General features: G+C 35.8%; 5 protein-coding genes across 6 annotated transcripts; all 5 read right to left on the bottom strand.

Moving 5' to 3' along the window:
- Nucleotides 1-210: 210 nt before the first annotated feature.
- On the bottom strand, nt 211-7,376 carry KRT40 (keratin 40). Its single transcript, XM_074223950.1, has 7 exons — nt 6,927-7,376; nt 5,853-5,935; nt 5,169-5,325; nt 4,074-4,235; nt 3,841-3,966; nt 1,971-2,191; nt 211-713 (listed from the first exon to the last, which is right to left on the bottom strand). Exons 1-7 carry the CDS (start codon nt 7,359-7,361, stop codon nt 614-616), a joined length of 1,284 nt encoding a protein of 427 aa, XP_074080051.1. The 5' UTR covers nt 7,362-7,376; the 3' UTR covers nt 211-613.
- An 8,673-nt stretch (nt 7,377-16,049) lies between these two features.
- LOC141511343 (keratin-associated protein 3-3-like) lies at nt 16,050-16,692 on the bottom strand. The gene has a single exon (XM_074220566.1). The coding sequence runs from the start codon at nt 16,682-16,684 to the stop codon at nt 16,385-16,387; it is 300 nt and encodes a 99-aa protein (XP_074076667.1). The 5' UTR covers nt 16,685-16,692; the 3' UTR covers nt 16,050-16,384.
- Nucleotides 16,693-35,830: 19,138 nt separating this feature from the next.
- LOC141511342 (keratin-associated protein 3-1-like) lies at nt 35,831-36,400 on the bottom strand. The gene has a single exon (XM_074220565.1). The coding sequence runs from the start codon at nt 36,358-36,360 to the stop codon at nt 36,049-36,051; it is 312 nt and encodes a 103-aa protein (XP_074076666.1). The 5' UTR covers nt 36,361-36,400; the 3' UTR covers nt 35,831-36,048.
- A 10,832-nt stretch (nt 36,401-47,232) lies between these two features.
- LOC141511341 (keratin-associated protein 9-3-like) lies at nt 47,233-47,703 on the bottom strand. The gene has a single exon (XM_074220564.1). It carries the CDS (start codon nt 47,701-47,703, stop codon nt 47,233-47,235), a length of 471 nt encoding a protein of 156 aa, XP_074076665.1.
- Nucleotides 47,704-52,519: 4,816 nt separating this feature from the next.
- LOC141511340 (keratin-associated protein 1-4-like) lies at nt 52,520-52,966 on the bottom strand. Of its 2 annotated transcripts, XM_074220562.1 has the most exons (2): nt 52,790-52,966; nt 52,520-52,741 (listed from the first exon to the last, which is right to left on the bottom strand). In XM_074220562.1, the coding sequence occupies exons 1-2, from the start codon at nt 52,964-52,966 to the stop codon at nt 52,520-52,522; spliced, it is 399 nt and encodes a 132-aa protein (XP_074076663.1). The 2 variants fall into 2 exon arrangements, with proteins under 2 accessions (XP_074076663.1, XP_074076662.1); XM_074220561.1 differs by having other exon boundaries at nt 52,520-52,966.
- Between the last annotated feature and the right edge of the window lie 7,982 nt (nt 52,967-60,948).

Below are 60,948 nucleotides of genomic sequence, written 5' to 3'. Positions count from 1 at the left end.
GAAAGAAAAGGAGAGAGAGAGAGAGAGATAGAGAGAGCTTTCTCTCTAATAGAAGGTGAAACTTCTTGAGAACAAGCCTGCTTCATTTTTGCCTCTGTATTTTGCTAAGCATTTCTATATTTATCAAAGTATCTTGAAAGAGTAGTATAAATTCTTAATACGTGCTTATTGTTGAATTTTTCTCTCTTGTTTGCTCTCTTTCAGAAACAGCATTTTTGGTCATTTAGCAAATCATGATTTTAGAATTCTGGGAAGCCATTGGGAAAATTTGCCTGAGACCCAATGGAATTTTATAAAAATACACATGAATACTCTTGAATGAACAGCACCAAAAAACTGTATTAGCCATGCCAAGGAAGTGAAATGAGTTTGTTTTGAAAATTAATGAGAGTCAAAGAACACAGGAAAGCATTAAGGAAAGAAAACACCAAAACAAGAAACAAGAGAAGGATGCTTGAAGGGTGACCAGTGGGGATGTGGGCGTTTGGGGGCTTTGTAGCTCTCATGAGAAGGACTGTTTGTTTTGAAGTCCATGGACCAAATCAAGGTTCTTGTTTCAGTGGTTTGCACCAGAATGTTTGCTTCCTTGATGAGAGATGTCTGTACTGGATACTCAGACTTGGCATCCTTCAACTGTACAAATCAAGCAGGTTGTGCAGGGTTCACAGCTATTGTCAGGGATTGAGGATGAGGAACATGGATTGCAGGGAAGTCTGTAGACAAATGATTTTAAATTATATTTAAAGGGAAGGAGGTCAGTAGAAATTTGCATAAATGAAGGGAAATACCTAAATGAGAAAGATGGTATTGAATTTCACAGTAGAAATTTTAGGCATAGAAAATACATTTAGAATAGGAATAGGTTTGAAAATTTCCTTTGACTCAGTGATGCCATTACTGGATTTAAACTAGAGAGGGTGCTGGGCCCAGCAATCAGGAGAACATTAGCTCAAAACTGACTTCAGACATTAGTTATGTGACCATGGGCAAGTCACTTAATCCTGTTTACTTCAGTTTCTTATCTGTAAAATGAACTAGAGAAGGAAATGACAAACCATTCCAGTATCTTTGCCAAGAAAACCCAAAATGGGGAAAATGAAGAGTTATGACTGAAACTGAGACAAAATATATTCTCATCAAATGGAGAAAAGTGAATGAATTGTGTCATGAGAATTTAGTATTTGGTAAAGAAGAATGAATATGAGGAATTCAGAAAAAAATATGTGAAGACCTAAATGAGTGATAAAAAGCAAAGAAAAAGAATAATGTATAACATTATAAATGAACACAGAGGTAACAAAACTGATTAAATGCAGTGAATAATATTAGTATCATACTATCAAAGTTTTTTTTGTTTGTTTTTTGTAAGGCAGTGGGGTTAAGTGACTTGCCCAAGGTCATATAGTTAGGTAATTATTAAGTGCCTGAGGCTGGATTTGATCTCAGGTCTTCCTGACTCCCAGACCAGTGCTCCATCCAATATACTATCAAAGTTAAAAGCAGACACTCTTCATATCAATTAATTAATTATAAAAATGTGATGTGACCTGTAAAATTACTAACAATCACAACATGAGGGGTTTTGTTTAAAATTTTTTACTTGCATTTATATATTCATTTCTTAGGACAGTGTCTGGATATACTATGTCCCTAGCAAATGTTTTATAGATCTCCTCTCTCTCTCTCTCTCTCTCTCTCTCTCTCTCTCTCTCTCTCTTTGTCTCTCTGTTTTGACCATTCTCTGTCATTTCTCCTCTTTCTGTCTCTGTCTCTGACTCATTCTCTTTCTCTGTCTCTCTTTCTCTCTTGTGTATCTATAGACATATATCCTATGAGACAACCAGTAGCTTTCTCCTCATGGATGTGGGTAAATGGTCAGCTTAGACAAAGCTCTTTGATAGGATTCATGTCTTTTCAATCTCATTGAAATTATTCAGAAACTGGCTTCTTGCTGATCTGATTACACCTACTTGCAGTCTTCACTTTCCAGCAGGTTTTGGTAGGTGGCAATCTCACACTCAAGCAGCGCCTTCATGTCCAAGAGGACCTCATATTCTTGGTTCTGCCGCTCCAGGTCACAGCGTATATCAGCTATCTGGGTCTCCACGTTATCAATCAGACATTGCATCTGGGCCAACTGAGTGTTATATTGTGCCTCTGTTTCTGCCTTGGTGCATTCCAGAGATTCTATCTGTATGGGAGAAGAGAGAGCAGGAAAAGTGAGCTAGTTAGCTGAAAGGTCAAGTAATTTGGACTCATCTCCCCTCTTTGGATTTCAGTTTCCTTTTCAGTAAAATATGATGATTGAGCTAGATGAACTCTAAGGCACCTTATGGTTCTATGATGCTGGTCATGTAGATTTATAATGGAAACCATCAATATATATTATCTCTCCTTTTAAAACTGTGAGCTCTTTGTCAGCAGGGATTGCCATAATTTCCCTCTTTGTATTTATACACCCAATACTTAGAACAGTGTTCGGTACAAGGTACATGCTTAATAAATGTCCTTTTCATTCATTCATTCATTCATTCATTCATTCACCCATCCATTCATTGATTCAAGAATCTTTATGTTCTATAGTATTTTTGAAGCCTGTTAGGTTATTCTGCTTAATATTAACTGATACTTATACAACACATTTGAAGTTTGCAAAGCAGTTTATGTGCTTCATATCATTTAAGTCTCATAATAATTTTGTGAGGTAACACATATTTATAGAAGAACTGAACCTCAAAGAGGTGACATTTTCTTTCCTCATGGGTTATCTATAACTTATGAGTGCCAGAGACAAAATTCAGACCTGGGTCTTCTTGACTCCATGATCAGGATGGACTAGTATTCTATTATTTGGGAGAAAGACATACATTCTACTATCTTTTTAAAATTACATAGACTACTATTTCTTTTTTGTTTGTGGGAAAGGCCAAATTTAAGTGATACCTAAGTTTTCTGAATTTCAAAAATTTTCAGAATTTCATGATTCAAATTCAATCAAATAATTAGGCAAATATTTTTAAACTTCACAAGAATAAAATCCTTGCCTTATTTATAATTTGTACTTTTCCTAGAGTCTAGAACCCTTGATATCCTTGATCAAAATTTGTTGCATTAATGAATAAATAAATAAATGAAGCATTTCCTTTATGCAGAACTCTGTATTAGATGCTAATGAAGATACAAAGATAAAAAATCTAATAAATTAAGAAGTTTTAGAAACTCATTGGTGGTATTTCATCCCTGGAACACTTCTCCTCATCTATACTTTTGAGTTTTCCTGGCTTCAAGTTTCACCTTCTGCAAAAAATCTTTGAAGATTCCTCTTGCTTCTTAGAGTCAGAAAAACTCATTTTCCTGAGATCAAATCCTGCCACTTAACTAGCTATATGACCCTGGGCTAGTCCTTTGACCCTGTTTGCCTCAGTTCCATCATTTGTAAATGTGCCAGAAACCTCTCTGGTTGACAGGAAAACCCCAAACGAGGCAATGAAGAGTTGAACATGACTGAACAATAACTTGAAACTAGAGATAACAAGTGTCTGGCACCCTTAGTCAAATCCTATTGCATTAGGACTTTGAGTAAAATCTCCCAATCTGTCACAATACAATTTGTCATCAAAATGAAGTTATAGGTTTAGGAATTAGCCCTACTGGGGTTATTCAGTTCCTTTGATATCTGTCTAATTTCAGACCTGGTATTTACTCTGTAGACTATCATCCACCAATGTTGTAGAATATGGTTTCTAGGGACTGCAGTGATTTAGGTCCTCTGTTAACCTAGGCAATTCCATTGATCTCATTCATCCTTCTATGGGGTATCAGTGTTTATATGTCCCATACCAGGCCATGCTGAGCTTGGAGTTCAATATCCAGAGCATTTGCTGTCCTCTTCAGCTCAAGAATCTCTGATTGACAGCATTGGAGCTCCTCAGAACTGGACAACTGCTGCTGATTCAATTCCTCTGTCTGAAATACAGTAATGATTTAAAAGGGAGGACAAATGCTCCCAAAGGGCGAAGAATATTAAAGCATGTCCTGTAACCTTTGCTTAGCTTCTGACCTCATGTACTGACCTGAAGGGTGAACCATTGCTCAACATCTCTGCGGTTGTCAGCAACCACTGCTTCATATTGGCACCGCATATCATCCAGGACTCTGTTCAGATCAACAGGTGGGGTAGTGTCCAGCTCTATACTGAGGCGGTCCCCAAGCTGTTCCCTTAATACACTGACTTCCTAAAATAAAGGAAGTTAGAAAGGTGACAGTGGGATCAAAGATCATTGTTTAGCAGTTATCCCAACACAGCAAAACTTGTAATTAAAATAGCTGCTGGTGTTAATACAGCATGTGTTCCAGTTCCATATGTTCAGAAATAGGTAATTTTCTTTCACACTATCTAGTAGTATTAATTCCTGATTTTACTTTCTTAATTCCATCAAGCAGAATGAGAAAAAAATTATTCTAATAGTACCTCAAATTTATAAAGCACTTTGAAGTTTTTAAAGTACTTCTTAACCATTATCTTAGTTGATCTGTGTAACAACCCTGAAAAATGAATGCTGGTATTATCCCCATCTTTATGGGTGAGGAAGTTGAGGTTTAGAGTGGTTAAATGGCCTGCCCAGGGTCCTACAGCTATACTTTGTCGGAAGTAGGATAAAAATCTAGGTCTTCCCAATTTCAAGTCCTGAGCAGAAGGTAAAGGTTGGTCTTGAAGACAGAGAAGATCTGGGTTCAAATCTAGTCTCCAACACTTGAATGAACACTAAACAAGACATGAAATTTTTTTGAACCTCATTTTCCTCATCCATAAAATAGGTACGTGTCTCTCAGGATGTTGCGAGGATCAGATGAACAAATGCATTTAAAACACTTGGCACATGTTGGAATACCATGTAAATGTTAGCTGCCATAGAGAGACGTAGCCATGGACAGGCATGTGTTGTATCTCCTCTGTGTCTACAAAGGGTATGCCATTATAGCTAAAGACCAGAAATGTCAGAAATCAACTGGATATTGAAAGTGCTTTCCCCATTTTATTCTTGATCAGTTAGTTTCCTCACATGCTCATTATACATTTTGTGACATTAAATCTATCATTTTAATTTGGCTACTCATTTCACTGTTCCTCCTTCTCCTCCTCTCCCTTCGCATGTTCCCCTTCTTACTTCATTATGATTTTTCTTAAGACAGAGCAGATCCTCCTTCAGAGATTCTGCATGAGCTTCTAGGTCACATTTGCATAGGGTCAAGTCATCTAAGATTTTTTGGAGGCCATTGATGTCTGCTTCTACTAGCTGGCGAAGAGACAGTTCAGTTTCATACCTTTAATCAGGAGAGAAAAATTTAATTTCATTCTATTATTATTCTTTATGAAGTAACCTACTCAAAATCATTTAGTTGAGGGGGCTGAGATAGGAACAAACCTCAGGTCCTCTGACTCCAAATATAGACTCAGATAGGAATGAACTTTAGGGTTTTTTGACTCCAAAGGTAAAATCAGGGAATGGATAACTTAGTATATAGATACACAAGTTATGTATGTTGGAGGTAGGAGTAGGTTCTTCAAGCCTGGTCCCCCTTTCCAAGCAGGGGATTAGGTGGAGCATTGTATAGAGTTTTCTAAGTTCCTAACTTCTCGACTCTGGGCAACTCAAACAAAGTCACAAAAAGAGATATCTGTGTACAGTTTCTTCATACTGTAAGATGGGAGTAAAAATAAGATGTGAATAATGACTTGGGAGGGTCATTATGGGGATTGAATAAAATATATATAAATAATTAGCCCAATAACTGGAACATATATAAATGTTTATTCCTCCCCCTTGCCTATGCCATGCCACCAGACTTACTTTGATCTAAAGTCATCTGCTGCCAATTTGAAGTTGTCAATCTGAACAGCCAACCTAGAATTCTCTGCCTTGGTACACAAGATCTGAAAAACAGGAGATTAAATAGTATCAAGCATTTGAAGGGAATTCCTACATCTATTCCTCTATAAACTTATGATATTTGGTAGTAGTGGGGTGTGGAAGGGGGATAGGGATGGTGATTCTTTGTGTTTCTTGGGAAATATATTGTAAAAAATAACAAAAAATCTAGGAAAAAATTAGGAAACTGCATAGTTTCACTTTTATTTTCATTTTTAAATTCACTTTATTCTTTTTCTCTGAAAAAAAGAAAGAACTAAGAATCTGGAGCTGAACTAAGGAAGTAGGAAGTAGAAAACATTTTATTCATTTAACTAATTCACTATATTTATAAATCCATTGTCTCTAATATATAAAAACCCATTGTCTCTCCTATGTAAATACCCATGTCTCTAAAAACCCTACAGCAGTAAAACAGAAATATTTTCTTTCTAGGAGTTTTAAAAGGGATTTTAAAAATGTTATCATTCAAGTCTTTAAAGAATGACATTCTCCTATAATTTCCATTACTACAAATTTTATCCCTCTGAGAAAGGAATAGTGTTCCTAAAATTCTAGATTTAGAGCAGGAATGAGCTTTAAGAGGCTATCAAGTCCAACCTGTCATTTTAAAGATGAAGAAATTGAGACACAGAGAAGTTCATTGATTTACCAAGGGTCACATGTCTGAGGTGGGCAATTAACTCAGCTTTTTTCTGACTCCAAGTCCAAGTAGTAGTAGCAGAAGAAGCAGCAGCAACAACAGTAATACTAGTAGCATAATTTATGTAGTGTTTTAAGGTTTGCAAATCACTTTACCATGTCATCTCATTTGATCTTTCATAAAATATATTGATAATATTCCAGATTTCACTATTAGGAAATGTTTTTAGAGCTCTCTCCCCCACTATCCTTTTCTCTATTCATTGATAAAGCCGTCCTAGTCTCCTTTAACTGAATCAAAATATCAAAACAGATTGAGCCTAGGGAGAAGGGAAGAATAATTGAACAACAAACCTTTTGTTGCAAATTTTCAATCATGTTAAAGTAACACTGGTAGTCTGGACACACAAGAGGGACTTCTAGCTCACACTGCTCTTGGATTTTGCACTCCAGGGCTGCATTCTCTTGTTCCAGGCCTCGGACCCTCTCCAGGTAGCAGGCCAGTCGGTCATTCAGGAATTGCATGGTTTCCTTCTCATTGCTATTGAAGGCTCCTTCCTCACTCCAACCATAGCTGCCCACAAAGTAAGGGATGCTACAGCTTCCAGGTATGTAGCAAGTTGCTAGGCGACTTGTGGGCTGACTGGACCTGGAGAAGAATGTTGGGGTTTGGCATCTGGAAGTGGGGAGGCAGAGAATCTCAGTAGAACAGGTTGAAACTGAGGGACAGTCTGATGCACCAGAACAGGACTCAGGAGTATCACTTTTGGGGGGGCATTCAGAAGTCATAGTATCAGAAGAAAGGGCTAGGATTGACTGCTAGACTCAAGGTACCCTCACTTGGTCTTTTCCTTCCTCCTTGAGATTTTTATATAGCCTCTCCAGGGCTGTTGACAGAATGCTCAGGATGTTTGCTTAAGCTCTGTTTATACTACTAGCTTTCAAAAGAACATTTCATTAGTTTGTTGTGTATTTACAATGGAAGAGTTCCTTGTCTCATTAAAAAGGTCAAATTCACATTAGTGAAGTAGGGCCTATCAAAGTGTCTCTGTGCCAGTGGGCCGATAAAATTGAACTCGGGTATGTGAGAAAGAAATGTTTTATATTGAGGTATCTTTGTCATTGGCATCTAGGTTTGAACTATAAGGTTTTGTAAGTAAAGTAGCAGAAATTAGTTATTTTCTCTAGGATAAAAATATAAAATATTTACCCTAGTATTTAAGGCCCTTCATAACTTTGCTCTAGTCTACCTTTTCAGATTTATTTTCATATTACTCCTCTTCATGTATTCTATAGCCCAGAGATATTTGGTCAATTTGGTGTTGTCTAAATATGTCACTCCATCTCCCATTGTCATGTCTTTTTACATAGTGCCCCTCATCCCTACTGTGCCACCTCTATGTGGCCTTTCCTGATTCTTTTCATTCTGAGTTGGCAGTACCCTCTTTTCTTGATGTTACTTTGTATTAATTTTTATGTACATACCCCCTCCCCATTCTTCCCTTTAATATAATGTCCTTGAAGGGAGGGTCTGTTTTAGGTTTTGCCTTTATATTTTTAGTGGTCACTTAATAAATTCCTGTTGACTGATTAATGACTGAATGAATGATAGGTCCATTTTATATAATCACCTCAGGAATTCTAGAGCTTAAAGGAAGAGAAAAATCTTGATCAACAAATAAATAGGGTCTAATTTGATTCAAATAGGAAATGGAGAACATAGTTATATACTTTATAATCTTTTGTGATTGTCTTAAATGACAATGCAATGTCAAACATTCATGTTAATGAAGATTGGCAGAAGAATCTTTCAGATTATTACCATTTTTGCTGAGCTGTTCCATCTCACCAACTATAAAAATAAATTTTTAATGAGATTAGAAATCCTTTTACTAGCCTCCTGTCTTCCTGGGGAAGAGCAGGCTTACTAAAGGAATGAGGTGTGTTGAAGTGTGCTTAGCTTAGGAGGCATCTCTGCATGATTGTCCTATCATGCTCTGTACCTGATCAGAAGGTCAAATTACATCACTGATGGCTACCTCCTAAGCTGATGACAGCTAAGTTTATATATAGATCAAAACACAAACAGATGGTCAGGAATTTTGCTTCAGTCTGCTGATTTGCCCAAACTGAGCAATTTGCTTTAATTCTCCACATTCCTATTGTTTCACAGAAGGATATTATAGTTGGAAGTCAATTCAGTGTAGCACACTGCAGTCTTATTCTAGTGTTCTTTATTATGGAGCAGGGCAGGGGCTATGTTGTTTTTGTTTTTGTTTTCCTAGATCTTTGCACACAAAGACACTTAATGTTCATTGGGTTGTTTCTGAGTCAGCTCAGAAAATGAATTCCTTCTTAAGAGTCTTCTAAACTCAAGTAGGATTTAGTCTTATATTTGGAGTCATTCCAAAATGCCATCAGGACCATTAATGGCTGAATCTGTTTTTCTGGTATTTATATAATCTTATTGGTTGATGTCCACAGTAGATACTGATAAAATGAGGATAAATATTGTGCAATTTAGTGTGGGTAAAGGGGACAGAAATGACCAGTGGAAGTTCTACTTCTTTAGCTTTTATATTACTCTGTTTTCTGCATCCCTATTTGGAAGCTTTGGATGCTTCCTGGTGTGAAGGATGCTTTGTAAAAACTTCTCAAAGTATAAACCCACCCCTCCCAGAGACCAAGGTGGTTTGGGTATGAATATGCTCTTGGATTTTGAGGAGAAATGTGGTTCTTCTCCCCCCTCCAATCTTCTTGATAAATATCATTTTTTAAAAATAAGATTGAGTATATGATATCAAATCAATAATCAGTGGAACTTGATAGGAGAGAACAGTGGAATGGAAACTCAAGCTGTTAGTATTAGACAAGAAGGTCACTGTCCCTTGGGGGAACTCCTAGAATCCTGAGAAGGAGATATAGCCAGTCTTCTGGAAATAGGACTGGTCAATGTAAGTGGGAATTGCGATAAAGACACGCAGGCTATTTTAAAAACCATGGAGGTTTTTAAATCCCATAGGGGTTAGACACATTCTTCAAAAGAGTTGAAATACCAGTACCAAGTAAGCACTTTCCCTATTGTTTTAGAATCAGCAATCAATCAATGACTTAAAAAAGCATTTATTAGGAACCTATTATATGATTATTCCTGAGATTATAGACTGAAGAATTGGAAGACCCCTTAGAGAGTATCTAATTCTAGCTCTGTTTTATATTTATTTTCTCTCTAGCATGAATCCAATATTCTAAATTCTTTTCTATGTTATCTGAGAGGATTTTCTTTGGAATCCAACAAGAGAGGATTATAATAGTCTTTGTTTCATTTTATTAAAACATAACACTTAGAATTTTGACTATGGAAAAGAAATTCTGCAGTTTGAGATTATGTCTAATAGTTGCCACATAAAATTGACTTCATAGTGCTTGAGAGATTTGTGACATGACCTTTGCTGACTCTGATTTTGCATCCATTAAAACATACACAAACATACCCATACGCTTACATATACATATATACAATTTCTGTCATTACATTTAGAATAAAAATCAAAATTTTAACAAGGGCAAGGCAACTTTAACTTTGTTTCAGGTAGTCAACATCTAAAGAAGTATTTCCTCTGGTTTATTATCCTTTAGCTAGTGGTCCTTTAGCTTGAAGTCTGACTATCTTTGCTTCCTCATGAATGTCCCCTTAGTCCCCAAAGGGTCCTGCCATCTAGGAACTCTCCCTTTCAAGGCTTGTCTTCCTCGACCATCACACTACCCTTCCTACTACCTGCCCCCTTGCCACCTCCTTCTGGAGTTTCGGGGGGGTGGAAGATATGTTTGGTTTTTGTAAAGTGATTAGCCACCACCTCTTTCAGGACAATTTCTCATGACCCAAGTTAATTGTCCTCTTCTACCATCTCAGCTGAATTGACCCGATTTCAAGAATATCTAGTTATGGCTCTGAATAAAAACAAAAAAGAAACCAACTCAATGAATAGTGATAAGGTTTAACTTTTTACAAAGCTCAGATGATTAAAACCCAGGTGTCCAACTTCCAAGTAAGTCCTTTTGTGATTTTAAAAACATAAAAGCAAAGTTAAGAAGGTATAAGCTCAGGGGCAGCTAGGTGGTGCAGTGCATAGAGCACTGGCCCTAGAGTCAGGAGTACCTGAGTTGAAATCCTCAGACACCTAGCTAGCTGTATGGCCTTGGGCAAGCCACTTAACCCCATTTGCCTTGCAAAAAGCAAACAAAAAAAGAAGGTGTAAGCTCCTTGAGGATAGGGATTGTTCTGCTTAAATTTTGATTGGCAGATCTCAGGAATGCCTAGCATATTGTAAGCACATTAATGCTTATTGACTTGTTAAATACTGATATTTAAAATTAGTCTTGGCTTTAAGGTTCTTTTGACAGGTCCTCACAATGTTTTCTATAAATTTTGTTTACTTATAACAACTATAAATCTCCCTATTGTACCATTAAAAGATAGTACAGACATCCTGGAAGAAGAGGAGTATTCCCATGTTTTATGGAAGATTGTAAAGTCTGCTGATAAGGCACAAAGAAGGCATAAATATATTAAGTCAGAATGGAGCACTCGTTCTCCCCTAATAAGACTGTGACTTGAAGCACCCTGAGAAGAGGGGTACTTCTCTAACAGAACTGCGGTAAATATCAAGACATCTTGAATGAGTTTTATGGCATTAAGTTATTTTTTGGACCCACCAATAATTTTATGTCTTTTGTCTCACTTCTATCAATAATGCCCTTTTCCCAAATCTCACTTAGGGTTTGGTTTCTAACTGGGCTCCCCATGCATGCATGACCACAAGCCTAGAGAACTAATAAACACTTAAGTTAACCTAATTCCATTTGTTCTTTCTTAGGACAAAACTCTGGAAGTTAACATATGTTAGCTTAATTCCTTTTGTTCCTTATTAGGGCAAACTCTGATAGTTAACATATGCTAGCTTAATTCTGTTTGTTATTTATTATTTATCATAAGCTGATGGACCATGTTGTTTTTGTAAAAATTCTTTCTTCATATTGGCAGTGTTTTAAAAGAAATATGATTCTGGAGTCAGATGGGTTTAAATTCTGGTTTTTCCTCTTATGATCTGTGTGACCTTTGAAAAATTTGTTAATTTCTCTAGACTTCATTTCTCTTATCTGCAAAACAAGGAATTCTTAGAGATGATTGATTTAGAGATTGAAGGGATCTGATAGTCTATAAAATCAAGGTTAAGTGATTTTCCTAGGGCTGTAGAATTAATATGTTTGACGAGAAATTCAAACACAGGTCTTTTTGACTCTATGCCTATAATCTCTCCATTACAGTATTTGTATTTGATACTTCTAAGTACATTTTTAGCTTAAAATTTTTATCTTCTGAAGTAGTTCAGTGTATAGAGCACTATGACTATGGTTAGGAAGACCTGAGTTCAAATCCATTCTCAGAAACCAGTTCTGTGACCCTAGCTGGACAAGTCATTTAATTTCTGTTTGTAAGAGTTTCCTCAACTGTAAAACGGAGATTAATGACCATACCTATCTCAGAGAGTTGTTTATTGTTATTATTCAGTCATGTCTGACTCTTCATGACCCCATATGGGATTTTCTTGACAAAGATACTGGAGGGGCTTCTAATTTCCTTTTCTAGTTCATTTTATAGATGAGAAATTTAGGCAAATGAAGTTAAGTGATTGGCAAATATCTGAGGCAAAATCTGAATTTAGGATTTCCTGACTCCAGGCCTAGCATTCTGTCTACTGTCCTATCTAGTTGCTCCCAGAGTTGTTGTGAGGATCAAATGAGATAATATTTGTAACAATAACAACCCAGCACAATTTTTGGTACATAGTAGGCATTATATAAATGCTATTCTCTTTCTATGGATTTTGTTAGAACATATACATGTATAAAAATCTTAATGTGAATTAGTTTTATGCTTACTAATGATGCAAAAGACTTTACTGCAGGTTTAAGACCTGCCCATGTTACAGAATACAAGTCTAGAAAATATGCCCCAAATGATCCAGTGAGTCAGTAACCCAAGATTTTAAAGAAAATTCATACTGGACTCTTGAGTAAGTGGTCTAACAAGTGAAAAAAATGTTTTTTCTTCAAAAAATACAAAGAATACATCTTTAAAACTAATTATTAATAATAAATATATCTTTCCTTTGAACTAATTTCTGTTTATAAGACAGTAATGATTAGATGTGTAACACAATGTTTATATCCATGCAGTTTATAGTAAGAATGTCAATATTGACATGGATCATGATGTCATATAGTTCAGTTTCTCTAACAATGTCTCAGCTTTTTAACTATTGGACAAGGACTTGCCATTTAGCATAGTGTGCAATTAAATTAATAGATGGTCTAAAAACCATATGATCCTCAGCACCTTCAGATTCCCTGTCCACTGTTCTGCTACCAACACTTAGGAAGTCATAAGGGGATTGCACATAATTATTAAGCATCTGCATTAAAAAGAAAGAGGCATCCACATAATGGATAAAGAACAAGTCTCCTAGAGTGCTTCTGAGGATAAAAGAAGACAAAAAAAGAGCAAAAACAAAACACTATATTAATGATAGCTAAGATTATTTTCTCATGTATAATGGCCTTATGATCCTGAGGAGTCAATGTGGTCATTGTTCTTTATTCCTTCACTAGTGATTTATTTGTGTTATCTCAGGCAGGTCACTTTATTTTGATTGATGCAAAGATTTTTCTTACAGTTAATACATCTCAAGCAACCCATATGACTTATCTGAAAATTGAATCTGTTCTGGTTAATCAGTTACTGTTTTCATGTTCCTTTGATTGAATATAGACATTTGGGGGAAGAGTGATATATCTTTTTCTGATTTCAGGGAATTGCTCTTGTTTGCTTTCCCCCTCCTAATTTGGAAAGCCCCTAATTTTTCTTCCAGTTCGAAAACACATTACCTAATTTTGTATCCTGGTTAATTGTTTTCTTTTAATTATTTGGTCTTATTCGATTGTTTCTAATGCATAAAAATCAGTCCCCCTGCAGTCGGGGTCAGTGCCAAAATTAAGGAAGACTTGGAACCAATTTTGTGTGCAATTGGCATGCACTGCTTATTAAGTCAATTAGCTTGAAATCTGGAACCTCTGTTTCTTTGGTTTTTTCATCGTTCACATGTCACATTAGCAAAGTCAGTATTTGAATCTATGTTATCTGACACTAAATCCATTTGCTTTTCCTACTGCCCTACAAGGTCTTTTCCCCTATGTTAAGAAGTATTCATTTGAGCTTAGATTGATTAATGGATGATAAGGTTAAGAACCTCGGCTTATGCATGGAAATAGTCCAGCAATGTTTAAGTTTTGCTGTCTTTAGTATAGTAAATTAATGAGAGTATCAGGACAAGGGAAAGACAATAGGACTTAGATCTTGAAGGGTCCCTGGGAAACATACAGTCCAAACTCCACATTTTGCATAAAGGGAAACTGAGGCACAAGGAGAAGCAACATATATAGTCAAATAAGTTATCTTGCCGAAGTGATATTTGAATCCAAGCCTTCTAATTAAAAATGAAGAGCCCTTTCTAGGAGTATTGAGGAGCATAAAATATATCTCATCAAAAGTCTTGCTAATAGGCAAAGCCATATCCATTTATTCAAATTTTTCTAAAATGAATATATTTAATCATTTAATTTTTATGGTCTTCATATTCCTTATCTGTAAATTGGGGGAAGTTTTCCTGCTTTATATATTGCATGAAAATATTATTTAAGAATCAAACATGATATTGGAAGGCTATGTTATACAGTAGAGGTAGTGCTGAAATTTGAGCTAGGAAAAGCTGGGTTTGAATCCTTACTCTGTCATCTACCATCTGTAGGAAAATCATTTAAATTCTAATCTTTGTAAAACTTAAAACACTGTGGTGAGAATTACTTACTCTATGTTAAAGTATTTTGGAAAGTATAAATTAGTACACAAATGTAAGTTATAACTGCTCTTTTGTAAAACTTGCAGATTTATCTAGAGCAGTTGAATTGACAAACCATATTTGATTTATTGGATTATGATAAATCCTAGTCAATTCAATTACTCTTATTAGAGAAATGCATTGGATAGAACATATAAAGTTTTTTAGCTTGAAACAACAAATCTAGTTTTTCTATTTTATTTCAAATATGACAGATCTTCACTTTTTCAGTTTTTTTGATAACTAGTCATTATTTCTTGTCTAGACAGTTGTAATAATCTCCTGTTATAATTGTCTCCCCTCTCTCAAGTTTCTCCTTTTCTAAGTTAATATCCATTCAGCTGCCAAAGAGATTTTTTCTAAAGAATAGGTCTAACCACATCACTCTTTTGTCCAATAAATAAAAACAATTACTTTTTGCTTCCAGGATCAAATATAAACTTCAGTCATTTTTCAAATTGTGTTTGACTCTTTGTGATCCTATTTGAAGCTTTTTTGACAAAGATACTGGAGTAGTTTGCTATTTCCTTCTCTAACTCATTTTTATAATTGAGGAAACTGAGGCAAACAGGGATAATGACTTGCCCAGGGTCACAGAGCTTGGGTTTTTTCATTTCTTTTTCCTTTTCATGTCATTTTCCTTTAAATGACACTCTTAGACATTTAAAAGCCTACACGACTTAGCTTCAATCTACTTTTCCAGGCTTAATAAATTACTCCTCTACCCATTTTCTGATCTAAAAAGCTAAGAGGGACTTATTCCTTTTCTTCAATAACTTTGATCCATCTCCTATCTCTTTCTTTTCAGGGCTGGAATATGTGCTTCCTTCATTTTTCCTTCCTTTTTTTTAAAAGTTCAACTCCCAAAGGTCTTATGTGAGACCTTTCCAAATCTCTCATTTGCTAACTCCCCTATATATGTTACATAGAAAGCAATACACTAGGGCTTAGTTGATAGAAACCTGGATTTTAAAGCCAGAAAGACCTGGATTCAAGTTTTATCTTTGACACACACAGACTTTGTGGTCCTGAGCAAGTCACTTAATTTCTCAATTGTCTAGGCAAATTATATGACTGTAAATTGGGGAAAAGAGATGTCAACTTACAGAAGTAAACCCAGTAATCATACTAATGAAATTATGGTATAGCCTGATTCCTAGATTTTGAATATATTTAGATGTTTGCATATTTTCTGTCTTATTAGAATGCAAACTCTATTGGAGACAAGGGATATTTCTTTTTGCTTTTATCTCCTCAGTGTTGATAACAACTATTGGTAATAGAACCCTAATAAATACTTATTTATTGATTTCCACTCCTACAAATTTAGAACCATTATATATATATATATATGTATGTATATATACATATATACATACATACAAACACACACACACACACACACACACACACACACATATATATATATTAAATGATACTGTTGGAAAATAGGGAATACATACAATAAAAATACAAAAATAATTTTTTAAAACTCATAGACATTTGTGCTATGCCAGAATGGAAAATAAAGTTTATTAGGAAATTCACAAGGAAATTCTTAGTATCTAGGAAGACACAAAAGACTGTAAATGAATCCCCCAAAGCATCCCAAATGAAGAATCAAACACATCAATCTGAGAGAACTGAATGGCCTTAGAAGGATAGGTGATATTCACCTCTCCATTTTCCAGGTTGTCATTTGGGTCTTTGAAATTCCTTTGCATTGATGGTGAAAGTGGTTCTGCCACATCTGGTCCCCATCTGAACATCTGATGAAATTGGTTGTGGTTACTGAAGCAGGTCAATGAAGGATAGGCATATTGTAGGTGTTGCCTGGGCAGAAGTAGACAAAACTCAGCAGCATGGGGGGACGCAGGGTTCACCAGGACAAGGCTGGGTGTATGTGGTCAGGTCAATGTTCTCCAGGCTTGGACTGGGATGGGAAGAATTGAGCAGGAAGCATGTGGGCACACAAGGCTGAGGGATGTGGCAGGGAGGTGGGCAATTGTCACAGCAGGTGGGCTCCAGCAGCCAAGTGGTATGTGGGCAGGTGCTGGGCAGGCAGACTCCACATCGGCAGCACTTGTCAGAAGAGCAGATGGTGGTGGCGGGTCCAGTGGGGACACTGCAGCAGCAGTCGTGGCGGAAAGACATGGTATTGGGAGTTTGTTTTCTTGCTTAGTAGGAAAGATGAGTATTTCTGATGGTTTGAATTTCTCCTCTCTTTGTGGGGCTCTTATATACCCTCCCCAGGAGGGGATAGTCCAATCCCAAGGCTTCTTTCCTTGTTCCTGTTTGTTTTCATAGATCTATTATCTCTTGACTGATTTGACATTTAGATGCCAGTGAAGAGTCTTCATTCTTGGTAATTACATTTTATTTGAGTTCATTGCTAAATCTTAACTTGTTACTCTTGCCATTTGTCATTGGGAGTAAAGTTTTATGAGATACATCAAAGAATTTGCCATTACAGCAATTTACCCAACAGTCCTGATGAGAAACATTGCAAGTGACTCATACCTAGAGAATGTTCCCTAAGGTGCTATTTGTATCTTCTTTTTCAATTTAACTTTGACTATTGAGTGGTAGGGAATGAACTTGTGTTGTTTTCATAGAATTTTCTTTTAAATATTATCATTTTGAAATGAACAAATCTCAACAAACTTTGCCTACTTTCTTAAGAGCAAGGATGATTTTTGGTGACTTTCTTTTGCCTATGGAAATCTGTTCTCTCTAGACTTGATCTGTCCAGTTGCTTCAGTTCAGTATATATGTCATTGAAGAGAGGTGAAAGAAAAATAGACACTTTGGTAATGCTGGAGATGTGAGAATATAAGCAAGATTTTTTTTTGTTTTTGTTATTTACTGTGTTTCTTGGGTAGGCTGGGGGAGGAAGTAAGGAATAAATGGGAATTTTAGGTACTGTCAAATTGACCTTCAAATCATTTCTTAAAATCTTTGAGTGCTTAGAGTTGTGCACCTGCAACTTCTTGACAAAGAGGAAATGTCTAAAGATGCAAAGACAAACATGGAACAAAATTAAGTGAATGGAAATCTATAAATTTACCTATCTTCTTCCCAAAAACCCAGTTTGAATTTAGGAAATACTCACTGAATAAATGTTTGGTGACCTAGATTGAATGAAGTAAAATGGGTAATGCCTAAATAAATAACTTAGAGGGAAGAAGCCAGATGTTTGAGTCCTTCCTTGGACAGGCACCCCAGCAAGCATTTTTATGATTAATTTATAAAATACCTACTCTGAGCCATATACTTTCCTAACTGCTGGAGATGCAATGCAAAAATGAAACTTTTCCTACCCTCAAGGAAGTATGGTCTTGGTGGTGATGGCATGGGATAGCATGGACACAGATGAATAAAATAAAATATATACATAGTAAATATTCAAAGTAATTTCAGGAGAGGAGAGAGCACGAACATTTTGGGGGTAGGTGAGAATCAGGAGAAGGGTGTGACTTTTAAACTAACTTCTGAACAGCTAGTTAGCTAGGGATTTATACCTAGGATTCATGATATATACAAAGCTCTGGATTTTCTCAGTGCATTGTATACCAGATCACTTTCCCTTTCATGTGTTTGATTTTTCCTGCTATGTAATAAACATTTTTTTCAACACCTACTGTGTAATGTGCTGGGTGATCAAATCAGTTAGGCTCATCTGTTTTCACATACAAGATACTCTTTAGAAGAGAAATTTTAGCAAGTAACACAGTAACACAGTAACCTCATGGCAGAAATAACATTATTTTCTCTCTCTAGAATGGCACATTGCCTTTCAAACAGCTATGTCAAGATATGCAATTGTCCACATTTAAATTGTAGAAGAATTATGCTTATTATCACTTGCTGTAGGCCTTAAGGCACAAAATAAAATGTAAATATATAATCATGGTTTTATATATTCCTATCAGTTTTCATTGAATTCTCTGGGAGTGTTTATAAATAATAATTATTTCTCATATGTAATATACTAACTTAGAGTTGAGTATTACTCTCTTTATTCATAAAAGAGGAGATTGAGGCCTCAAGAGGCAAAATACCTTGCCTGAGGTGACCCAATGACTCATGGTTTGAAAACTAAGAATAGAATTCACAAGACCAAACTCCCCTCTGTTGTGGTGTGAAAGGTAAGCAAAAAGTCTGCATCACTGATGGGAAGCAAGATTATATATTTTTATAAACAAACTTAAAAGGAAAAAAAAACCTTTCTGCTTTCTCTTTCAAATCTATGTTTATTTGTATGATGGATCAATTCTGGACAAAAGGATAAATTTCAAGCCCTGGAGATATTGTTTCTGTATCAAAGGAATTAGAAGTCTAATTATCATCTTGGACTTGTCTAATGATCATTAGTTCTCTCATTTCATAGTCTTTGAGGATTGAGTTACAAGAATAGGGAAGACCTGAAAAGGCATGGACTAATTTCCAAGCATAGGAAGAAAGAAGTAGAAGCAGACACACTTGCTAACAGTAGAATATATCCTAATTTATGTGTAAACCCCACCCTTATTATTATATTTATTCACTTCCAAGGAGATATACTATTAAGGTTCATGAAATAAGCATAACACATTTAGAAAGAATATAGGAGAGTGTCTGATGAATGGTAGGTATTAGTAAATTCTTATTTCCTTCCCTTTCCAAGAGATATAATTTTCATGCTTTTTGGATCATAGAACCAGAAGGAAGTTTTGAGGTCATAGGACCATAGGATCATAGTCTCAGACATCTAGCTTAACTTCCTCTAATTACAGATGAGTAAATTTATGGTCTGGAACTTAGGTTTTTTTTTTACCTAAAATGACATAATTAAGATGTAGCAGAGACAAAATTTGAACTAAATCCTCTAGCTCCAGATCTATCATTCTTCCCATGTTAACAGTGACTTAGTTCAATTCTCCTATTTTTCAGGTAAAGAACTGAAATGTGGTAGTTTGCCCAAGATCACCAAGAAAGCAGAGCCAATATTTGAATCCGGGTTTCAATTCAAATTCAGTGTTCTTTTTATGATACCATTCTGGGAAATGGTACCTTGAGGCACAACTTGAGGGCAGTTAGGTGGTATAGGGGATAGAGTATTGGGCTTGGAATTAGGAAGTTTTATCTTCATGAGTTCAAATTTGGCCTGAGACATTTACTAGTTCTATAACCCCAGGTAAGTTAATTAACCCTTTTGCCCTATAAAATGAAAAAGAAGAGCAAATGACAAACCATTCTGATATCTTTTCCAAGAAAGCCCAAAAATGGGATCATAAAGCGTCAGACATGACTGAAATTCAACAATCAGAACAACTCAACTTGAGAATGGTATAGAGCATCTCTGAGCATGCTTTCTCAGTCTCTCCACATTCATCCTTTTCTGCTTCATGGTGACTCATCATAAATTTAGTCCTAGTGTCTTCTTGATTATGTCTTTGTCTATGACCTAAGACTTAGCTGAGTGGAATGTTTGCAAACATTGCCAGTAGAGGGCCTTCAGGATGGCACATTTGGTAGTTGAAGCAGGTGTTTGAGATACAGAGAATATTTTTTGGCATGAATCACTATTAGCACAGCAGTCAGAGTTTCATTCCCCATTTGGCCTGTCCTCTGGGACCCACAAGAATTTTTTACATTGTATATAGAGAGGTCCTCTCTCCTGCATTGAGGGTTCAAGGAAAGTTGTGCCATCACAGTGATCTTGGGGTGAATGATATCCTAAAATGTTTCCTATGATTTGATTAGAAAGTATAGGGTTTGTTCAGTAGTTTTCAATCATACCTCACTTTTTGTGACTCCATCTGGGATTTTCTTGGCAAAGATACTGGAGAGATTTGCCATTCCCTTCTTTCACTAATTTTATAGAAGAAGAAATTGAGGCACTCAGGGTTAAGTATCTTGCCAGGGTCACCTGTGTTACCAGGCAATGATGGGTTAAAATAGAAAGAAAATTTCTGCAAGAGTCAATGTATTCTTATCCTAGTTAAGTATTGATTTCATATCTATAGTCCTTGATTAACTATACTGCTGTGGAAAGAGGGCTGCATTTGAAGTCAGAAGATATGGGTTAAGCTCCCAGCCCTTCCCTTTGCTCTTTGTATGACTTTAGATAAATCACTTCCTCTCCCACAGTTTTAGTTTCTCATCTGTGTAATGAAGGGGTTGGATGAAATGACCACTGATGACTTTTCCAGCTCTACATCTATATCTATGATATATTAAAGAAGGGAACTTGGTGTTGCACTATAAAAATGTAATATTATTCCATTTTCCAGGTCTTAATTACCTAAGACTAAAATTGATTCCACTCACAAAGATTTTATTCAATTCCATAAAGTATATGGTTTTGTGTTTTTATACATGATGAAAAATCAATGAATATTAGAGCCAGAATGAATGTTTCAAGATTATTTTATAAGTGTATGATGGATGAATAAGAGTGATCGATGCTTAAACAAACAACTCATATTCAGAAATAGGTTATATACCTTGCTCTAAACCGGGGATTTAGCAAGCATGTACTATCATTAATTTATGAAGCATCTATGTTCTGTGACCTAAAGTCAATTATTTCCAGTTTACTCTGTCTATGGCTTGTTTGCATATAGTTAATTGCAGAGACTGTGAACTCCTTGAGAGCAAGGACTTTTCCTTGACTTTCTAGTACCTGGTTCATAGTTTGCATTCTAAAAACCAGCTTTTGATTGACTAATTGAAGTGAGTTAGGGATTCAACTCAGATGAAGAAACCAAGTCTTCTGACACTTTATTCCAGCATACTTTATCACATTTCTGATCTTTGAAGTATCTAAAGAAACCTAAATATCACCTTATGATCTTAGGAATTTGTTATTATCATTTTAACGTACTTCAAATAGTAATGATGATAATAATATTAATGATTATTTACATAGTATCAACTATGTTAAATATTTTTCAGTAATATCTCATCTGTTCTTCACAATAACTACAGATGGTAGATGTCATTATCCTCATTTTACAGTTGGGGAAACTGAGGCAGATAGAGGCTAAATGACTCACATAGTGTTACACAATTAATAAACATCTGAAGCTAGATCTGAACTTTGATAGTTTATGCTCAGTGCTCTATTCATTGCACCATCTAGCTGCCATAATAATGTTTGTCCTTCATTTTCGAAGACCATCTTCATCAGGGAGGTGATGTCATGACAAGCAAATTTATTGGATTTGAGTGAGTGGGTACTGTATTAAGTCACAACTTCATTTTCTCCTCCAGAACCATCGGAATCCAGTGGTGAGATATGAATCAGGATGGTTGGAGATGGTCCTGGATATGAAGGAAATCAAGTGACTTGCTCAAGGTCACACGCTAGTAAGAGTCAAAAATCTGAGGCCGTATTTGGACTACCATCTTCTTGATTCCAAGGCCAGTGTTCTATCCATTATGTCACCTTGCTACCCCCATCCACTGTGCCACCATCTAGCTGCTATAACTAGCCTATGAATATCCTCTTTGATAAATTAATGTACTTCACTGTCAGACTCCAAACTATCTTTTCACACTTATTTCACATTACTGTCCTTCATACTTTCTGTAGTCCATTTAAATCACCTACTTCAATCATTAAACATTTATTAAGTTCCTACTATGCACTAATCTCTGAGAATATAAAAAAAGAGACAAAAGTCAGTTCTTGCCCTTAAGGAGCTTAAATCTTTTGTTGTTGTTATCATTTTTAGTTATGTCCAACTCTTTGTGACCCCTTTTGGGAGCTTCTTGGCAAAGATATTGGAATGGTTTGCCATTTCTTTCTTCAGCTCATTTAACCAATGAGGAACTGAGGCTTACAGGATTAAGTGACTTGCCCACAGTCACATAGCTAGGAAGTATCTGGGACTATCTTTGAAGTTAGATCTTCCTGACTCAGTTTTATACATGTTGTCACCTTCAAATCTTTTCATAGGCTGTCCTTCATACCTAACATGCATCCCCCCCAACCCCCCTGGCCACATCACCTATTAAAATTTCTAGCTTCATTAAATGTACTCAGGTGTCACTTTGGGAAGAATTTTCTGACTCTATTTTGTTGCTATTTATGTTCTGTCCTTCAAATTATTGTATATAGGCTTATCTGAAGTTTTGTTCTATATTCTATCTGTTTTTTTGTATGATTCCCCAAATAAATATAAGATGCACAAGGTCAGGGCCTGATCTTTGGTTTGTCTTCATAGACTCAGAGTCTAGCACAGCATCTTGTACCTAGCAGATGCTTAATGAATGTTATATAGATTTGATCAATTATTCTAATCTACACTGCTCTAGTAATGGAAGTCTATCTTGTTTCTAAATCTTTATAAAAGAAATACAGAAAATCTGAAAATAAATGCTTGAGAAATCAAATTTATTTGGAAATTCACAAAGAAACCCCAACCTTTGACAAAAGCATTCAGGACAGGAAAGACAACCCAAGGAACAAATTGACAAAGAAACAATCTGAAACATTAAAAATTTCAACAATATTTGGATTCAACCAGCCAGTGCAATAGCTTATCATTCACATTCCTCCAAGTTGCCAAAGGAGGTATCTTGTTTTCCTTTTTATTGATGATAAAAATGTTCTTTGCCACATCTGGCATTCTAATATCTGTTGAAGTTCATTGGGGTTACTAAAGCAGCCCAATGTATGACTTATAAGTGTCAGACTCTAGGCAAAGGTAGACATCACTCAGCAGCATGGGGGGATGCAGGGCTCACCAGGACAAGGCTGGGTGTGTGTGGTCAGGTCAATGTTCTCCAGGCTTGGACTGGGATGGGCAGAATTGAGCAGGAAGCATGTGGGCACACAGGGCTGAGGGATGTGGCAGGGGGGTGGGGAGCTGTCACAGCAGGTGGGCTCCAGCAGCCAAGTGGTGTGTGGGCAGGTACTGGGCAGGCAGACTCCACATCGGCAGCACTTGTCAGAAGAGCAGATGGTGGTGGCAGGTCCAGTGGGGACACTGCAGCAGTAGCCATGACAAAAAGACATGGTGTTGGGAATTTGTTTTCCTGCTTAGTAGGAAAGAAAGATGGGTATTTTGATGGTTTGAATGTCTTCTCTCTTATATATTCTCCCCAGTGGGTGTTGACCAGGGTATGACTTCCTGTCCCCAATTTTCTGTCTATGTCACCTTCTTTCTGTGAGATCTTCTAATCAGTTAGGTATTTAGTTATCCATGAAGATTTCTGGGTCCTATTAAGTTAGTCATATATGCTTTGCAATACTCAGATTCATTGTCAAGGAAGTTTGCCTATGGAGCTCATCTTCAAAGTGATTTCTCATCATAGTCCTCATCACCAACGATTGGTCATTGGTTGAAATGACAATTCAGCAAAATCTATGAGACTAAATAATGTTTTTTGTCTTTTCCTCTTTGTTCTATATATGATATATGACTGGTGAGATCATAACCTTCATGACTCATTTATCTATTAGGAATGTAACAACAACAACAGCAATAAGAATAGTTAGTACTTATGTAGTTCTTTATTTTGCAAGATGTTTTACATGTATTTTTTCCTCTAAATGCATCAAAGATAGGAAGCAGTTTGTCTCTTGAAAAGTCTACCTATCCCTACTCTAGTAGATGGACCTGTCAACAGAAATGTAAATTTCCTGTAGACCAGGTTAAAGTTGACTGCCCAGGTTGTGCTTTGGGAAGCTTTATTTTACCATTTGTGTTCTCTAAAAGGGTTATAGGTTGCTAAGTTTCAGAACTTTGGTCTCTGACCCTGAAACTACTCTCATTTCTGGTAGTTCAGTGATTTTACTTGAATTTTTGAATGATTTTACTTGGAACCAGTCTTCCATGTTATTTCCTATCCATCACTTTCAAACCATTTTCATCCTGCAGTCCCTCCATCATCCTCTTCTGGCCCAAGAAGATTGGATTCTCACCCTGAAGTCTCCCTCAACTCTGGTAGATGAGCTTTTACCTTATCTTGCCTGGAATTAGAATGTTTTTCATTTCCTGGACACCATTTCCAAACATCCCTTTCTAGCTCCTCCCTTATGTATTTTCACTCTCTTACTAGAATACAGTGAGTAAGTAGGTGGGTACAGTGGATAAAGTGACAGGTCTGGAGTCAAAGACTCATTTTCCTGTGTACAAATCTGGCCTCAGACACTACCTAGCTTTGTGACCTGGGAAAGTCACTTAATACTGCTTTCCTCTGTATTTTTTATCTGTCAAATGAATTGGAGAAGAAAATGGAAACCACTACAGTATCTTTGCTAAAAAAATACAAAAAGGGGTCATGAAGATTTGAACATATCTGAAAACTGACTGAACAATACCAAAAAACTAGAATGTAAGCTCCTTGAGGGCAGGAGCTCTTTCTTCTTATATTTGGATCCCATAGCACAGCAACTTACAACTCTGTCCCTCTCTGTATCTGTTACTTTGTCTCTTTTTCTGTTTCTCTTTTTCTCACCACCTCATTGAATGTTGACAAAAGAGGTGTTTCTTCCTCCCTGGCATGGAATGGTCTAGATGACCTCTGTGGAGTCTTCTGCAAGACATTTTGTGATCCTGAGGCTGAATATATCAATTCATGACAAAGTTTAAGAAAGTGTCCACCAAAAATGCATAGATAAGGGGGCAGGTAGTTGGTGCAGTGGATAGAGCACCGGCCCTGGAGTCAGGAGTACTTGAGTTCAAATCAGGCCTCAGACACTTAATAATTACCTAGCTGTATGGCCTTGGGTAAGCCACCTAATCCCATTGCCTTGCAAAAACTGAAAAAAAAATGCATAGACAAGGTCTTTGCTCTTAAAATCTGTCTATTAAGTAAGGATATGACACATAAACACAATGGAGAGGTAAATTATCAATATTAGTTAATCTTCCCTACAGTAATTGTTACCCTTTGAGCTGAGTTTTAGACTTTATGTCTCAGATCCGAATTTGAATCTTGGCTATCACTTATGAGATATTTTCTGAAGTCCCTCTCTGGTCTGAGGTTCTGTAGTTCTGTTATTTTTAAGGATAACAACTCACTTAAAAAAAAGCATCTGGAAATATCGGATCAAGGTATAAATGAAAGAAGCTTGGTAACTATGACTTCAAACTATGAATTCCAGTTGGAAAATGGAAAAGATGTGAGTCAATGAGAAATGTTAATTGTAACATGTATCCCTTTGTGCCTTTACTATCTATCTAGGGTCCAAATGGTAAGTTTTTAGTTTCAGATGTATATCTTCCCTAGATTATACATTTCTTTAGGATAAATTCATTTCTAAATGCCCCACAGTGTTATAGTACGCATAGAAATACCTCAATAAAAATTAGATGAATGATTTTTTTGCTAAAGCTCTGTCATTTATATTATGCTTTAAGATTTGCGAAGTACTTTACAAATATTACCATATTTGACTCTCATAGTAAACCTCTGAAGTAGATGACACATTATACTGCATTTTACAGATGAGGAAACTAGGCAGACACTTTAAGTGATTTGCCCACAGTCAATAAGGTACTAAGTATCTGGGACCACATTTGAACTCAGTTCTTCCTGATAATAAAACTCTATCTACTGTAACAAATAGTGGTCTTTCAAGTATTCCAAGTTTACTGAGTCCTTGTTAGTAGTTTTATGAGAACTCAGGGGAAATAAGATAAGCTAACCTGATCATATGCAGACAAGGGTGATGGAATCAATTATGAAGAAAGTTGCATTCTCAACTTCAAAAACATCATCAACAAGCTCAAGTAATTTTTATTTTACAAATCTTTAGAATAGTTTTCCTGTTATAGATTTAAATATTCCTATTTATCATTTTTTGATTCAGAGAATTTAAAATCAAAACTGAAAATTAGAGATGATGATTCCTTCCCTTCTTTTTCCTCTCCATTTCTCCCTCCCTCTTTTCTTCTCTCTGACTCTTCTCTCTCCTATACCTCTTTTTATTCATTCATTCTTTTCTTCCTTTCTTTCTTACTTTTTCCCCTTCTTCCTTTTCTCATTCCTTTTTCTTTTTACTTTCCTTCCTTCCTTCCTTCCTTCCTTCCTTCCTTCCTTCCTTCCTTCCTTCCTTCCTTCCTTCCTTCCTTTATTTCTTCTATTCCTCTTTCCTTTTATTCCTCTTTCCTCCCTCTCTCATTTCTTTCCTTCTTCCCTTCCTCCCCCTTATTTGTTCATTGTTTCAATCATTTATTCTTTTGTTCCTTCTCACTTTCTTTTAAAATATTTAATCATGCTTTCCCCCCCTTAAACTGTTATTACTTCCCAATGAATGGAGAAGATAGGATGTTCATATAGCAAGTTACGAATACTAATGAATAGCTTGAATAGTCCATTGTGATCCTCACGATGTCAAAAGAACTAAAGAAAAATCCCCAGAGGTAATGAACTTAAGGAAGAACATGATCAGAGCAACACTAGATTCATCATTGGAAGGAATATCTACATTAATGAGATTATACATTCATTGTTATTTTAGTCTAACTTGCAAATAATACTTTTCCTCTACCTTCCCAATAGAACCACCAAACTTTTAACAAAGTATTGCTAAACAAACCAAACCAAAGCATTGACTCTTTAACATTGTATGATTTCTTCTATAAGTGTACTCCACTATGTTTTTGCTGAGGAGAGGGAAATATGCTTTACTTTTAGTCTTTTGGAGTTCTGAAGAGACAATGATTTCTTTTTCCTTCTTTTTTAATCTTAATTGTATTTTTTCAATTATTTGTAAAATCAGTTTTTAACATTAATTTTTGTAATATTTTGAGTTCCAAAATTTTTTCCTCCCTCCCCCTCCTCAAGTCAATGATACATGTACACAATGATTTCTTCTGAAAATAATTCAATTCACAGGTATCATCTTCCTTTTGTTTCTTCTTTTGAATAGCATGATTGATAAAGGTCAAAAGAACCTCTCTTTTGAGTGCTAGAAAATTCTTCAGATCTTAAATGATAGAAATAACTTGGTTGTTGGACATGGTAGGAAAAGTAAACATTAAAAGCTTGAACTGGAAAGTTATGCAGAGTGTTGTTGAATTTGCAATTTTAAATAATTCTTAATTCTGAAGCAGCCTTTTTTAGGTCATTTTCTTCAGATTTCAAAATCTGAAGGTGTTAAGGTGTTGCTTTAAGCTACAAGATTTCTTCTGATGTCATCAGAAAGTATAATTCTGTTGAGTATATTTATGGAAGTATGATGCCCAGGTTAATAGGCTTTAGATAATTATGACTCGGAATGATGAGGCAGCACATAGTTTGGGAAGCATGTGTATTTATTTGCTTTTTTAAACATGGGAGGGCTTGTTAACATTTTCTATTTTTTTTATTTTTATTTTTTCAATAAAGCATTTATCTTTTCTTTGTCCTCCCAAAAGAAAAAAAATACATGTAACAACTATGCTTAGTCTTAGTTTTAGTGATACTTTCCATTTATCTTTTCAGATATTTTAAAACATGGTCAGAAAACTTTTCATAAGTTCCATAAACAGTCCAGGTACTGAGTGGTTTCTTGGAGAGGATTCAATCATTTGTTAAATTGCCCTTGACACATACCAAAGATCCCCAGATTCATGTTGGTAAGCTGACAAAGGCCAAAGTATCCCTTAAAAATGGCTACCTAGCAGCAAGATGGTTCACAGGCACAAGGCTGAAGATATGTGGTCACTGAGATGCCACAAAGGTTGGGGGTAGGATGGCAGGAGTCGAGCAACCAACATGTTGGCACATAGGAATCGGGCACACAACATGGGGAAGGGCAGCAGTCACAGCGGGTGGGCTGGAGAAGACTGATCTCATGGAGGCAGGTGCTGGGCAGGCAGATGCCACATCGACAGCATTTTTCTGAAGAGCAGATGGTGGTGGCTGGACCCATGGGGATGCTGCAGCTACAGTCTTGGAGGCAGGTTCCACCACAAGACATAGTGTCAGTAGATAGAGCTTCTTTTTGATGGCAAAGGAAAATGATGGCTAGAGAATAAGGTCAGCAGGCTTGGCCAGGGACTCCTGTGTTGAAGTGGCCTTCAGGTCTTTTATATATACTTTCCTCCCCTACTGAGCATTTCCTCAAAACTTAAGGATTCTTCCCTGTTGTTGTTTTGTGTCTTCCCCACGTGCATAACTTGCTAGTTTATTTTTTTTTCCAGGAGGGTTAAAAGTAGGGTCATGTTGCTACAAGTAGGTCTCAATAAAGCACAACAGATGGGGCAACAGGTTCAGAGACTGAAATCAACATTGACTTTACACACAGGGAGTAAATTATGTGAATTTGGACTTTTTGCTTTATTTCTCTATCATGTGTAACATGTATAGTGAAAATCCATTTTATAGATGGGGAAACTGATTTTGAGAGGTGAAACAACTTGCTTAGATTCACACAGGTTAAGGTTAAGATTAGAGGTTCTTAACCCAAGGTCCATCAAATTCCTATGGAGAGATTTCAAGGGTTTTGTGAACTTGGATGAAGAAAAAAAATACATTATTTTTGTTATAATTGCTTTTCCTTGTAATTCTATTTATTTTATGCCTTTAAAAATTATCTGAGAAATACTCTTAAGGTTTTGCCAGGTTTCCTAAGGGTCCATGACCAAAAAGGTTAAGAGACATTGAAACCAGATGATCTCTAAGGTCTCTTCTGGCTCTGATATCACATGAAGAGACCTGATGACCTCCAATATCAGTTTTCTCATCTCGAAGTAGATAATTGGACAAGACAGTCTCCAAAGATTCTTAGAACTTTAAAGTCTGTGGCAAAAGACTTTTTTGATTTAAAATTAAAAAAAAAGTTTTTTTAATTGAACTAGCCAGTGATTTCATTTGTGTCTAGAACCCAAGTGTATGAATTCCTAGCCCAGGGAATGATGAAAAAAGTATTGAATAGGTGATAATTATGTACCAGACACTATAATTTGCCCTGGGAAAACAATGTGAAAAGTGAAACATTCTCTTCTATCCCAGACCTTATATTCTAACTATTAATGAGTTTTTAGGTTTTAAGGAAGATCTGAATTCAAATCCAGCCTTGAGCACTTACTACTTATGTGATCCTGGACAAGTTACTTAACCCTGAATACTTTTTCTTTATCTGGAGAATGAACTGGAGATGTAAATGACAAATTGCACTAATATTTTTGCCAAGGAAAACCCCAAATGGGGTCACCAAGTTTCGGATATAACTGAAACAACAGAACTGAACAATAACAGCCATTAGTAGCCATAATAGTAGACCTTTCACACAAATTGAATTCTAGAGAGAGCATGGTACAGGCTTCCTCACCTCTTTTTAAGACCTTGTCACTCATTTGTTCTGTGATGTTGGAAAAGCATTATCCTTCTTGTCCTTAGCTTCTTCTGGAGAACGAGAAAGTTGGAGAATGAAGTCCTCTAATCTCTGAAAGGTTTTCATAGAACAGGCAGGGCCCTAGGCCATTCTCTAACACTCTTAAGTTTCAGAGGAGTTGTTGATATCCTTCAGTGGAGTGTTTATACACTAGGGAGATCCCTCATGCTTATGAAATCATTGATCTAGACCAAAACAAAAATAGTTTTCATAGTTTACCCTCATAAAACTACTTGAAGCAAAGATGTAATAGAGTAACAAATATTCTAGGCCATCTTGAGAAAATGGAAGTTAGGAAAGACTTACAAAGACTTGAAAAGTTCTCATTGTTTAATCATTATGCAACTTGTTTTGTTATGAAAAGAAATATGCTTATGGCATCATCTTATGCCTTAATTTAATATGAAAAAATTTTAAACTTTTTATACAGAAACTGAGTTTCCAAAACTTATGGGATGTTTTCCCTTAAAAACTTTCCTTTTCATGATGACCAAGAATTGCAAATTGAAGGAACGCCCATCAATTGGGGAATAGTTGAATAAATTGTGGTATATGAGTGTAACACTATTGTTCTATAAGAAATCATGAGGGGTGGGACTTCAGAAAATCCTGGAAAGACTTGCAAGAACAGATGCTGAGCAAAATGAGGAAAATCAAAAGTATATTTATTATACATACTAATGGCAACATTCTGTGGTGATCAATTATGATGGATTTGTTCATTTCAGCAGTACAATAATCAAAGACAATTTTAAAAGGCTTGTGGTGGAAAATACTATCCATATCCTAAGAAAGAACTATGTGGAGTTTCAATGCAGATCAAAGCTTATTATCTTCAATAGTTAAAGGTTGTCTTATGTATTATGTTGTTTTTCTCTAATATTTTGTTTTCATCCTTTTGAATTTGATTCTTCTTTCACAATGCAATTAATATAGATCTATGTTTAGTATAGTTACACATAGAGCATATATTAAATTATTTTCTGTCAGGGGGAGGGGAAAGAAGGGAGGGAGGGTGAAAAATTTAAAACTCATAAATCTTACCAAAAAAAATCATTGGTGAAAACTACCATTGCATGAGATTGGAAAAACAAGTAAATAAAAATATTTAAATTGGAAAAATATATTTTGTTTATCACATGTAATATCACATATGAGGCTCCATTGATGAATGTGCTAGTTTTTGCCAAATTCCTTAAAAATTTTTTTAAGATTATTTGCTTACAGAAGATGGAACTTGGGGTAGTAAAATGAGGAGGAAGGCATTTGGGGAAAATATGAAATAAGAACCAAAGTTATCAATGAAATTTACAAATTTAAAAAAATTCAAAAATTTTTAAGTCTTTCCATTTAATATTTAGAATTATTGCAATTCTTTAATTAATCTAGGTAATTTTGCATCAGGACCCTCAGCATTTAAAAGACCTATCAATTAAATATATTCCCAGCCTGTTCTATTCACTGTAATGAACACAAAGTAGCAAACAAACATTTTTTAAAAAAATAATTGAAGTCAAAACAGAAGTCTGATTCATGAATTTATATATTTCTCTTTCCCCTTCTGAACATTTGTTTGGTTTTTGGCTAGAGCACTTAGATTAAATGACTGAGAATTAGTTTGTCAAGGCTAGATTGAGGACTGATAGGTAAATACCGAAGTATAAAGTAGAAGAATATTTAGAAATGTTATTAAATGACGTAAAACTGTCCTTAAGTAAGGAAGGAAAATATACTAATGACATTTCTTCATTCTATCCCTGTTTTGATTTATAGTCTCTATTATGGTACTTGGGTTCCAGTATCCATAAACAGTGAGGAAGTATAGTAGTTAGAGAATCACATTAGAAATCAGGAAGAACTGACTGGGCTCATATCCTGCCTATGAGATACAGGGGGGAATTACTTTACCACACTTAACCTCAGTTTCTTCACTTGTAAAATGGCTACAGTACTAACACCTCTCTCCCGGGGTTGTTGTATCAACAGAGATAATATTTATAAAGCACCTTTTAAGCCAATATTATTATCACAATGAATAATTGTGACAGGCTTTTAACAGGTCATGTTGCTTCTAGTGTCTCCTCTTTATAATCTATGCTGCATGCACTTTGGACAAATTATTTTTCCTGAAGCACAAGTCTGATAGTAGGAATTGACTGTCTCACTTAGTATACATCTCATGTAAGCCTCTGAAGTACATACTTCGGGAATCATTGTTCCTTCTTTTCAGATGAGGAAGCCAAGACTCAAAGAGATTATGATTTGTTCATAGTGACACAGTTAATGGAGGCAACTAAGTATACTGTGGATAGGGTGGATAGAGTACTGAATCTGGAGTCAGGATGATCTGAGTTAAAAACTCCACTTCAGACACATACTAGCTGTGTGATTCTAGACAAGTCACTTAACTTCTGTTTATCTCAATCTACTGGAGAAGGAAATAGGCAAAGCACTCCAGTATCTCTGCCAAGGAAACCCCTTGTATAATATTGGTGTGCTATGATCTATTGTGTCCTGAAGAATTGAACACAACTGAACAATAATAGCTAAAAATGCTTTTCTGATTTTAAAATTTTAAATTCATTATGCTAATCACCATTCTGCAATGCCTCTATGATCATAGAACCTAGAATCACAGAGCTACTTCTTTTGGTGGTGGAGAACTGAAAAGTAATGGGGTGGAGGTACCCATCAATTATCAGCATGTAGTGGATGCATTATGGTATATAAATGCAAAGGAATACTCCTATGGTGCAAGATATAATAAAGGAATGTTTTCAGCAAAACCTTAGAAGAGTTGTACAAACTCATAAAGATCAAATTTGGCAATATTGGGAGAACAATGTATACATTAACAATATGGTAAAGACAACTTTGATAGACAAGTTTGATTAATGCAATGACAAAGCCTTATTCTAGAAGACCAGTGATAAAGACTGTTACTCACCTTTTGAAAAGTTATGGTTCAACTGTTGTTCTATTAGAAACCAGGAGGGATGGGAATTCAGGGAAGCCTGGAAGGATCTGTATGAACTGATGCTGAGCAAGATGAGTAGAACCAGAAAAAGACTGTACACCCTAACAGCAACATGGGGGTGATGCTGAACCTTGATGGACTTGTTCATTCCATCAGTGCAAAAATTGGGGACAATTTTGGGGTATCTGAGATGGAGAATACTATCTGTATCCAGAGAAAGAAGTGTGGAGTTTGAACAAAGACCAAAGACTATTACTTTCAATGAAAAAAAGTTATCTTATCATTTAATTTTGCTATCTCTTATACTTTATTTTTCTTCCTTAAGGTTATGATTTCTCTCTCATCACATTCAACTGAGATCAATGTATACCATGGAAACAATGTAAAGACTAACAGACTGCCTTCTGTAAGGGGGGGGGGGAGGGAAGCAAGAATGGGGGAAAATTGCAAAACTCAGAATAAATAAAATCTTTCTTAAAAAAAGAAAGAAAAGTTATGGTTCAAAAGACCAAAAACTATTACCTTTAATTTAAAAAAGTTATCATGTGGTTTTGCTATCTCTTATACTTTATTTTTCTTCCTTAAGTATATGATCTCTCTCTCTCTTATCACATTCAACTTAGATCAATATATACCATGGAAATAATGTAAAGACTAACAGACTACCTTCTGTGGGGGGGGGGGGAAGCAAGATTAGGGGAAAAATTGTAAAATTCAAAATAAATAAAATCTTTCTAAAAGTAAAAAAAAGTTATATTTCAGATTTAGACATATCTAGCACATATGGGAATTTGTTTTGCTGAGCTATGGATATGTCTTATAAGTATTCTATTTTTATTTTTCTGTTTTTTCATTGGGGAGGGAGATATAGGATGGAAAGAAAATAAATGTTAATTTATATCATGGATAAGAACTGGAAGGAATTGTATCAATCGTTCCATCTAATTTCTTCCTTTTATAGAAGAAACTATTAGAGAGGTTGAATTACTTGCTCAGGGTCACATAACTATTCAGGCACTTAATAGGTACTTAATATATAATTGATTTATTGTCTCCCCCCACCCCCCCAACACACACATATAACTCACATATTTCAACTGCACCTTTAACATGGTACAATGGAAAGAGCTTTGACTTGGAGTCAAAAGATTTGCATTCAAATTCAAATTCCACTACTAATTACTGTTTAGTAGATAAGACAACATGTCTGGATCTCCATTTCCTTATTAATAAAATGAAAAAATTGGACTGATTAGTTTCTAAGATTCCAGATCTATTATGCAGGACTTTTGAGTGTCCTACAGAATAAAGTTTAAATGCCTTAGTTTGATATTCAAGAACCTCTATCATCTATCTCCCTTCTACCTTTCTATTATTATCCCATAATACCCTCCTTCATTAACCTATGATTCAACCAAATGAGATAATACACACTTCACGTTTCCTATCTCTTTTTCTTTGATTATAGTATGCCTTTTGAACTGCAAACATTCAAACTCTATTGTTTGAGGGCAACTCTGATGGGATAGCCATGTTGTTTGAATGCTAAAAACTCATTTGCCCAAAAGACAAGTTAATGGAGTACTCACACAGGGCAAGTGCTTACATGGAGGTCAGAAGGACACTCTCAAAGTTTCTCTGAAGAACTTTGGAATCAATGACATGTGAGACTGACACAAGGACCTCCTAGCATGGTGTGCTCTACTCAAAGGAGATGCAGTATTCTATGAGCAAATAGAATTATAGTAACTCCAAGGAAATATGAGATCTGCAAAGTTAGAAACATCTCTACTTCAAATATTCATGTGGACTAATTTGTGCCTGTGGTAGAGCCTCCTGAATTAGTATTGTTATGATCAGCCACAGTTGGACATACTGTACATTGACTTCAAAATAGTGATGACATTTGGTCTTCTTCAAGAATGAAGGACAACAGCCAGGAAACCAATCAATCAACCAACCAACCAAGCAGCTAATTATACTTTTTGCCTGCTATCACCTTGGTGTAGGCCTCATCATTTTATTCTTGGATTATTGCAATAGCTTGCACTGGTTGATCACCTTGCTTCAAGTCTCTCCCACTCCAATCCATCCTCCATTCATTTGACAAATTGTTTTTTTTTTAAAGCACAGGTCTGACCATGTCACCCTCTTATTTAGTAAACTCTAGTGGCTTTCATTACCTTCAGGGATCAAAAATATAATCATGAATTTGGCTTTTAATGCCCTTCATAACCTGCCCCCTTCCTACATTTTCAGTCTTTTTAAACTTTTATGCTTCCCCCCTACCCCACTACCATCATCATGATACTCTGAGATTCAGAGACACTGGCCTTCCTGTTATTTCTCACAATTACAAGCCATGTCTAGACTCTGAGTCTTTTAATGACTCTCCCCTGGACTGGAATCCTCTCTCTCCTTCTGGCTTTCTTGACTTCCTCAGGTTTCAACTAATGTCCTGTCTTCTGAAATAAACCTTACTCAGTCCTCCCTAATCTTATTATCTTCCCTCTACACTATCTTCAGCTTATACTGTTTATATGTAATTTGTATTTGGTGGTTGGCATATTTTCTCCCCCATTATCTTATAAGTCTTTGAGGATGGGGATCGTCTTTTGCTCTCACAGTACCTAGGTAATAGTAGGCACTTACAAATGCTTGCTGATTTGACTTGACAAATGGAATTCTAAAACCATCAGTCTGTTTGGTGCAATTGAGCTAAATTCAATTTGATTCAGTTATTTCAATTGATCAAACTTTTATTAAGTATGCCTTCTTGCTACCCTGTGAAACATCTAGACATGTGAATTTAGACATGTGAAACTACACTACACCATAAAGCTATGGAAGTCAAGAAAAGAGACATCCAGCATATGAGTTAAATATTCCATATTTTGAAATTGGAAAAATTGAACTAAATTAAAAAGTCACAATAGTCATATTTGCTAAGCCAGGAAATTGAAGTTTATTAACCCATGAACAGCAAAATTTTGTTCATATCCCATCCCAAAGCAGTAAGATAGCATTAGAAAGAGGCAGATCTCTCAGTCTTCCATCTGTAGAGTGAAGGAATTAGACAACTTCATAGAAAAATTATCCAAGGACTTAGAAGATGATTCTTCTCAAATCCTTCCACAGGAAGCATTGAGTTGGCAGGGGGTAATGTTGGGAGCCACGAAATACTTTGGCATTTGGACAGCTTGGTCACTGGTTAGAGAAATCTTAGCAGCATGGTTCACACACTCGCTCCCGCTCACAGCAAGGCTTAGTGTAGGTGGTCAGGTTGATTCCATATAGACCAGGGGTGGGATGGGAGGAGTTCAGCAGCCAGCAAGATGGCACATAGGGATCGGGCATGCAGCAAGGGGGAGGGCAGCAGTCACAGCAAGTAGGCTGGAGAAGGCTGATCTCATGGGGGCAGGTGCTGGGCAGGCAGACTCCACACCTACAGCATTTGTCTGAAGAGCAGATGGTGGTAGCTGGACCAGTGGGGACACTGCAGCAGTCCTGGCGGTAACCTCCACAGCAAGACATGATTTGAATAGATTTAGTTTGGCTTTCTAGTCAATGTAGAAAGAGGAGGATTTTTCAAATCTGATGTCTTACTGTCACTCTGCCACCTTTATATATACTCAGCCCGATGGGTGTTGTCACATGACAGTTTATGTCATTTTCCATAGAAAAAAACACCTCATTGCTTAGATGTTTATTTCATAGGAAGTGCTCCTCACCTCATAAAAAGGTGATTGGCTTGTTTGGTTGTCAGATTAGAATTTTTTCTAATAGCTTTTTGTCACTACAAAGAGGAACTCATTTTCATGTTCAAAGGCAAAAGTCATTATCATCAAATCATCATCCATCATTAAAGATGACTTGGTATGTGTGGTACCTTGCAACAATCATCATGTCTTCTGACTTACTATTCTATCAGGAGGCAACACATTCCCTGTGACTTTTTTTTTCTCATTTTTAGTTAAATAAATGGTAGAATTTTAGAAAGAGTTATTTATGTGGGGGAAAGGTTTATTTGATCTTTGGAGAAGTAAATAATTTGGTTTGTAGGAATAGGTTCTTAAGAGAAGGGCTAGACAATCTATACCATAGAAAGGTGTCATTGAAGCTATATTAGAGAACAGAAAGTCAGAAAGAAGTAAAGGAAAAACAAAACAGCTTTGAAAGCTATTGCTTGAACTTATGTACTTAAAAAGAAAAGCAAATTGTACATAATAGAAATATGAATTTTCATGTACCATTTCTCTTTTCTGTTCTACTATGTGTATGAAAATGTCCATTTTATTTAATGTTTGCTAAGTTTAGGATGAAAATAAGATTTAAAAAATAGTTAAAAAATCAAATAATTAAAAACAAACAAAACAAAACAAAAAATCCAATGAGTTTTTGGGGAATATTAGTGTGGGAAAATTCTATATCACATATAGTTTTATATATATGTATATATAAAATGAATATATATATATATACTTCTATAACTATAAATAATCATACTAGTACCTATTCCATAATTAATAATAAGTAATAAATAAGTTGCTAACATGGTAGTATCTTCCTGGATCCCACATCAGAAATCTGTATTTAGAGAATAAAACTGTTTCATTGAGGAAAGCAGATTTTCAAAATCTTTCCCCCCTTCCATTAAAGAGTTAATTAGAAGATCACTTATTTGTATGAGTATAAAAGACAAGAAGTTTATAATAGATGTTTGTGGAATTATTTTAAAAAGAGAAAAATATCCTGAGAAATCATTGAAAAAATAGTACTTTCTTTCTATATGGGGAAACTTATTTTGAGAGTTTTTAAAGAAGGCATGTATGCTATTTCCCATTTCAGAATTTAGTATAGACATATACATGTCAGTCCATATGTACACACATACGCATATAATTCCCTAATTAGGAAAGGGGACTGAAGTCAAGTGTATGTGAATGTATAAACTGGAAGAAGCAGAAAAAGTAGTCATTAGACTCGATGCTTAATAGAATGAAAATTCTTTGAGGACAGTCACTGTTTCATTTTGTCTTTGTATCCCCTTGGTATTTATTAAATAAATAAAAGAAGCTATTAAATAACAGGTTTTTTGGAAATATTTGTTGAATTGAACTGAGTTGATGGTGGTTGGTTTGTCCATTCACCTGATAATACATTTCTGGAGCTATGTGATCATACTGAGATTTATTATATTCTGCATTCCAAAAATGTCATGGAATCCCTGAGTATCAATTTCCCATAGGATTTTTAATTCAGTCATTCATTTCTTCAAGGACTGCTATCCCTTCTGGTAGAATATTAGCTTAGAATCACAGATAAAGGATTGGAGAAGATCTCAGAGACCATCTAAAACAGCCATCTCATTTTACAGATCAGGATATTGAGACCCAGTGACTTGCCAAGGTTAATTAGGTAGGAAGTCAGGATTTGAAAACAGGTTCTTTTTGAACTCAACATTCATTCCAGTACAATATATCATGTTCCCTATCAATCAATCATTCAGTCAATAAGAAATTATTAAGCACATTGTGTATGCCTTCATTTTTTGAAAAAAAGACTTTGACATTGGGGAAGTGAAGCCATACTAAACACGTAGATTAGATTTGAGTGAGGGGGTGCTCCTTCAGAGCTACTTGGATCCAGTGGCCAAATATGAATTAGAATGACTGAATGTGAGACAATTGACTTAAGTGACTTTCCCAAGGTTACACAGCTCGTAAATGTCTGAGAACAGGTTTGAACTTAGGTCTTCCTGACTTCAGGGTTGTCACTCTAACCCTATTGCACGCCAGGTATTATGCTAGATATTGAGGATATAAAGACCAAAACAAAACAGTTCCTGCCCTCAAGGAGCTTATGTTCTATCAGGAGAAGCAATACATAGATATATTTGTTGCCTAGTCAGTCAGCCACATCAGATTTTAAACATATATAAAGCATGCAAAACAAAGGCAATTTTGGGGGTGGGGGTGGGAGGATCAATCTGTGGAGATTGAAAGAGATCTCTCCTGTTTTGGGAGACTTACATGAGCTAATACAGAATGTGCAAAGTGCTCTACAAATTTTGAAAAATTATACAAACATTGGTTATTATCTCCATCATTATTATATTTTCAATTTCTGTACTGACTGCAATGATTCCCTATGAAATGTCACTTTTGTGCTGAACATGTGATAATCTTAACCTTTCTTCCAAGAAAAAAATTTCCCCTACTTAATAACTAAAATTTAAACTGCTTTAAGCATTATAGGGTGTAGTTCATAAAATAAAAATTGATGATATTCTAGGTCAAGCTCTTGCTTTATAGGTTCTATGAAGTTATGTGCAGTGAGAGCAAAGACTATTAAATAATCATTAGTCACCTTTTTTTTTAAAGAGGGCCCCTTTATGCTTTACCTACCCTCCTCCCATATCAAACTGGTAAGGTCTCTCACGCAAAGGCTTATGGCTTTACTGAGAGCACCCTATGAGTCAGTGGTAGAGGCAGAATTCAAAACCATATATCCTTCTGTGGTAGTTCATGTTCTTAAACTTGGGACACCATTCCAGCTCTTCCTAGAAGCATGATGTAGGGTACCTTCCTGTTTGTCACTCTAATAAAAATGTCAGTAAGTAAAAATAATTGGGATTAATTTCTTGAGTTGAGGATTTGGGTTTGCTTGTTTTGCTTTATAATTTCAGGAGAGTCCTTAATAAAATAGACTGGGGGAAATTTTTGTGACATTAGTATTATGACTGGCTGATCTGGGGTAAGTAGTTTGAACTCTTTGGTCCTGGGCTTTTCTCTGAAAATAAATGGGTAGGTCTAGATAGAATCTATATCTCTGATCTTGTTATCAATTAATATTAGATTGCTCAAAAATTCTTTGTTGGTTTCATTTTAAAATAGGAACTTCTTCCTTTCTTCTTTTTCCTTCTCCTTCTCCTTTTCCTTCTCCTCCTCCTCCTCCTCCTCCTCCTCCCCCTCCTCCTCCTTCTTCTTCTTCTTCCTCCTCCTCTTCCTCCTTCCCCTTCTTCTTTCTTCTCCTCCTTCTCCTACTGTTCATACCAGAAACTTACACCAGTAGTATAACAGGCAAACTGGAATAACCCTTATTGATTTTCAAATTTGCCCTGAAAATAATTCTGAGACTAGGAGTTTCTCTGACCTAATTTGGGTAGTGTGGTCATGTAAGGATAGTTGATATAAGGCAAAAAATGTATAGATGTGCTTGAGTGAATGGAAAAATTTTTATTCAAATATATGTTCCTTATGTGATATGTGAGGTGTGGAGTCTTGACACAAGAACTTCTGACAACTGCATGATGTTCACCTTCATGATGAATTGATGGGTGGGCAGGTGCTCAGATATGACCCATAACTAAGAACAGAAATAAATGACTCCCACCTATAGATGATCCTTGTAAAGATAATGATATTCACTCTTAAAAATACAATGAAAGTATTTATAAACAAACAGCCCAACATATTTCTCCCTTCTAGGTGTGCTCCATTTTGCTTGTGATCTCTGCTGTTTCCCAATCTTTTGCATTCTCTAATAAGATTTTAACCAATTGGCCAATAAACTAAGACCCTGTCATACTAATCCTGGTTCTCATTGATCTGGATGCAACATGATATTTTTATTGAAGATTGTGTAAAGGTTAATTTCAAAACAAATATGTATCTGCAGAATGATGTCATTTTAAAAGATAATGAAAGTTTATTGGTTTATGTTCATAGTTTTCAACAGTTCAGTGTTTTTGGCAAATGTGATTACAGTGAGAAAATGTTTGTCAAATATCACACAATCACACATTAAAAGGATAACTTCCTCAATTTTTTCCCTATCACTTTGGTTTTGTTTCCTTATCTTGAATATAAGAAAGACACAATGATCTAGAGTACATGGAAGGACCAGGGATGTAACTTGTACAAGAGAACTTATTGTTAAATTTTCAATGTGGATACTTACACTGTGAATATTAAACTTAAATTCTGAATTTTAGATTTCTGAATATATCCTGAATTTTCAAAGACTCAGTTGTTAAACATTTACTGGTCCACTCTTGTAGGACTCCTTTGGCAGTCTAGAGAAGTCTATGGTCATACCCCTTCTTAAAAGAATGTTTTTAAATGAATACAAAGGAAACCAATTTCCTGAAATGTAATTATTAGAATATTCAAATAAAAGAAAGTAAATTCACAGATTGAAAGTTTAGATCCCCTAGTAGAGGACAGAGAGTTAACCTAAAAGACAGAACAATCAGAGTTCAAGATAAGCCTCATAATACTGGTTGTCAGCCTGACAGAATCATTTAACCTCATTGTGCTTGAGGTCAACAGCTCTCAAACTTTTTTTTGACATAGGACCCTTTTCACTCTTAAAAGTCACTAGAACAGGTACTGTGCTAAGCATCGAGGATACAAAGAAAGGCAAAAGCAATCCCTATTCTTCCTTTTTTTTTTTTAGATTTTCAAGGCAATGGGGGTTAAGTGGCTTGCCCAAGGCCACACAGCTAGGTAATTATTAAGTGTCTGAGAATGGATTTGAACCCAGGTACTCCTGACTCCAGGGCTGGTGTTTTATCCACTGTGCCACCTAGCTGCCACCTAGCTGCCCCCAGCAATCTCTATTCTTAAGATACTCAAATTATAATGGGGAGGAGATGTACACACACACACACACACACACATATATATGTATATATATGTGTATATACACACACACACATATATCTATCTATCTACACACATATACATTCATAAAAGCAATATACATGTATGGATATACATCTATAAATGCACACGTACCTGAAAAAGATGCCTATAAAATAAAGCCAAGAACCTTAGAAAGACAATATCTTTTGATAGTAGGTGTTTTAGGAGCTTTGTCTTGAAGAAAGCTGAAGAACCTAAGAGTTGGGAGGGAGGGGAGAGAGCATTCAGAGTATGATGAACCAGTAGAGATGGAGTGTTGTGTCAAGGAATTGCAAATAGATCATTGTAGGTGTTGCAGTGAAGAATGTTGGACTTGTAGTCAAATCTAACCTCAGACATTGATTATCTGTTTGACCCTGGATAAGCCTCTTAATCCTATTTGCTTCAGTTGCTTAAACTGTAAAATGAGCAACACAATATAGTTTCTATGTTACTCTGTTACCAGTTTCCATAGAAGACAACTTATCATTCTGCCTTTTAGAATCCAGAAATAAATCTGCTTACAGTTAAGTTTGGCAGCATTCATTGCCAATCTGAGTAAGAGCTTCATGTTGGCTTTTTTGCTGAGATAATCACTTTGGTTCACATTGTAGTAGTCATTACTCAGAGATGAACATGTAGCAGGCTTTTTGTATTTTTCTTCTTTGTGTAATACAGATCATAAATTTAGATCTGGAAGCAAAATTATAGGGCATCTAGTCTAATATTCTCATTTTATAGATGAAACTTAGGCCTATTGATGGGAAGTGACATGCCCAAAGTCACAGAGGCAGAGGGATTCAAATCAGATCTTTTGACTCCAAGTCCAGAGCTTTTGCCATTATGGTAACATGATTAAGTTTTAAGATTTCTTGAACATAGTGAGATATGAGAGGGTCTTACCTAGAGAAGGGAGTTTCCTGGGACAACATAGCACCAACCTTTAGGCCCATCATGATCATAGTTTTGGGACTGAAAGGTATCTCAGAGTTCATCTAGTCTAATTCCCACATTTTGCAAAAAAAAAAAGGAAAATGGGAAGCCAAAAAGTTGAAAAGTTCCATATATTAAGTATTGTTATTGTTGCTTCAGTTGTGTCTAACTCCTCATGACCTCATTTAGGATTTTCTTGGCAAAGATACTAGGATGCTTTTCCTTTTCTTCTTCAGGTCATTTTACAGATAACAGATAAGGAAACTGAGGCAATTACTTGTTGAGAATCTTACAGCTAGGAAGTTTCTGAGATTGATTTGATTCAGTTCTTTATACCACCTAGATGCCATGACAATTGGCACTTCATTGGATATGGATTTTCTTCAAAACAAAGGAATCTCAGGAGGGAAAAAGGTAGTGAGGAGACTCAACAGATAATAAGAAAAGATTCCAAGAAATGTTAAAGATTAGATAGTTTCTAGAACTGCAGGTAGGAAGGACTGTATTTGGGGCAACTACCACTAACCATACAAGAAGCAAGACCAAAAGGTGTACCCTCATTTTAAAATGGGGATAATTGAAGAATAGAGATACTGTAAAGATGATATAAAGCTATATCTGGGGTGACCCTTGCATAGGGAATATGGACTAGTAGGATGCTGGCATCATAGATTTAAAGTTTCAAAGGACTTTAGAAGTCATCTAACCAAACTTCCTTATTTTTAACTTGAAGAAAATGAAACCCAATGAGATTTAGCAACTTGCCCATCCTGCACAAATAAAAATGAAAGAGGAGAAAAGTCCATTAAAGTGGGAAGGGAGTTCATCCCAATCTTCCATCTGCCAGCTTCCTATTTTAACTAATCATTCTTGCTAATCTTTTCTTACTAATAGAATATCAAGCTCCAATGTTCCCCTACTGCATTTGATAAATTTGATGCCCTTGGAAAATGTCCTAGTTGACTAACCTTGTTTATGGCTTTGATGAGAAAATATGAGCTTTAAAAAGGAGAAGTTAGACAACTGAAGCCTAGGCAGGACTCAAATGAATACTTCTTACTTTTTGTAGGGGAAGCAAAGGAATTAAGAATAACTGGATACTACTCAAGGAGATCCAATATTTTTCCTCCTAGAGGCATTCACAGGTAACATGGACTTTTTCCCTTCCTGTTTCTGGCTTCTTTCTTCCCTGTGGTATTTGATATGTATATAGTATATTCACAGTCAGTTGCTGGAAGTACAAAATCTATTTTATAATGATCACAAACTGGGGTATGGTGGGAATTACCCACCATGTCCCACTCAGCAGGTTGTTCACTCATAGTAATGTAGCTCAGTCAAATCAGAGGTTCACAGTGTCTCCAATTCTACTTCCTAGCTTAGCCATTCTTATTCTTCTAGGCCTAAGATACCTTCTATCAATAGCTCTTCTGGTCACTAGTTTTAAAAAAAGGAAGTAATGCCCTTGTGGTCTGACCTCCAGATTTATCCCTTGATTCAAGAACAAAACTATCTTTATTTACAGTGGGCTAAATCCCAACTTGGGTTGAGCAGCAAGGTGGCAAAGTATTTGGAGAGTTAGACCTAGAGTCAGGAAGATGAATCTTCCTGAGTTTACATCTGGCCTCAAGCACTAACTGTGTGAGGCTAGGCAAGGCCCTCAATCCTATTTGTCTCAGTTTCCTCCTCTATAATCTGATCTGAAGAAAGAAATGGCAACCATTCCCATATTTTTGCCAAGATAGGTCCAAGTGGATCTAAAGAATTGGAAATGACTGAAATGACAAAACAATAGCAATAATTTTATGCTTGGTTAGATATCAGAGCACCTGGGTTCAAATCAAACTTTGTTGAAATCTTAAGCAAGTCACTTAAATTCTCTGAGTTTCAACAGGTTAATGACTTGGAATTGGAGTTAGGAAGAACTGGATTCACATTCCTCCTCTGCCATTTTGTGGCTCAGTGACCCCAGATAAGTCATAAATAATCTCTCAATGTTCCAAAGTAAACTTTCTATGACATCAAGATAGAGAGCAGGCACTGATCTGCATTGAAAGAGGAAGCTTTCTTACTGGCAGATCTCTATTCCAATTAAACTGGGCCTTGGAAGAAAAAAAGATGAAGGAATTAGGCTATAGTAGAGGATCTCTGAGAGCCCTTTGTGATACATTTGGATTTTTCTTGTCAAAGATAGTAGAATGGTTTGCCATTCCTTCTCCAGTTCATTTTACAGATGAGGAAACTGAGGCAAAAGGGTTAAATGATTTGCCCAGGATAAAAGAGCTAGAAAGTATCTGAGACCAGATTTGAACTCAGTTTTCTCATCTGTAAAGTAAGGATAATAATAATAATAATAATAATAATAATAATAATAATAATAATAATAATAATAATAATAATATCCAACTTACAGGACTGTGAGAATAAAATTAAGGCATATATATATATGTATATATATATGTATATTGTGAAACTTAAAGCATCTTCTATAAATGCTAATTATTATTATTTAACTGTGAGACAAATGACTTGAAATGTGATTCCACAAAAACTGGATTTTGCCACCTATGATTGTTCCATGTGCACAGAAAAAATCTTTTAAAAAGTTTGTAAAATTTTGGAAATGAAATTATATATTATTTTCATGATGCCTAAGACCTCAAAAACTCAGTGCAGGAGGTTGCTTTATGAACTTGTCCGGCAGTATATACTTTGGCCTCAGGATTCATGGTGACCATTTGAATGAATCCTTTCCATTCCAAATTAAGTTCAGCAAGATTCTAAAGAGGTCTCTTGGTTTTTGTCTTCTTATAATAATTCTAACTCTCATTGTTCTTCTTGTAAGATCCCAGTCCCCTGCAGAGATGGGACCAGGTGAATTAAAGGGAAATTAATAAAGCCCAAGGGAAAAGAACCCTGCAAGTGAACAAGGGCATGTCCCCAGGTTATTATTTGAGAAGCTGACCCATGAAGGCCATGCAAAGTCAAATAAAATTTGACCTGATAAACAAACCCAAAGGGTTAAGAAAGATTTCTTAAAGCATTCATATTGTTGTTGTTGAGTTGTTTCAGTTGTATCTGATTCTTTATGACCCTGTTTGGGTTTTCTTGGCAAATATACTGAAGAGGTTTGTCATTTCCTTTCCTAGCTCATTTTACAAATGAGGAAATTAAGGCAAAAGTGTTCAGTGACTTGCCCAGGGTCACACAGCTGGTATGTGTCTAAGGCTAGATTTGAACTTCAGTGTTCTTGATTCCAGGCAGTCATATTTCTGTTCTAAAGCTGTTAAATTGATAGTAGGTAAAATCTGCAAGGAATATGATAGGAGAAAACTGTCTACAAGAGCAGTATTGAGCATTGACAAAGTGACCAACTGTCTCATAGCACATCTTCAGCTGAGACAGTCTTCTGAAGGAATATATATATATACTATCCCTCTTCTATTATTATTATTATTATTATTATTATTATTATTATCATTATCATTATTACCATCATTATCTAGAGTCAGATAGCTAATTAGTGTCTGAGGCAGGATGTGAACCCAGACCTTTTAAATTTCAAGTCCAGTGCTCTGCTCACTACACTAACCTACCTGAATTAGAAAAGCATTTTATTTGACAGTTTCAGTTTGATGGAAAGGAGGGCATTAAAATTCCTTGATGTTCTGAAATTAATAAAAAGCACTACTCTTTTATGTCATCCAATAGGAGCTAGGTCTTGAGAGCTAGAAGCTAGTCCAGTTTGCAACCTGCCCTATCAGAGTGGATATAACAAATCCTACTTGGGTCTGAGGTGTGGCAGATCCACAGGGATAAAGACTTGCAAAGAATTTTCAATGAGCCAGAAATCCTGAGATATTTTTCATCAGCTCAGTGAAAGAATCTCAGGACTCACTGTGCTGACAAGAGACCTGGCATCAGATTCTACCTACTTCCAGCCATTTGTAAAGCTCTGAGCTCCTTCTGCTGGTTACTTCTTTTGGTAAATGTGTTATTTTGTGTTACTTTCATTTGACAAATGAAGTAATTGAGATTATGAAACTTGAATTGCCTTGCACAAGATGTTGTAACTAGTAAATTATGAAGATGATGTCCAAACCTAACTCTTTAGATCTCAATTTTAGTAGTCTTTGTACAATACCATGATGCCAATAATATTTTAGAGAATAGGGGCAGCTAGGTGGTGTAGTAGATAAAGCACCGGCCCTGGAGTCAGGAGTACCTGGGTTCAAATCTGGTCTCAGACACTTAATAATTACCTAGTTGTGTGGCCTTGGGCAAGCCACTTAACCCCAGTTGCCTTGCAAAAACCTAAAACAAAAATTTTAGAGAATAAATAGAAGCAAAGACTGTATTTTATCTAGTTTATAGAACTTATTAGACCACTGGCAGAGGAGACCATATCATAGATAACACTGAGTAGACAAAGAAGAAAAAGATATTTTGTTTTGGGTAGACTTGGAAAACACCAACAAGGCCATTGCTGTAAGATGGAACATAGTTTAGCAGACTGTTAAAGCAGATTCTCATTCATGGCATTTGATAACTCTCAGTTCCTTAGTTACTATGGTTCATTTGATATTTGAAACTATTCGTGAGAATTGGGGAATTCAGTTAGTCAGTTAAGAAATAGGCAGGAAAAAAAGAAATAGGCAAAAATAAGGATGATAGCTTGCCACAAAATATGAATTTCACAAATTTATTAGTGGTACAATGTTACATCTCTCAAACGCAATTTAGAGATGTTGTGTTCTCTGAACACTTTCAGGCAATATCATGGTCTTTAGCAGGTAGGCTCGCAGCAGGTAGTGGGCTCACAGCAGTGGCAGCAGCAGGCTGGACGGCAACAAGACTGACCACAGTAGGATGGACGGCAGCAAGAAGCCTGGGCATGATGGAGCTGGCAGCAAGATGGAGGAGTGCAGCTAACCACACAGCAAGGTGGCAGGCAAGTGCCCTCAATCCTACAGTCTGGGCGGCACCACCTTGTACGGCAGCTTTCACCTCCACAGCACACGGGTTGGTAGCATCTGGTTCTGCAGGTAGTCTCACAGTTGCATCCACTGCCGATTCCAGCACTAATCCCAGAGCCTATCCCACAGCTGCCCTGTTGGCAGCAGCTGGTTCCACAGCCTCCTTGTTGGCAGCAGTTGGACCCACAACTCTCTTGGCAGCAACTAGATCCACAGTTCCCCCCAGTAGAGCAGCTGGGGAAGCCACAGAAGCTGGTGGAGCAGGTGTTGCAGCAGGCCATTGTGTTGGGAACTGGACTTTGAGTTTAACTACAAGAAGTTATTGAAGTATTGTTCTCACCTTCCTTGCTTCACCTTTTATATATTCGATGGCTAGATACTGTTTACATGAGATCCAAAAGCTCTTCCTTATTTTATGTAAAACAACTTCTTTTTCACCCTCTGATTGGCCTGTCACTGAGATACTCATGAACTTTGATGGTTCCATTAGGACTCATCATATCAATTCTTTTCCCCTTAGAAAACTTTTGTGGTTTTTTTTAAGATCAAAGAGTTCTGGTATTTTTGTCCAAGACAACACCCTTATTTTCTATCTGAAAGGATGTCATGTGTTCATCTGCTGGGGCCTCTCAAGACTCTATCCATGTTGTTCTCTATTCATAACTGCAACATTTCTTTCTTGGATGAGTAAGTCAAATTTACCCAGATTCATAATTTTCTCAGTTGATACTCAAGTAGACAACTTCCTATTCTAAAATCGGGTTAGCACAACATTCAAATCCAACAAATAATTATTAAAGCCTGTTGTGTGAAGATACTGTGCTAAGTTCTAGGGATTAAAAGAAAATTAAAAAAACTTCTCCAAAGAGCTTATATTTCAATAAAGTATGTTGTTTTCCTATCAATTGGTTCTAAATATATGAAAACATTCTGCTTAGGGACAAGGAACTCTCATTAAGGAATGAGTAAAAGCTATGATTCACAGTAAGTAAATACAATTTTAAATTGTTGTATTTAACATTCTTTGTTATTTATTGGGTGCTTGTGAGCTCTCTCCAACTGCCAGGATAGGTCCCCCTCAGTGGATGGTATTCTATGGGTCATACCTCTAAACCATAGTTCCACTTGTGTATTTATTTTGAAAAGTCAGTCAGACGATTCAACTAGTACAAAACAAAGGCCTATAATGAAATTAGAAGGAAAGTATTAATAACACATTTGCCCCATAAATTTGAGGTATGTTCTCCCATAAATATATATAGCATTAGTGGGTAACATGAATTAATTTGTTTTTTGGTTGTTTAATCATTTCAGTCATGTGTGACTCTTCTTGAACCATTTTTTTTTGGCAAAGATACTAGAGTGCTTTGTCATTTCTTTCTCCAGCTCATTTTACAGATGCAGAATTTTGAGACAGTGTTAAGTGATTTGCCCAGGGCCACATAGCTAATAAATGTCTTGAGGATAGATGTGAACTCATGAAGATGACTTTTCCTGACTCCAAGCTTAGTGTTCCATTCACTACTCTGCTTTTGTACCCTCTGATTCATATGGGAGACACATATGGTGTGGTACCAATGTGGGCAACATGGTTGGAAGGGCATCTTATGTCTCAGATGCCACAGGGCTACTGATGCCTTTAGGCATTGTCATCATACTACCCACCTATCCCCCAGGTCTTTTCTTTCTTCTAGTCCCTAGAAGATGCACTCTACTTTCTGGACTATAACAAACAGTAAAAACTCTTACACTGCCAAGATGCTTACATTTTTACCAGATATTGACCCAGTTTCTGGCTAGGTGGTGCAGTGGATAGAGCACCAGCTCTGGAGTCAGGAGGACCTGAGTTCAAATGTGGCCTTAGACACTTAATAATTGCCTAGCTGTGTGTCCTTGGGTAAGTCACTTAACCCCATTGCCTTCACTAAATGAAAAAAAAAGAACAAAGCCATGGGTTGTCTCAATAAGTATTATCTATAAACTTAGTCCTTTTTTTGGACTCTTTTCAACTCAGAAGTTTGAGACTCTATTTTTCTCTTTTTCTTTATCTCTGCCTTTATTTTTGTTTGTTTTTGGATAACTTTCTATAAAAGTCTCTCAGAGATGTCACCTTTCACTTATGGTGATCATTCCATATTCTGCATATTTAATTTTTGATAACTAGACTATAAACCATGTAGTAATTATTTGCAGAAAAACTATCAAACTACTCTGGAATTTTTACTTCAAATTTTCAGACTGAATTTTTCCTATTCTTCCATATGTAGTGAATAAAGAAAATGAATACAGCTCAGGGAAACAAGTTTATAGTCTTTCCTATCATTTAGAATCCCTAGACTTTTCAAATGTAGATATAGCCAGCCCAAAACTTTGGAGTGCTCCCTTGAAAACAGTTTTGGATATTGGGGAAATTTTAAATTCTTTCTTCTGGATCAAAGCAATATTTTTAGTTACTGTTTTGACTAAATAAATAATAATTATTATACTTGGTACTTAAACATTGTTTTAAGGACTATATATATCGATTTCCTTTGATCCTCACAACACCCCTGGGAGGGTGACTACAGCTATTTGAATCCAAATCTCTCATGTCTGCAGTCTCAGCACTTTCCATCTAAGTTACAGTGCACTGCTAGTGGGATGGTAAAATGAAAAGAATGTATGATTTGAGGTCAGAATAACTAGAAATCCTCACTGCCACTCTGACTGTGGTCATGTTACTCATCAACTCTAAACCTCACTGTCCTTATCTGTAGAAGGATGTAATCAGATCAAATAATAGCTAAGCTCTCATCCATATCTAAATATATGATTCTATGATCTCTAGTTCATTCTTATTAGATTCAACTTAATGTTCTCTTTAGCCTGCCAGGGTATTTAATGTCTATTACATGCTAAGAACTATAATAAATGTTTAATCAATCAATGAATATTTATTAAGTACCTGCTACTTTCCAGAAACTGTACTAAATATTGGGGACACAAAAAGAAGTAAGACAGCCCTCAAGGAGCTAGCAGTCTAATGGAGGAGACAACATGAAAGCAAAACTTTGCAAGCAAGCTCTCTCTCTCTCTCTCTTTCTCTCTCTCACTGTATAATATGTGCACACATATGTATATATGTTGTGTGTGTTTCTGTGCATAGGAAATAACAGAGGGAAGGCATTGGAATTAAGAAGGATTGAGAAGGCTTCCTGTATAAGGTGGAATTTTAGTTGGGACTTAAGGAAGCCAGGAAGATCAATATAGTTGAGGCAGAGGAGGAAAAGCCCAGTCACCAGAGAAAATGCTCAGAGATGAAAGATGGAACATCTTATTGGTGGAACAGCCAGAAGATCAATGTCACTGGATCAAAGAGCAAGATCTGAGAAGACTGGAAAAATAGGAGTAGACATTTTGTATTTGATCCTGGAAACAAATGGAAGCCAACAGAATTTATTTAGTAAAAGGGTGATATGATTGTGTCTGTGTCACTTTAGTGACTGAATGGAGGAAGGTCAAGAGTGGGGAGAGACATTTCCCTTCTCCAGGAGGCTATTGAAATAAGTCGGTTTTGAGATAATGAGGGCCTGTACTGAAAAGGTAGCAATGTCGTAACAATTCTGAAAGGGAGGCCCTATTACTGTCTCCATTTTACAGTTGAAACTGAGAGATTAAATGATATGCTAACATATCACATTTCTCTGAAAAATAAGACTGAGTCATATTAATTTTTGCTACAAAAGTTATATTAGGTTTTATGTTCAGGGTATATCTGGACAATCATTCCTGTGGGAATCATTATTTGATCTATTTTGCTCTCTCCAAGAAAGTTCTTCACATCTTTAGCTTGACCTCACAAAACAAGTGGCAATATTAAATTGACCCACTTCCTTGTCACTGTTTGTATGTGCCAGGCATTTTCATTTTCAAGAAATATAAATGCCTAAATACATTCAATGTCATCTTTTTTGTCCTTAGTGATGATTAGAGGTGGGGCTTTATTTTTGTCCAGACCTTATCAAGTGTGCAAGTTATTCACACTTTATGTATGTACTCCGATTGGTTATTCAACAATAAGTTTTGAGTTCATCTGTTTACATAGGTCATAGGTGTTTACCTCTTGTCCAAAGGCACCCACTTGGGTATTTACAAATTCTTAATTATAGTTCATATTATCATTTATTTTAAGTATTTATGTCAATAATATTATTTATTTATATTTATATATTAATATTATTATTTCATAATTCAATATGTCCATTGTGTATTGCAATGGACATACTAAATGTATCCATTGGCTGACAAACTTAAGTGGGGTTTATTTTGGGAGTAGGGTTTATATTAGGGGTATCCTGAAAGAAATCATACTAGGCCTTATTTTCTGATTAGTTTTCTCCCCCCCCCCGGGGAAATACAGTATTGGCACAATTAATAAATATCTGAGGAAGGATTTGAATCAAGTCTTCCTGACTCCATTTATGACACTCTATCTACTCCATCTTCTAGTTGCCTAGAGATCATCAAGTTCAACACTTTCATTTTACAGGTGAGGAACAGATAGGTTAAGTGACTTGCTCAGAGTCATACAGCTAGTAATTTTTTAAGGTAATATTCGAACTCAAGTCTTCTGGAATCTAAACCCAGCTTTCTATTCACTACAGCACCTAGCAGCATAAGCTCCAAATAGAATTACATTTAAAAAAATGAAATAAAGAGTACGATCAAATTTCCTTTGCAGGCTAACATAATTTATTTGAAATTAATAGAGGATACTCAAGAATAAATGAAATAGGAGAAAAATTAAGGGGATAGGAAAAATTGTTCCTATAAAGCAGAACTGGAAAAATGTTTTGTGCCATATTTGATTTTTTTCCAAATATCAAGATTCTGGGGGGAAATCCATCTTCAGTTTCTGGACTGTCTCAGCTTATGGACATCCTAGAAGAATGCATTTGATTTTTTTTAAATGCATCTTCAAAAGCATGAAAGACTGAAGTACACCAACAACTGTCTTTGAACTTTCTTCATAATCTTCGTGACTCTACAGACAGTCCATTCATCTCATATCAATTTCTCATAAATATCGATTTCTTCATAAGTCAAGAATCCTGGTTCTTAGCAAGTGGGCTCACAACAGTGGCAGCAGCAGGCTGGACGGCAACAAGATTGACCACAGTAGGATGGGCGGCAGCAAGAAGCCTGGGCATGGTGGAGCTGGCAGCAAGATGGAGGAGTGCAGCTAACCACACAGCAAGGTGGCAGGCAAGTACCCTCAACCCTGCAGTCTGGGCGGCACCACCTGGTGCGGCAGCTTTCACCTCCACTGCACACGGGTTGGTAACACCTGGTCCTGCAGGTGGTCTCACAATTGGGTCCACAGCTGATTCCAGAGCCGATCCCTGAGCCAAACCCATAGCCAATCCCACTGCTGAGACCACAGCCACCCTGTTGGCAGCAGCTGGACCCACAGCTCTCTTGGCAGCAGCTAGATCCACAGTTCCCCTCAATAGAGCAGCTAGGGAAGCCACAGAAACTGGTGGAGCAGGTGTTGCAGCAGGCCATGGTGTTTGAAGTTCAGTGTCTTGTATTCTACAGAAGAGAAGTTTCTGAAATGTGATTGTCCTTTGTCCCACCAGCCCTTTTTATACTTCCACCAGCTGTATTTACCAAATATTTAGCATTTTTTCCTTGTTGCCAACTGCATGGTGAATCTCTGATTGGTTAATACTAAGGTATTATGAAAATTATAAATAGCATTTAAAAAAATCACCTTGGTTTAATTAAGTCCAATTAAATCTGTTCTTTACTCTGTGGAATATTTTTGAAGTTTTTCATACATTGAGTCCTGTCATTAAAAGGCCAATTTTCAAGCCCTCTTTTTGGATTAGTGATTTCAGGTTAGGATGACTGGATCACAGTTTTTGAGCTGGAATGATTGTCTTTTCTTTCTTTTTTTTTGGCAGTAGTTCTGTTATTTTATTGGTGTAGTGGACTCAAAGTTTGGGTACCCCTCTGTGGGTCTAGATTGGCAACTTGTCTATAATGTAATTTTTTCCATGAAAAACATTTCTATGTTAGTCATTTTATACTGGAAGACTTGCATAAAAGAAAAAAAATGAAAGAAAGTAAGTGAAATATAGTATGCTATATTTCAATCTATATTCAAAAAATTCAAACAATATTAGTTCTTACTATTCTTACTTCATCATTAGCCTTTGGAATTATCTTGGATCATAGTATTACTGAGAATAACTAAGTCATTTCTTCATTGAACAATAAGACTGTTGTTGTGTATGATATTCTCTTGTTCTATTCATTTCACTTTTCATCAGTTCATGTAAAATCTTTCCAGGTTTTTCTGAAACCACCCTGCTTGTCATTCCTTATAAAACAACAATATTCCATTGCAATCATATTCCACATCTTGTTTAGCCATTCCCCAATTAATGGTCATCTCTTAATTTCCAATTCTTAGTCATCATAAAAAGAGCTGCTATAAATATTTTTGTACAAATAGGCCCTTTTTCCAGTGGTAGAATTGCTGGAACAAAGGGATATACACAGATATTTTTAGCCTTTAGGCATACTATGACTTACATTTTTAAGAGTTGACTGGAGGCTTTCAGAGCTTAGGGACTTACCAATGATCAGTGAATAATTATATCTATTAAATTCACTGTGTATCAATCAACTAATATTAAATGCTTACTATATTATGAACTTAGATACTTAGATATACTTCTGCAGACAGTGGAAGATAAAAAGGATTGGTGTACTGTGGTCCATGAAGTCACAAAGACAGAAATAAAAAGAAAAAACAAATAGCTACTTATTATATTTCAGGTACTATATTAAGTGCTGACAGTACAAAGCAAGGACCAAATTAGTCACTGTGGTCAAGAAGCTCACAATGTAAGGAAGAAGACAATATGTAAACGACTGTGTACAAAGGAGATATAATCAGGATACTTTGGGAGCCATCTCCTAAGGAAGGCACTTGCTAAGGAGGTGTAGAAAAAACTTCTTGCTCAAAGTGAGACTTTATCTGAGATTCAAATCTTTTTTTTTTTACATTTTTGCAAGGCAATGAGGTTAAGTGGCTTGCCCAAGGCCACACAGCTAGGAAATTATTAAGAGTCTGAGGCCAAATTTGATCTCAGGTACTCCTGACTTCAGGGCCAGTGCTTTATCCACTGCACCACCTAGCTGCCCCCTTTATCTGAGATTTAAAGGAAGCCAAGGAAGTTAGGAGGTAGAGATGGAATCCCAGCTATGGGAGACAATATGGAAATATTTAGATTTGGGAGATAGAGTGCTGCATATTGGAAGCAGTTTGGAGCTCTGTCTCAGGTTGCTGTTAACCAGGGTGGTTACTACCTCCTCAACATGATTCAGAAACCTTTTCCAATCTGTTCTGTGAAATGCAATCCTGTTACCTTGCCTAGTCTAATCTCCCAAGATCCTGTGACCATAATATTTTTTGTCTGTCCAGTAAGTCCATATTCTTTGGAGGCCCACCTCCTTTATTGTCCTCTGTTCCTCTGCTGACCCTATATGATTCATCCATCTATAGAGCAACCCAGATGAAACAATTTCTAGGGAGAATTTAAATCCAAAGTGAGCTTTCTATATATTATTTAGTTCTACTTGTCCTTTTTTGGCATATCTATCTTATGAACTTCACAAAACTTTTAGATGAGCATTTTTTACATTTTTTTTTTGGTTCTATACAGAAGAAATGCCTTAAGAACTGTATAAGCAGCTAAGAAAATTCAAGTTCTGAACTGCCTCTCACCTTCCCTTCCTACCCCACACTAAAGAGGATTACAATTTCATATATACATACATACATGCAATTATATGTGTGTATGTATGAATATTCTATAAAACCATACTTTTGTTTAAAAGGTTTTTTTTTCTTCTGGAGGTGAATAGCATCTCCATTCACAGGATCTTTGTAGTTGAATGAACATTTATAATATTCAGAATATCTTAGTCATTCACAGTTATTCTTCAAAAAATATTGTTGTTAATGGAATACAATATTTTCTTGGCTCTTCTCATGTAACTCTTCATTATTTCTTTCAAGTGTTTCCATGTTTTTCCTAAAATCAACCTGTTTATTATTTTTTATAGCACAGTATTTTTACATCACAATCAGAGAAAATGTAATATTAAGACTGAAATATGATGTAGTGCCTACTATGGCACACACACATACATATATGTATATATGTATATCTGTATCTGTATCTGTAGTTGTAGATGTAGACATAGATGTAGATGTATATCTATCTACATCTACTTCTACATCTACATCTACATCTATATCTATATCTACATCTATATCATTTAGCTATATATCTTTGACCTTAGTACTCCCAAATTGTATGATTCTTGTTTTACTCAGGTACCTTGGTAGTCAATTTCTATTGTACATGATTTATGAATCAATTCAGTTTAATTTTGTAAGACTATATAAATGTCTAATATGTACCAAACCTCATGCTCAATACTAGTGATTCAAACCATAAACATGAAAAATTCCTCACCCTCAAGAAATTTATAATCAGTTAAGACTCCCCCAAACTGTCCCCAAATAAATAAATACAAGACATAAGAGAAGAAAAAAGAAATTGAAAGAATTAGAATAGGCCATGAGGAAATAAAACTCACCTTTTGAATGTGATATGGTATACTTGGAGAATCCTAAAGAATCAACTAAAAATTATTTGAAATAATTGAATCATTCTGTATATTATCAACAAAGTTTAGCAGCAAGAGATGAAAAGAGAAATTCCACTTAAAATAAGTGAGGATAATTTAAAATACTGGTGAGTCTACCTGTTAAATTACACCCATGAACTATATAAACACTTTTCCAACAAATAAAATCAGATACCAACAATTGCAAAAAGTATTAATTACCCATGGATAGGTCAAATCAATAAAACAAAAAATATAAGTTCTACCCAAATTAATTTATTTATTCAGTTCCATACCAAAGTACCAAAATTTATTTCATAGAGCTAGGAAAAATAATAACCAAATTCTTCTGAAAGTCAACAATATCAAGAAAATTAATGAAAAAGATGTGAAGGTGGCTTAGTTATCAGATGTCAAAGTATATTAGTAAACAGTAATCATAAAAATAATGTGGTATTGGCTAAGAAATTGACTGTTGGACCAGGGGAATAGTTTAGGTACACAATACATAGCAGTAAATAATTATAATAATCTAGTATTTGATAATTCCAAAGTTCTAACTTTTTGTTACAAAAGCTCACTATTTCACAAAAACTGCTTTGAAAATTCAAAAGTAGTTTGGCAGAAACTAGGTAGAAACCTACATCTCACATTATATACCAAAATAAGGTCAATATGATTTAGACATAAAGGGAGATTTCATAAGGAAATTTAGAGAGCATGGAATAATTTTCCATGTAAGATCTATGGATAAAGGAAGAATTAATGATCAAAATGTGGTATAGAGTATTATGGGATAGAAAATGGATAATTTTGATTTTATTAAATTAAAAAGCTTTTGCACAAGCAAAACCAATGCAACCAAAATTTGAAGAAAGACAGAAAACTGGGAAACATTTTACAGAAAATTTTTCTAATAAAATTTTAATTTCTCAAAAATACAGAGAACTGAGTCAAATTTACAAAAATATAAGTCATTCCTCAATTGATAAATGGTCAAAGTATACAAAAAGGTAGTTTACAGATGAAAAAATCAAAACTAACTATAATCACATGAAAAATGTTCTAAATCACTATTGATTAGAGAAATAAAACTGAAAACAACTCTGAAGTACCATCTCACAATTACCAGATTGGCTTATATGACCGAAAGGGAAAATGACATTGTTGGAAGTGACATGAGGAAATTGAGACACCAATACACTGTTGGTAGAGTTGTGAACTAATCCAACTAGTCTGAAGGTCAATTGGGAAGTATTCTCAAAATGCTATAAAATTGCTTATAACTTTTTCTTTTACATTTAATTAATTCATTTTTACATTGCCACAATAGTCTTGTTGTAAAAATAATGATAATCTCCCCTCCCCCACAAAGTTAGAGAAACCTCAAGAAAAATAACTGAGAGAGAGAAAAAAGTGTACTTAGTCTATGTTCAGATATCATCAGCTCTGATTCTGGGATGGATTGCTTTCTTTATCATAAGCCCATCAGAGAAATTGCTTCAATAATTTTTCCCACAGATGCTATTGCTGCTTATTTTGCCCTCCATCTCATTTCTCTGCACTCCCATTAATTCTATTCCTTCTCCCCTTTCACCCTGACCCTCTTCAAAAACATGTGTTGTAGTTGACTATTCCTGCCCTCCCTGTCCCCCTTTTCCCATTCCGTTTCTTTCCTTTCATTCTCTAGGATAAGATAGATTTTTATACCCTGTTGAGTGTGCATGTTATTTCCTCCCTGAACCACTTCTGATGAGAATGAAGGTTCACTCATTCCCCCTCACCTTTCTCCTTTCGACTCCACTGCAATAGCTTTTTCTTGACTCTTTTAAATGAAATATCTCAGTTCATTCTACCTCTCTTTTCCCTTTTCTCCAAGTACATTCCTTTCTCATCCATTAACTCCATTTATTTTAGGTTCATATTCAATTCTTTCCTGTGCCTTATCTACATATGCTTCTTCTAACTGCTCTAATAAATGAGAAAGTTCTTATGAGTTATCAGTATCATTTTTCCATGCAAGGATACAAGCAGTTCAAACAGTTCATCTAAATTCAATACTTGAATATCAAAATTTCTGTTCAGCTCTGGTCATTTCAACAGGAAAATTTGGAAATCTCTATTTCATTGAATGTCCATCTATTCTCCTGAAAGAATATGTTCAGTTTTGCTGGGTTTGATTCTTGTCTGTAATTCAAGCTCTTTTGCATTCTGGAATATCATATTCCAAGTCCTATAAGCTCTTAATATAGAAGCTGCTAAGGCCTGTGTAATACTAACTATAGTGTCACAATATTTGAATTGCTTCTTTCTGGCTGCTTATAATATTTTATCTTTGAATTGGGAGTTCTAGAATTTGGCTATAATATTCCTGTTTTTATTTTGGAATCTCTTTCAGGTGATTTGTGGATCCCCTCATTTTCTATTTTACTCTTTGCTTCTAGGATATCAGGGCAATTTTCCTGGAGAACTTCTTGAAAAATGAAGTCTAATTTCCTTTTCTGGTCATGGATTTCAGGTAGTCCAACAATTTTTAAATTATCTCTTTTGGATCTGTTTTTTTTCAGATCAGTTGTTTTTCCAAAGAGATATTTCACATTTTCTTCTAGTTTTTCATTCTTTTGGTTTTGTTCTATTGTTTCTTGATTTATTACAAAGTCATTAGCTTCCCTTAGCTCCATTCTCCATTTGAAGGAATTATTTTCTTCAGAGAAATTTTTTATCTCCTTTTCCATCTAACCAATTCTGTTTTTTAAGGTATTCTCCTCACTGACCTTTTGAACCTCTTTTTCCATTTGACCTACACTGGTTTTTAAGATGTTATTTCCTTCAATAATTTTTTGTATCTCCTTCAACAAGCTGATGAATTAGTTTTCATGATTTTCCCACATCGCTCTCATTTGTCTTCTCAATTTTTCCTCTACTTCCCTTACTTTATTTTCAAAATCTTTTTTGAGCTTTTCCATATCCTGAGACCAATTCTCATTTTTCTTGGACGCTTTAGATAGAGATACTTTGACTTCATCATTTTCTGAGTGTGCATTTTGATCCTCTATGGGAACAAAGTAGTTGTCTATGGTCAGATTCTTTTTCTTCTGTTGTTTGCTCATTTCCCCAGTCTATGACTTGATTTAACTCTTTGTTAAGGTGCAGTTCTGTTTCTATGGTGGAGTACGTACTTTCCCAAGTTTTTGAGGATTTTAGGGACATCCCCCCACCAGAGACCTCAATTTCTTCAAGGACTTATGAGAGTCTCTGATTGCTTTCTTGCCTGTGCTCTGGTCTGTGGATGACCACAAGCACTCCCCTCTGCCATGGAACAGTGAGGAGAGTCCCTCCTTCACTATGAGAGTATGGGGCCCCAGTCTGCAACCTGGACTTGAGTATGGGATAGTGGAGAGACCTCTACATTTTCTCTTGACTCTCTTATCATCAGTGACCTGAGCACTGTAGAAGCAGCTGCTGGGTGGTTCTATAAATTCCCAGGCCAGGGACTGCACTAAGGCCTGGGCTGGTCTGGATTCAACACTCACTTTGGTGAGTGCTACTGACCTTCCAAGTTGTCCTTGGCAATCCCAGGGCTGAGAGGTCTGGAAACTACCCCAGTTGCCCCAGACTCAGGAGCCCCCAGGACTTAGGTTTGCTCAGGTAAGGTCCCAGCTACACTGTGACTTTCTCTAACTTGGTGAAACAGATACTTCCCACAGATCTTCCATGTTGTCTTGGGCTGAAAAATTGATTCACTCAATCTTTTTGTGGGTTCCACCACTATAGAATTTGTTTAGAGAGACATGATTTTAAAGTATTTGGAGTGGCCTGGGGGACAGCTTCTGGGAATTACTGCCTCCTTTCCACCACCTTGGCTCCACCCCCAAAATATAACTTTTGACCCAGTAATATACTACCAAGTCTATTTTCCAAAGAGATTTTTTTAAAGGAAAGGAATTATACGTATAAAAATATTTATAGTAGCTCTTTCTGTGGTAGCAAACAATTGAAAAGTCAAATGGGAAATGACTGAACAAGCTGAGGTTATATGATTGTAAAAGAATAGTTTTATATTAAGAATAGATGAATAGGAATGCTTTTAGAAAAACCAGGAAAGACTTAAATGAAGAGATGTAAAGTGAAGTGAGCAAAACCAGAATAACATTATATACATGAACAACAATATTTTTATGATGAACAACTATTAATGACTCAACAATTTAATGATCCAAGACAATTTTGAGCGACTTATGATGAAAAGTTATATATACCTCTGGAGAAAGAACTGTTGGAGTCTGAATGCAAATTGAAGCATAATGTTTTCACTTTATTTTTCTTATTTTTTCCAGTATAACTAATGTGGAAAGATATTTTAAATGATTATTCATATATAATTGATATCCCATTTCTTCTCCTCACAATGGGTGGGGAAGGGTTAGGAGGGAAGAAAAAATTTAGAACTGAAAATATTTTTGAAAATAATGTTAAAAATGAATTAATTCTTTTCTAAGAAAGATTTTATTTATTTTGTTTTACAATTCCCCCCCCCCCCCATTCTTGCTTCCCTCCCCACCCCCACAGAAGGTATTCTATTAGTCTTAACACTTTTTCCATGGTATACATTGATCTTAGTTGAATGTGATGAGAGAGAAATAATATCCTTAAGGAAGAAAAATAAAGTAAAAGAGATAGCAAAATTGCATAGCAAGATAACTTTTTTTTTTGTAATTTGAAGGTAATAGTCTTTGGTCTTTGTTCAAACTCCATAATTCTTTCTCTGAATACAGATGGTATTCTTCATTGCAGATATCCCAAAATTGTCCCTGGTTGTTGCACTGATGGAATGAACA

This window comes from Macrotis lagotis, chromosome 2 (assembly GCF_037893015.1).
Source record: "Macrotis lagotis isolate mMagLag1 chromosome 2, bilby.v1.9.chrom.fasta, whole genome shotgun sequence".
NCBI classification, from domain to species: Eukaryota; Metazoa; Chordata; class Mammalia; order Peramelemorphia; family Peramelidae; genus Macrotis; species Macrotis lagotis.
Note: the sequence above shows the minus strand (reverse complement) of the source record. Positions and strands in the feature narration are given on the sequence as shown.

Bases quoted from the DNA above. Each gene is read 5' to 3' on its own strand.
- KRT40 (XM_074223950.1), bottom strand. From the start codon at position 7,361: ATGACTTCTGAATGCCCCCCCAAAAGTGATACTCCTGAGTCCTGTTCT. The intron at 5,936-6,926 runs GTTTGTTGTTCA...CCTGTTTTTCAG, and splicing joins TTGAAAATTTGCAACAAAAG to ATCTTGTGTACCAAGGCAGA. The intron at 714-1,970 runs GTAGGTGTAATC...ATTTGTCTACAG, and splicing joins CTGGAAAGTGAAGACTGCAA to ACTTCCCTGCAATCCATGTT.
- LOC141511343 (XM_074220566.1), bottom strand. From the start codon at position 16,684: ATGTCTTTCCGCCACGACTGCTGCTGCAGTGTCCCCACTGGACCCGCC.
- LOC141511342 (XM_074220565.1), bottom strand. From the start codon at position 36,360: ATGTCTTGCTGTGGAGGTTACCGCCAGGACTGCTGCAGTGTCCCCACT.
- LOC141511341 (XM_074220564.1), bottom strand. From the start codon at position 47,703: ATGGCCTGCTGCAACACCTGCTCCACCAGCTTCTGTGGCTTCCCCAGC.
- LOC141511340 (XM_074220561.1), bottom strand. From the start codon at position 52,966: ATGGCCTGCTGCAACACCTGCTCCACCAGTTTCTGTGGCTTCCCTAGC.